Here is a 72,089-nt window from a genome sequence, read left to right as displayed (position 1 = left end):
GATCTTCCCCCGCTATGATTGCCAGCATCCCCACTATGTAACATTTTTAGCACTTTTTCTCCTTCCTCTCGTGTCAAACATCTGAGTGATAGTCCATTAAAGGATTTTCGGTATAGAAGCCCATCTCTTAATTCATAATTCGTTGCGCGGCTTTTTAACTTGTGTGTTTCCGATCTATTTCTTGGTGTTTCTCCTTTCGCCAAATATGCATGAAGTTCCGTTCTCCAATCTGTGATATTGTTCGTTTGTTCTTCTTCTTCACCGTCTATTATCATCATGTCCACTTCTTCTTCTTCTTTATTGATTGATGGTGACAGAAGTGTTTGTATTTTTATGCATCTCGCAGTTGGATCTGTCATCATACTTGAGATGAAATCAAAAGCGTCTGCGAGTCTGTTATCCTTCCTTGAAATGTGCTTCCATTTTATTTTTGGGATTTTCGCTGACAATTCTTCAACGAGCTTCTTGTATTTCTTCAAGGATGGTTCATTTGTAGTGTACTCTCCCTTTATTTGGCGAATAACTAGCTGCGAATCACTAGTGATCCTGGCATTTTCTAGTTTCATTTCTATTGCGAATTTTAAGGCATATATCACAGCTTCATATTCCGTTTCGTTATTAGTGGAAGCGAATTCCAATCTGAATGAAAAAGCCATCTTTATTCCTTCTGGCGAAATTAAAACAATTCCAACTCCATTGCCTTCTCAATTTGATGATCCATCTACCAAGATCTCCCATCTATTTGGTTCTGTTAATAAATCTTTTGGATCTCCATGTTCTTCTTCTATATCCATCATTTCTTCTACCGCTTTGTCTTCTTCTAAAGGAAATTCTGCCAAGAAATCTGCAATAACTTGTGATTTTGGTGAAGAAAAAATTTCATATTTAATATCAAAGTGGCCTACTTGTGCATTCCATCTCTCCACTCTTCCTGATCTTTTAGAATTCTTCATCACTGATTCAATTGGTACTTTCATTAATACCTTTATCTTGTGCGCTTGAAAATATATGCGGAGCTTAAATGATGCATAAACTAATGCTAAGATCAACTTCTCAATCTTTGAGTAATTCTTCTCGACAGTATTAAAAGTTTTACTAATGTAATAAATGGGTTTCTCCACTCTTGCGTCTACTCGCAATAACACAACACTTAATGCATGCGACGTCGTCGCAAGATAGATCAATAATTCTTCTCCTGATTCTGCTTTTTGTAAAATAGTTGTATTCATAAGATGTTCTTTGATCCCTTGAAAAGATTTTTCGCATTCATCAGTCCATTTGAATTTCGCACCCTTCTTGAGTATATCGAAAAAATATTTGCATTTGTCTGATGATCGCGAAATGAATCTCCCCAGCGAAGCTAGAAGTCCATTCAACTTTTGTACATGTTTTATCGTTGCTGGTGTTGGCATGTCACGAATTGCTTGCACTTTTTTTGGATCAACCTGTATTCCTTCTTTTGATACAATGTAGCCTAAAACTTTTCCCGATGCAACTCCAATAGTACACTTCTCAGGATTCAGTTTAATGTTGTACCGCCGCATTTGTTCAAAAATCTCCCTCAGGTCCTGTACATTGTCTTTGGCTTCTTTACTATCTACTAACATGTCGTCCACGTATACTTCTAATGTTTTGTGTATCCATTTTGCGAATACCTTCTCTACCATTCTTTGGTATGTCGCTCCCGCATTTCTCAAACCAAATGGCATTTTCGTGTAACAATAAAAACCTCTAGGGGCGAAGAAAGCAGTATTTTCTTGAACTTCTTCAGCGAGAGGGATTTGATTATACCCTTTGTACCCATCTAAAGACGATACCCTATCATTTCCCGTTGCGGATTCCACCATTTGAGGAATATCCGGTAACGGAAAACTATCTTTAGGGAAAGCTTTGTTTAAATCAGTGAAATATATGCAAATCCTTATTCCTTTATTTTTCTTTGGGACAATGACCATATTCGCTATCCATTCTGGGTATTTAGCTTCTCTTAGGATTCCCGCATCAAGCATTTTCTGTAGTTCTTCTTCTATTTGGAAATGGTAAGTTGTTGCGATTTTTCTTATTCTTTGTTTAAATGGTCTCACATTCTTGTTAATCTCCAACTTGTGGCATGCAATTGATGGATATATTCCCGGTATCTCATCCATGCTCCCTGCGAAAACGTCTTTATATTCTCGCAAAAGATTGACAGTTCTTTCTTCTTCTTCTACATCCATCTTGGTTCCAATTCTCAATATTAGAGGTTCTTCTATAGTCCCAACGTTTATTTCTTTTGTTGGTTCTGCAGCAGTGTAACTGGGCTTGGGTTCTCCCATTGGTGTTGGTTCTTTTATTGTTTTCACAGGTCCTTCTCCTTCTTCCGAAATTTCGATTTGTATTCTATTGCCTTCTTTTGCCCTTATCATATATACTCTAAATTATTCTTCTTTCTTTGCCTCCTTTGCCAACTTTCTGCGAAATTGTTTCCTTTTTGCTTGTCCTTCATAATGCTTTATTTCAATTTGATGACATAATTTCGCATTGTCAACATCTCCTATGATTTCTCCTATTCCATTTGGTGTGGGGAATTTAATACATTGATGCAATGTTGATACTAAAGCTTTTATCGCATGTATCCATGGTATTCCTAGCAACATATTATATGGCGATTCCATATCCACCACGCATAGTGTTATGTGTGTTTCGATCTCTCCTAGTGGAATTCGTACCACTATTTCTCCTTTAGGTTTTGTTATGGATTTTCCAAAGCCATGAACAAAATATGTTGAACTGGACATTTCTTCATCTTTAAATACCATTCCCCTGAATGCATGATAGAATATTATATCCACTGAACTTCCTGTATCGATTAAAATTCTGTTCAATATCCATTCTCTCGTGGATTTTGTTGTTGTCTCCTTCTCTTTTCGCGTAATAGGCACTGTAATAACCAATGGAGATGTGTGGTTCAAATTTTCTTTTGGTATTTCTTCCGCCATGAATGTAATTTTTTGCTTTTCCCAATCTTTCAAGGGTGATGTCTTTTCTACCGCCATAACTTTCCTTCCTTCAAAATTTCGTTTATGTATTCTTCCTTTGATGTTTTCATGGAATTCATTAACCATTGTTTTTGTTATCATATTACACTCCAATCTTTTGTCATCTTCATTGACTCTAATCATTTTCCTTTTAACTGGTTCACTGATTTATTTAATCACTTTCTTGATTTGAACAATCTCAACAACAATCTTCAACTTTCTTGATTTAATCACTTTCAATCTCAACTTTCCCTGTTTCTAGCGCCATTATGTAGTTGCAGGAAATCCTACACTGCACCCCTCATATGATTTCATTAACACTCAACTCATTTTAGATTAACAATCTTAATTTTATTGATGAATCTTTGAACAATCTTACAAGAAAAGATAAAGGAATCAAGAATAACCACTGCTCTAGATTTTCTCTCTCCTATTTACTTGTTTCTTACTCAAAAAAGATCCCCCCTCCTTTACAACTGAACGACTATTTATAGGGAAATACATAGTGGATGACAGCTAATTTGTCCTTTATTTTCGGATATGACTTGCGACATTCTCACAACCTTACAAATGTTAATCTCGCAAACTCTCTAATTTTCGCAGAATCATTACATTCTTCTCATGATTTTAGCTGACGTCGTTTATTATGTCACTTCTAAAATTATTTTGCGACGCTGTTGTGTTGTGTTGTTGATAATTTCGCTGAGGCATTATTGCTGCGAGATTCTGATCCTACATGGATATTACTGCTTGCCACATATTACTTGGACGCCCATGTCTATATGATGTAGATGTCACTTATCGAGGTAAAGCTAATACGTATTCGTTCATGTACAATGGTAGCAGAATAAAATTGCAACCATATTACGCGAAACCTAAGCCAAGTCTACAACAACAAGAGACTACGATGTTGGTTTCCCCGGATATCTTAGCAGATGCACAAGAATCAGGTATGATTTATGCCTTAGTTGTACAACCTTCTACTCCTGATCTTCCTACAACTATTCCTACTCAAGTGAAGTCTTTACTAGATGAGTTTGCATGTGTTTTACCATCTGATATGCCTGATTCTTTGCCACCTATGAGAAATATTCAACACCAAATAGATCTTATGCCCGATGCAAGTTTACCTAACCTTCCCCACTACCGTATGAGCGCTAAGGAGTACGATATTGTAGATGGTGGATTTTCAACAAGGGCTAAAATCGTGAACTCATAATTATACGAAGCTCTGATCCAGCAATCAGACGTGAGTATTAAGACACAGGTCTCTCATCGAATTCTCAACGGAGAGTGCTTTCTCTCAGAGTACATGTAGATATGTAGTCTCACGACTGGACAACGGCATATCTCATGAACACTGAACGCTTTCAGTGATTATTTCTATATAGTATCACGAGATGGACGGCTCCTAGACAGCTTGCTCTGCTAGTATAGAGCGATAACGTCTTCAGGAACAAACAACGAGTTTACCCTGACTATATAAAGGATATGACTTACCAACAAGCTCATATCGGGATAATTAATGCTCCTAGACAGCTTGCTCTGCTAGTATAGAGCCACAAAGTTAATTATTCCTAATTAAGATTAATTCTGCAGTGACATTCACTACTGAATTCCCAGAATAATCTATTATTCCTCCTATTCCATGGTCGAATCCGCGACTGGTCCCATGGAATGGCAATAACAATTGTTCTGATTCTATGATCGAATCCACGACTTGATCTGATAGAATAACAATAACTATATTATCTCATTACTCCGATTTCATGATCGAATCCACAACTGGTCTCATAAATGGTAATAGATAGATCTTAATTACTCTGATTCTATGGTCGAAGTGTATTCAACGACAATGCACTAACAGTCACGAGTATTTCAAAATACAACGAAACGATGAACCTATGCAAAATAGGGAAGAAAATAATAAATAATTAAAAATATTGACCAGGGTGCTGGGAGCACGGACACACGACCAACCGACCGTGTCGTGGTCAATCCCACGCCAGTTTTATATTTTTAATGCATTTTTATTATTTTCCATGATTTGATGAAATTTCTCTCGTTTTATCAAATCTCCTTCGTCTCGAGGAAACTCCTCGACTTCATGGTATTTTCATAAACCCATGAAAATAATATAAAATTAAGGAAAAATAGTGTGGGGCGTGACTATTGGCCAACCGGCCATGCCTTGGTTCCAGCCGGCCCCACACCTCATGGTTCCTCATTAGTTTATTATTATTATCATTATTTCTCTGATTTCATGAAAAAACTCCCTGATTTCATGGTATTTTGCAAAAATTAGGAAATAAATAATATAAAATTATGAAAAACTTGTAGGATCGGGCCCTAGCCGGCCGACCATGCCCTAGCCGGTCCCACACGCCCCTTTATTTTATTATTATTTTATCTTCCTTGAATTTATCAAATTCCTTGATTTCATGGTATTTCTCTCAATTTAGAAAAAATCCCTCAAATCATGAAAAAATACCTAAAAAATATTAAAAATTATGAAATCTTGTGGGACCGGGCCCTAGCCGGCCGGCCATGCCTCCCACGGCCCCACACGCCCTTGTTTTTATTATTTTAGTATTTTTGGCTTCCTTGAACTCATGAAACTCCTTCACTTCAGGGAAACTCCCTAAATTCATCAAAACACTTTAAATCCATGATATTTTTCATAAAATCATCAAAATATTATAAACTTAGGGAAAAGGCACCACAGGACCGTGGCCACGACCGGCCGACCATGCCTTTGCCTCGGCGGTCCCACGCCTCCTTATTCCTTATTTTATAATTATTTTCCATCATCTCATGATGTTTTCCTCAGTTTCGTCGAAACCCTAATTTTGGCATATTTTCTCGAATGGATGCTCAATTGCACGCCAGAAAATATCAAAATTCTCAGGACTAAGACGCGGACGCCTTGGGGACACGAGCATGCTATCTTGACCGACCAAGATTGGCTCTTTGGCTTACAGGAGCCGGTCCCATCAAGTTTCACGGTTTTGATCGAATTTGCACAATTGCACGTATTAGGTCCAAGACTCTTCCAAACACTTTGGATTTTCATGAAGTGATCATCATAAGGTCACGTGACTACCGGGGCCGGTTTCATGACCCCATGGCCGGCCCCTCACTCCGTCATAATTAATTAGGTTTTCTCACCTAAGGCTCAGATGAGCATTTTCGAATAATTGATTAAACTAGCATTTAATCATTCTTTCACCAAAAAATCGTCAACTCTTCAGGAGTTCTTTGTATTTTCTCACGTGAGCATATGGACACTACATGGTTGATCCACGGTCCCATGTAGTCGCTCCCTCCTTCGTCCCATGGTTAAAATTCTGACGAACCATGAATTGATCATCAATTGATCAAATTAGGGTTTCTGAATCCAAGGATCATCATTCCAGATTCCAACCTTAATAATTTTACGACGACCTCATGGTCATTAATTTTATTAATTATACTCGGTTCAACGACCAGTATTCTAATTAATATTTTTGGTACGCTGCCAATAATCCATCAGATGAGCAACACATGCTCAGACGATCAAATATTCAACAATTCATCACATGAGCAACACTTGCTCAGATGATAAATTTGCTCAAACCAAGGAATATTGGTTCAACAATCAATATTCAACGATCCATCGAATGAGAAATACTTGCTCGCTTCATCGTAAGAACTATACCTCTGTCTTATGACATGTTCAACTCATGAGTTTCAGAACATCATGTTCAACTCAGCAACTACATGGACTCATCGTCCCATCAAACCACGAAGTCATCAATTGACTAACATACCACGAGACGTCAATCGTGTCACTTTGGGGGATATCACTTAGGGTTTTGGTCTGGCGGTCTACGACACGTGTGTTCAAACACACGATGGAATGTGAGCAAGTCGTGCAATCGGTTGAAGGAATTCACGAGGTAGTGGGTGGAAAATTGACCAAGTTTCCACACGTTGAGCAACTGGTTTCAAACATGATCTCCACTTACCCACTCCTTGATTCCATCAACTGTCACACTTCATGGGATCATGTTATCTAAAATTCAAGCAATATAAATAAGTCTCTGAATCATGATTGAATCATCGGCATCAAAAATATCATCAATCTCACGTCTCATCGACAACACGAGATCATCAATTCATCAATTGAGCAACTACTCTCAATTGAGAAATTTCAATAATTCAGAGCTTATCATATTCAAAATTCACACACCCACAATCTTTGATCACCATTGATTCCACACATTCCCAGCTTCCCTCCTACAGATCAACCCATCCTCTCTTGTGACCGAATTTACTTTGGAACGGTCATTGTCTTGATTTAGGCCGGAGTACTACAGATTGACCTCTCAAATCTAAAGCACCCCCTTTGCAGCGGTGCATCTGTGTGAGGTTTAAAATTTCACTCGGTTCGAGGAGTCTCCTTCGTACGGTCGTCTCCTCAATTCCTTAAAAACCAGCAAATCGTTTTTCCCCATCTACAGATTGGCGACCACAGTGGGAGATTAATCTCTCGGTTGCAATCTAACAATCTCACAAGATGGTTGGTCTTAGGACTAATTCAACTAATTCGATCAGAATATTTCAAACGGCAACATTCCTCATGTTACACCTGGCGGCATGGAAGGCAGAGGGATCCCAACTTTGGCAGAGTTGGCTCAAATCCTAGAGGTCCATACCAGGAACATGGACCTGATGAAGGAGACGATAAACCACATCCTCGACTTTCTCATCATATTAATGATGGTTATTTTCAATGATGTTGTAGTAAAAGGTTCGTTGAGACTTGTGAAGGAAGATCTTTTTTATACTTAATTTTTATAAATAAAAATAACAAACTCAATTAAAAAGTGTTGTAAAAATTATAGAAGGACCGGGGCTAGGATTCCACCATTGGTCGATATTAGTGATTTATTAAAACAATAATTATGCAACTCAACATTCAAATTGATTCTAATAGTATTGCCTAGACATGTAGATGTTCAAAAGAATAGATGTTAATCCAAGCATAGAATATCAAAACCCTAAAGCAAGCATATTTTATCAAGAGAAAATACACCTAACTAATTAAAATCATAAAATCAAGTTTTAATTCAAAGCAAAAATCATAATAAAGTTGTTATAATTAATTAAAAATAGAAATGTATAACTTTTACCGAAACAACGGCTTACTCCATAGCCCCAAGGATTGGAGTCTAGCTCCTCATGGTGAAAACACACTCAAAGGATTTTTTTCATTCCTCAAAAAGGTGTTTACAAGGAGAAAATGTATAAAATAGGGCCTTTGTAACAGTTATAATTGTAGAAGATACAACAATAAACTGTTACTGACGTTGTAGCTTCTACGACTGTTACTATGTGTCGCAACCACTGTAGCTATACGACCCACGGCTAAGTGTCGTTGTTCACTGTTGGAAAACGACTGTCCTGGTAAGTCTGTTCTTCGTGTTCTTCAGCTTTGCAGCAGCAGAAATGGAGTTTCTGCAGCTTGATTTTTCGACTTTGTGGTGCTCTATTCCTCTCCCAAACTCTCCATCCTCCTTATGATTCTCTAGACTCCTTTTTATAGCCAAAGCAACCCAAAATATCCCCGCAATCAATAAAAGATATTCTCCGTTTAAGATGCGGGATTTCTTTCCTGGTTTATCTCCGGCACGCTGATGATTGTTGCTGGCACACTCCATACTTCGGAAAACTCGACTAGGATTGATAGAAACTCGTCCAGTAAAAGACTAACACACAGAAGACACGAGGCAGCACAAAGCCAAACCCAATATTCTTATGTGCCAGTTTCAATGAAAGTCCACGCAGCATCCCTAATTTCTCGAATCCAGTTGACCTACCATACCTGTTTATACTCAACAAGAAAATATGGTTCCAATCCCGTGTCAAACTCCGGTTAAATCTCCTTTCAATCCTTACCAGAATACCCGAGAAAACTACCATGTCGTGTTTTCTTCTCTACGATTATTTAGTCATTTGCAGCCGAACCAAAGACCCGAACAAGCCTGTTACGCCCAATCAAGTCATCACAAATATTTTTAGCCATTGAGTCTTCTTAATTCCAGTCTAGAAAGCGAACCCTACTTCTGCTGTAGCATGTGAAGCTTCTTCCCGCCATTTTCTGAATTTGAAGTTGGGAAGAAGATGTCCTCCCCCTAATCCAGTACGGGTATCCCTTTAGCACTTGACTTGTGGGGTGCAAATAGTGAAGAAGGTGCCCCTTAGTAATTGAGTGCCCCTTAACCAACAGTGAGAGTCCGAATAACACTTGGCCTCCAGGAGCCTTTAACAACTTTTCGAGCCGATTTTTCCCAAAAAATGTTTATTGCCCAAAAACACCTACAAAGACATAAAATACCAAAATTAGTACAAAATCGAGTGCCAACAATATATAGTATTGAGATCAAATTAGACACAAAAATGTGTCTGTCAAATACCCCCAAACTTATTATTTGCTAGTCCTCGAGCAAATTTATTCTAAAAAAGAAAATTCAAACTCACTAGGTGGCCTAGTGACCGAGTTATAGTCTCGGGAGGGTTTACCAGAGGTGTACCCACAAAACCATTACTCCAGACCCTAGCTATCCACGCAGAACCTTGGAAGGCACTAAAGAATCTCCTTGGTTGGCATACAATCACTGACTACAGGAGGAAGTACCCTGATGCGAAATTCCAATTGTTGTACACGAGTTTGCACTCAAGAATACTAAAATTCATATAAAGTGACAGAGCTCTACTCAGATAGTTTCTAGACATTATAAACCGGAGTCAACCAATCACATGGAAAGATTAAGAAGATGGATAAAGAGAAAAAAATTGATGGTTTAAAGTAAACGGTGTTTCCCATATCTGTCTGAAGGCCTCTGCCAAGATGAACCTATCCTAATGGACTGAGATACTGGTCTGACTAATATCAACACAACTGGCATATACAAGGGGACCAGTGGTCGATAAACCTAACTCTAGATCAACACAACTGGCATATACAAGGGCACCAGTGGTCGACTTTATTGAATTTATTCCGGTTGGTCTGATGGTCTGGTCTTAATTCTCTCTCTCTCTTTTTTTTTTTTTTTTTTGGTATCTCAATCACCCTATTTCACCCTAGAAAAGGTAACAACTTGAATCGTGTGCCCCACCAAATCACTTAAAAAATAAAAACAGAAGGATTAGGATTCAACGAGATATGGCGAAACTACCATGTTTTTTTTTTAATTCTAACACCTGAGCTATGTGTTTTTATGAATATACTCTTTAGATGTTTCCATTTAGTCAGATTGGTTCCTCAACTCCTACAACCAAAATGCTTCCATCCACTTAGATTGGTTAATGCCATCCTTAATAAACATAAACTTATAGGCTCTGGAGTTTATTTATTGCAGCTAACAAAAAGTTTCTTCCCCACCCCCAAACTTAAATCTAACATTGTCCTCAATGTTCTAAAAATGAAATTAAAAGCATGAACAAGGAGAAACTGTTACCACTTGAGGAAAAGAAACAAGGAAGGATATTACCGTGTCGCATGAGCGCGGGTGCCTCCCAGTAAATGCTAAATTTAAAGTCTCTAGATAGACATCAAATACCTCAAAAAGGATTGCCACCTCCCAAAGTCGTATACCAATAGTCGAAACAATTGTGGGTCCACAAGACCAAATAGAGCTAACACAAATATGAGACAACAACACTGGTTCAGAAAAATGAAAAGAAGGAGCACATCCTCGTCTAAGGTTTTCATAATTGAGCTTCTTATGTGTATCTTGATAAATAGATTCATTCGAAAAACGGGTCTCTAATACCTGAGTTACCTCCTGGACAGTATCAGGTGGATCGGGTTGCGGAGTCTGAATAGACTCAAGTGATATCTCAGATGCACAAAGCTCGAGTCCCAAGTTAGGGACTCTAATTAGGGATACGTGACAATCATAAGAACCATCACTACCCCCAAACTTAGGGTTTTCATTACTCACAGACAAACCTCTAACTATTGCTTGAATTTCCGGATCTTCAGAGTACTTAAAATACTCAAGAGATTCTTCCAATTCTCCACCCCCAATCTTATGGTTATCATTACTCTCAGAAAGACCTAACACTATTGCCTGAATTTCAGGGTCCGTAGAGTCTTTAAAATACTCAAGGGATTTTTTTAAAGATTGATCACACATCTGGTATAAGAGAATGGTTTCCTCAAATTCATCTAAAGAATCTCCCAATAGAGTATCATGCCAATTATCCTGAACTATATCCTGAACTAAAGTGCTAATCATATTCACTTCTTCTAATTCATCATTCTCAGAAGGTTGTCTAGTAACATTTAAGACATTTAGTTCAGTGGTCATATTACCAAAGGATATGTTCATAAGTCCGGTTCTACAGTTGATGACAGCGTTAGCTGTGGCTAAAAATGGGCGACCTAAAATCACCGGGATTTGAGCACTTAGGTCCTGAACTGGCTGGGTGTCTAAAACAACAAAATCCACTGGATAAATAAACTTATCAACCTCAATCATAACATCCTCTATGATACCACGAGGGACTTTGACAGACCTATCAGCTAATTGTAGCGTCATTTTGGTCGGTTTCAACTTACCAAGACCTAGCTGGGTGTATACATGATACGAGAGTAAGTTAACACTAGCTCCTAAGTCAAGTAATGCCTTATCGATAGTGTGGTTACCAATTGCACAAGATATGGTAGGGAATCCAGGGTCCTTATACTTAGGGGGTGTTTGGTTTAGAAGAATTGAACTTACTTGACCAGCTAAAAAGGCTTTCTTATGAACATTAAGCTTACACTTTCTTGTACAAAGATCTTTAAGGAACTTGGCATAAGCAGACATCTGCCTAATTGCTTCTAATAAAGGAATGTTGATGTTCACCTGCTTAAATATTTCCATTATCTCGTTGAAAGTTGACTCCTTCTTTGTTGGGGTTAACAACTGAGGATATGGGGCTCTAGGCACAAAGATAGTCCTATCAGGAATTTCTTGGGACTCCTTAGAAATTGTTTCAGTTTCCTCAGTTATGGGTTCCTCTTGGGAAGTAGAGGGTGGAACTACAGTATGTTCACTAGGCATGGCTACCTTATTGTCTACTGTTTTACCGCTCCTGAGGGTTTTTATCGAGTTCACATGGTTTGATGATTCCTCACCAACTAAAGATATTTGATGGACCCCCCTAGGATTGGCTTGAGTTTGACTAGGAAACTTACCTTCTTCTCTCTCACTTAAATACTTAGCTATTTGGCCGACTTGAATTTCTAATTTAGCAAGAGTCTGGGAATTATCCTTATGGTTCTGCATGGCTTCTTGTTGAAAGCTAAGGTGGTTAGCTGATAACATATCATGGTTCTTTACTAACATAGTAAGAGCTTCTTCTAAGGTAGAGATCTTTTTCTCAGAAGTGTTCTGAAACTGGGTTTGATCTGAAGGGTTCTGAGTATAACCAAAACCTGGGGGAGGCTGAGTATTACTAGGCTGACCTTGATTCTGGCCCTTGGACCAAGAAAAATTAGGATGGTTTCTCCAACCAGGGTTGTAGGTTTCTGAGTATGGGTCAAACTTCTGACGGTTCTCAATCCTAGCATTGTTATAGACAGCACGAGCTTGCTCTTCACTAACCTGACCTTCCCAAAATGAGTTATCGGGCTCTATTCCACAACTAGAGACTTGAGATGCTCTATTAGGTTCAACAAGGGACCTATTTTTAGACTGACCCATTTCCAAAGTTTCTAACCTTTTATACAAAGCAGCAAACTTAGCATCTGACGCAAAACTTGTATCTACCATATTGGTGCTACTTCTATTAACCAAGATTCTTTTAGGGGGTTCAACACAAGACTCCAACTGTTGGGATTTTTCAGCGACAGCTCCTAAGAAGGTAAAAGCATCATCAGCATTTTTACTAGTGAACTCACCAGCGCACATAGACTCGACCATGGCTTTGGTCGAATAGTCTAAACCCTCATAAATAATTTCTACAAGTTTCATCTTATCAAATCCATGGTGAGGACACTGGGATAAGAGATCATTGATTCTCTCTAAAAACCTATAAAGAGACTCTCCCTCTTGTTGCACACTAACACTAATTTTCTGCCTAACAGCTGTAGTTTTATGCTTAGGGTAGAATTTCATATAAAAAGCAGCAATAAGTTCCTGCCATGTTTCAATGGATTCAGATGGTAGGTTTTTCAGCCAGTTCTTGGCTTTATCTCTCAAGGAAAAGGGTAACATCTTAAGTTTCAAAATTCATCAGTAAGGTCTTTTATTCTAACTGTTCCAAAAATTTCCTCAAAGTCCCTAATATGAAAATAAGGGTTCTCATCATCTTTTCCTAAGAATATAGGGATCATCTGAAGAATACTAGGTTTTATCTCGAAATTAGCTGTATTGGATGGCAATTTAATGCACGAAGCTCGGTTGGTCCTAGTTGGGAACATGTAATCTTTCAAAGTTGTCATCGCTGGCACAACTGAAGTACTAGGGGTACTTTCTTCACAGAGAGACAGATTCTCAAAACTGAAGTTTCCAAAAACGGGGTTCTCAAAAGAAGAGTCTTCGAGCTCCCCGCCTTCACAAGAAGAACTACTAGGTTTATCACTAATCAAATGACCTAGAGTGTTTCTTTTCCAAGCCCGCTCTCTAATAACCTCGGGCATACACTAGAAAAACAAAATAAAAAGAAAAGTCCTAAAAGGAAGGGAAGTTATATGCAAACACAAACAAGGGTGACTTCACCAGAACAAACCTACTGATTTCTAGCAAACAAAAAGCATGATGGCTCCACTTAGATTGTTTCTACACCAGCTTCTAATCCTTCGAAAGGGAATTCGTTACAATTTAAGCAAACCCCTCTGGAATCAAGCCGAGTCAAAGTAAGTTGAATAGAAGCGAGGGAAGCTGCGTGGAGCTTTGATACCCAAGGCCTCACCGCATTACAAGGCGGCGCAGTCACGCATTCAACTCACAGAAACCATCATGAACTTCGAAGTATGCTTAAAAGAGTAACCAATATTTTTCGAACGACTTTCCTATTAAGCTCGTTACCCTATAGGTCTCGTTCTAGTCAGTGTTTTAAGCTTAGGTTCGCGTTTGGTATCGTTTTCCTAAGGCGGGCAAGAAGATAACGGTGATGAAATCCGAACCCTTATCTTGTATGGCCAGTCCTTGCCCTTTACTAGGAAATTAAAGCAGCCGTATTCAGTTCCTCGACATATATTCACACAAAGGAAGACAGTAACTCGCTGACAGGGGATTCACGAGTGTTTCGACAAACTTACCTCCCGTTCCAGACGGGGGATGAACCGTTGAAGTCGACTCGGGCCACGACTCCTATGTCATGTACGAACCCGAGGGGCCGAGGAGATATCGCAATCGCCGTCCTTCTCTGCAAACAGTTTAATATTTAATACTACCCTTCTGTAGGGTTTAAAAAAAAAGAATGTCCAAAGTCCAAGTCCAAAGTCCAAAAAAAATAAAGTGCAAAAGAAAAAGAAAAGACTAAAAAAAATTTAAAAAAAAATATCTAAAAAGAATAAAAATGTCTCTCTTTTTTTTTGTCTCTTTTTTTTTATTAAATAAAAAAAATCTTCTTCTTTCGCTCCTTTCGCTTTGCCTTTTACTCCAAGTCTTTAAGTATTCACCAAAAGCTTTGGCAAAATATTCTTTCGCTCCAATTCCAAATTCTGTAAAAGAAAAAGACAAAAATCCAAAAACGCAAAGAAGAACAAATAAAATAAAACAAATAAAAACCTAAAAAAGAAAAAAAAAATCTAAAAACTCTAGCCTAAAGACAAGTCCCCGTCGGTGGCGCCAAAAATTGATGGTTATTTTCAATGATGTTGTAGTAAAAGGTTCGTTGAGACTTGTGAAGGAAGATCTTTTTTAGACTTAATTTTTATAAATAAAAATAACAAACTCAATTAAAAAGTGTTGTAAAAATTATAGAGAGACCGGGGCTAGGAAACCATTGGTCGATATCAATGATTTAATAAAACAATAATTATGCAACTCAACATTCAAATTGATTCTAATAGTATTGCCTAGACATGTAGATTTTCAAAAGAATAGATGTTAATCCAAGCATAGAATATCAAAACCCTAAAGAAAGCATATTCTATCAAGAGAAAATACACCTAACTAATTAAAATCATAAAATCAAGTTTTAATTCAAAGCAAAATCATAATAGAGTTGTTATAATTAATTAAAAATAGAAATGTATCACTTTTACCGAAACAACGACTTCCTCCATAGCCCCAAGGATTGGGGTCTAGATCTGCATGGTGAAAATACATTCAAAGGATTTTTTTCATTGCTCAAAAAGGTGTTTAGAAGGAGAAAATGTATAAAACAGGGCCTTTGTAACAGTTATAATTGTAACAGATACAACAATAAACTGTTACTGACGTTGTAGCTTCTACGACTGTCACTATTTGTCGCAACCACTGTAGCTATACGACCCACGGCTAAGTGTCGTTGTTCACTGTTGGAAAATGACTGTCCTGGTAAGTCTGTTCTTCGTGTTCTTCAGCTTTGCAGCAGCAGAAATGGAGTTTTTGCAGCTTGATTTTTCGACTCTGTGGTGCTCTATTCCTCTCCCAAACTCTCCATCCTCCTTCTGATTCTCTAGACTCCTTTTTATATCCAAAGCAACCCAAAATATCCTCGCAATCAATAAAAGATATTCTCCGTGTAAGCTGCGGGATTTCTTTCCTGGTTTATCTCCGGCACGCTGATGATTGTTGCTGGAACACTCCATACTTCGGAAAACTCGACTAGGATTGATAGAAACTCGTCCAGTAAAATACTAACACACAGAAGACACGAGGCAGCACAAAGCCAAACCCGATATTCTTATGTCCCAGTTTCAATGAAAGTCCATGCAGCATCCCTAATTTCTCGAATCCAGTTGACCTACCATACCTGTTTATACTCAACAAGAAAATATGGTTCCAATCCCGTGTCAAACTCCGGTTAAATCTCCTTCCAATCCTTACCAGAACACCCGAGAAAACTATCCTGCCGTGTTTTCTTCTCTATGATTATTTAATCATTTGCAGCCGAACCAAAGACCCGAACCAAGCCTGTTACGCCCAATCAAGTCATCACAAATATTTTTAGCCATTGAGTCTTCTTAATTCCAGTCTAGAAAGCGAACCTTACTTCTGTTGTAGCATGTGAAGCTTCTTCCCGCCATTTTCTGAATTTGAAGTTCGGAAGAAGATGTCCTCCCCCTAATCCAGTACGGGTATCCCTTTAGCACTTGCCTTGTGGGTGCAAATAGTGAAGAAGGTGCCCCTTAGTAATTGAGTGCCCCTTAACCAACAGTGAGAGTCCGAATAACACTTGGCCTCCGGGCGCCTTTAACAACTTTTCAAGCCGATTTTTCCCAAAAAATGTTTATTGCCCAAAAACACCTACAAAGACATAAAATACCAAAATTAGTACAAAATCGAGTGCCAACAATATATAGTATTGAGATCAAATTAGACACAAAAATGTGTCTGTCAATTAACATCCGAGTTAGGAGGTATCTCCGCTCCAGAATCCTCAACACCAGGGACTGAAGCGTCATCCGACCCTCAAATCAACAACTTCACCACATACGAGAAGCCGGTGGAACAAGAGGTCACACATTTGATTGAAAATCTATGTGAACTCATGCACTTCTCCAGGGATCAGCGCACAGACACATTTTCAGCACTCAACCAGATATCATCCAGCGTGCAAATAACGCCACCAACACCATCAGTTGAAGAAGTCTCCCTAGTGCATGGGCATTCGATCGACAACATCTCTTTTGGAGAAGAAGATCGCATGACGGATGAAGGACACAACCGAGCATTGTATGTCACTGGTTTCATCAAAGGCACCGAATTTAGAAGAGCTCTTGTCGACACCGGTGCTTCCACCAACATTGTCACTATGAAGACTCTCAGGATGGCCAGATTCCCACAAGGTAAAATCGTTCCGTATCCCATCCTAATGACATGATTTGAAGGAAGTCAAAGCCATACATATGGATATGCATACATAGATTTGAGGGTGGGGCCGATTCGATCGAAAGCAAAGTTTCATGTGATCGAGCAAGAACCTGACTACCATATAATACTAGGACGCCCATGGCTCCATGATAACAAGGTGTTTCCTTCAACATACCATCAATGCATGAAGGCCCTGCTCGACAACAAGATCGTTCGCATTCCGGCTTCATCATCTCCTTATGCTCCCGTCTATGATACTGAGTTCCTTGAATCTCAAAAAGGCGTCCCGGAACCTCCAAGCAGGATTCGCAGTACTCCACTTCCAAGATGGAAGACTATCGAGAAGGCTGATAACGATCCGTCATCCTCAGCTGCTAAAATGATCAAGTCACCTACTACACCGACTAAACGCCATAATGATCAAGTCTCAACTCCAGGGTCAAACTTCACGACCGATCGAGACGTAGAAGCGAGAGTCATTTATCGCCGACTGAAATATTAGCAATTAATCGGGGAGAACGATGAAAAGTCTCCCCACCATGAAGAATCGTGTCAGAGTGAGCTATCACTTGAAGAAGAAGTCCAAGATGCCCCACGACAACTATAGGACGACACTGACTCTACCACTGACGATCTTGAAACAATCAACATTGGGACTGAATACGATCCAAGAAAAATCCTGATCAGTTCAGCGCTATCATCAGAGGAGCGGACCGAGCTGATAAAATTATTGAAAGAATATCAAGATGTCTTCGCCTGGACGTACGAAGAAATGCCGGGTCTGGATGACAAACTCGTCACCCATCACATGCACATCGTCCGTGGTTCCAAAGCTGTCAAACAACCGCCCAGACAATTTAGACACGAAGTCGAGGAGCAAATCAAGGTCGAAATCCAGAAATTGTTGGCAGCAGGGTTCATCAAGCCTATTCTTCATCCAAAGTGTCTAGCAAATGTGGTACCTGTTAAGAAGAAAAATGGTCAAATCAGATGTTGTGTCGACTTCAGGAACTTGAATAAATGTTGTCCAAAGGATGATTTTCCTCTACCCAACATTGACATGCTCGTCGATGCAACCAGTGGTCATGGTATGTTCTCATTCATGGACGTCTATAGTGGGTACAACCAGATCAAGATGTATGAACATGACGCCAACAAGACTGCGTTCCGTACTCCCATTGGGAATTTTCACTACACTGTGATGCCCTTTGGATTAAAGAATGTTGGTGCCACCTATCAACGAGCCATGACTGCCATATTCCACGACATGATGCACAAGCAAGTAGAAGATTATGTTGATGATGTGGTGGTAAAATCGAAGACTCGAGCATATCATCACGAATTTCTAAGGCAGGTTTTTGAAAGATGCATAGAATACAAATTAAAAATGAATCCTTTAAAGTGCGCATTCGGAGTTTCTTCCGGAAAATTCTTAGGATTCCTGGTCACGGCTGAAGGTATCAAAGTCGACCCAGACAAGGCAAAAGCTATTACCACCATGCCTCATCCACGTACCGTGAAGAAACTACAGAGCTTTATGGGCAAGGTAAATTATATTCGACGCTTCATTCCTGGATTAGCTCAACTCATTGCTTCGTTCGCACCTCTGCTGAAGAAAGGAGCAAGCTTCACTAGACAGCTGTTCAACAAGAAGCTTTCCCTAAAATACAACAAATATTATTGTCACCGGCCGTCATGAGGTATCCGGTGCAGGGACGACCTCTGATTCTTTACACATCCTCCAGTGACGTCGCCATCGGCGCACTCCTCGCTCAGGAAGACGACGAAGGCGTCGAACGACCGATTTACTACTTCATCCGCACAATGAGAGATGCTCAACTCCGATATCCAAAGGCCGAAAGTGCATGCCTGACATTGGTACATGCAATCCAGAAGTTCAGACATTACTTACTATCTAACATGGTCATACTCATCTCCAAAGCTGATCCCATAAAGTTCTTGTTATCAAAGCCAGCCTTGATAGGGAGACCAGCGAAGTGGCTACTCCAGATGTCAGAATTTGACATAGATTGCACGCCACCTAAAGCCATCAAAGTTCAAGCGGTCGCAGACTTGCTCGCTGCTTTTCCAGAGGAAGACACAATAACACTACATGAAGAAGTGCCCGACGAATTCCCAGACATCTTGGTCATCAAGGAAGAAACATGGATTCTATACTTTGATGGATCTGCCACCCCTAGTAGTGTCACCGGAGGAGCGGGCATAGTATTGGTGTCTCCATCTGGTGAAATTTTCTCACATTCGTTCAAGTTAGATTTCCACTGCACCAACAACTCAGCAGAATATGAAGCCTTCCTGTTAGGATTATCCTTGGCCAAGCAAGCAGGAGCAACACACCTTGAGATAAGGGGGGATTCAAAATTATTGGTCAACCAGATGAATGGAACGTATTCTCTCAAGGAAATCACACTTGCTCCATTCAGAACCGAAGCTCAGCGACTGTTGACCTATTTTGCTGATGCAACGATCGTCCATACTGGACGGACTAACAATAGGCATGCTGATTGCCTAGCAACTCTCGCCTCCAAGCTGCAATTCGAAGGAGCAGAGAAAACGATCACTGTACAGAGGCGTACGTATCTTCAACTTGGCTCACTCAGATCGAAGACATTCCAGCGAACGATTGGCGAGCACCCATCATTCATGAATTGAGCAGCTCTTTCAGAAGGCCAAGTCAGCCTCAAGGAATTGAAAACTACTTCTTGCTTCATGGAGGGCTATACTATCGAAACCCTGATGGATCTCTATCACGATGTCTTGGGAGCGACGAAGCGGAAGAACACTCAAGCGCATACATGAGGAAGCGGGCAAACGTTAGTGGTAACACTTTACAGAAAGCTTCAAAGAATGGGGTACTACTGGCCATCCATGGAACTCAGTCAAGAGCTTTACAAGGATCTTGTCCTGATTCCAAACACCTCCTCATCACTTGGAGGTTTTGAGTCCACCACACTGGGGACTGGAGGAGCCTTACATCAAATACCTCCGGGACAACGAACTACCACTGGAAAAGAAGCAAGCAGTCAAACTCATTCAGAAAGCTAAGAGATTCGTCTATCTCGATGGGATCTTATACCGCAAAAGCTTTGGTGGAAATTTACTGAGGTGCTTAGCCGAACATGAAATCCCTACAATCCTGAAGGAAGTACATGATGGAGAACATCAAGGAAAGAGGAAACTATTTCTTCAAATTCATGAGAAATTATTGGCCAACCATGGAAGATGATGCAGCCGCACACGTTCAGAGGTGTCACCAATGCCAAACCCATGGTAATCTCATCCACACTCCTTGTCTCCCGTTGAATTCTGTGAATAGTGTGTGGCCTTTCTACAGCTGGGGACTAGATATCATTGGGAAGATCAATCCAGCATCTTCAAAACAACATGAATATCATCACTGCGACAGAGTACTTCACCAAGTGGGTCGAAGCTATTCCTCTTCGAAGCACCACTGGAGTTACGATTGCCGCCTTCATCAAAGAGCACATAATATGCAGATTCGGAGTTCCTAAGCATATCATCACAGATAACGGAACTCCTTTTGCCAATCAAGATGTTGAGAAGCTGCTCAATAAATATGGGATCAAACAAATCTTCTCCACGCCTTACTATCCACAAGGAAATGGTCAAGCAGAAAGTACCAACAAGACTTTGGTCAGGATTATCAGTCGGACGATTCATGACAATCCTCGATCATGGCATGAGCAATTACCCATGGCTCTATGGGCTTACAGAACTGCACCAAGGAGCTCGATCGGTACTTCGCCATATTCCCTTGTCTATGGAGCCGACCATACTTCCAGCAGAAATCAAAGTTCCCTCAGCCAGGATTGCAGCATCCAGTGGTGTACAATGGGATGAGGCGAAATCTCCAGATCAAGAATCGCTGAGCTAGATATGCTGGAATCAAGGAGAACCAAGGTGGAAAAATATGTGGAAGCTTACAAACAGAGGATCTCCAGAGCCTACAACAAAATGGTAAGACCTCGAACATTTCAAGTAGGAGATTTGGTATTAAAGACGGCAAAGCACATTCAACAAGACATGTTGCTCCTAAGTTCTCTCCTAAATGGGAAGGGCCATATGTTGTTATCAAAGCAGTGTCTAGCGGATACTACAAAATTTTAGCAATCAATGGAGGAAAGGAAGGAAACATCATCAATGGCAAATGGCTCAAAGCTTATTATGCCTGATCCATGAAACAAACTACCTCTTCATCATTTCAAGCATTTTCAAAAATGTAATTTCATTCCTCCAAAGAGCATGCGAATGCTCCTTTGTTCATTAAACATTTCATAAATGAGCAAAATTCGTTCATACCATGATCAACTGTTTCACCTAACTAGAAACTCAGATTTACTCAAAAACAACAACCACAAATGCTCACTCAGAGCAAACCATCCAGCAACGGATAATCCCTGTAAGAAGCCTCGTCAAGCTTCTTCTGAAAAATCTTGGTCTTTGCCTTCAAGTCTTCGACCGCTTTCTCAACCCTTGCTGACTCCAGAGCCAGTATCCTCTCCTCATCCAGTAAAGCGCATTCATGGAAATTGCATCAGCAGCCTCTGCCGCCTTATGAACCTTGATTATCTCAAGACGACGACGGAGCCAGCTTACATTGAATCGCAATATCTCACAATTCGAGATCATTTCATCCCATTGTGCAGTTCATGGTTTTTGACGTCTCGCAAGTGCATCTGATTCATTTCCTCGATGATCGGCAATAGCCCCGCTACCGTGGTTAAAAGGTTGGAAGAAAACCTTTCCACACTTCTGTGGTAGCAATGTGACCATACTCTTCCAATCTTGGTGTACAGGCGCATGACATTTGGGAATCACGAATCCCGACCATTTCATTGTCTGGGAAGGTATTAATCAATGGGCTTCGAATAAAGTCCAGCGGTTGGGTATTCACGAGCATGGACACTGTCTCCAGTCTCCACGGATCCTGCAGAATCTTCACATGCCTGGTTGCTGCTTTCCTCAACCTCAACCACGGTCACGGACTTTCCACTCTTTCTTCGTCTAGCATCGACGACGACACGGACATCCGCCTACGATGAGAAACGAAGGAGTGTTAATCCCGGGACTCAGTACAATCTCAAGAGTCATAGGTTTACTTACAGACGATCCAGCTTCAGCACGAGCCGATCCATACCGGGCAGGAGCTCTAACAGTCCGCTTAGGCCTTGCATTATGAGGAGTAGCATTCTTCTTACAGTCCTACGACAAATCATTCTCTTGTGATCAACAATCTCGATCGAACAGAGACAAGAAAGGAGAAGAAGAAGAAGTGTACAACTTACTGAGATAGACGTTGCTATTTCACGCTTCGACTGAAGATCATCTTGAGAAGAAATGCTATTGCTCGACATGACGGCAAGGAGGTAGGATCAAAACTTCTCTGCACGATGAAACTGACTCAGGAATGGAAGAAATATTTGCGTGGATCATAGATTTGGAGTCTTGAAGATATATATATCAGGCGATAGTCATATCATCGCGAATATCAACTCAGTTACGAGTTTCACTGAAACCCTAGGCTTCAAAGATCGATACTGAAGACGCGGAGGAAAATAACACTGGGGACTGAACATCACGGGTCAAAGGATAGGCCACGCGGCCTTGTACACGTCATGAATTCTCAGCCGTGTGTTATGTTACTTCTCATGAAAATCGACAAGTCATGATGAATTTGGATGTATGGACATTGGTCCATGTCATGGATTAGAAGAAATCGACGTTAACAAAATGTTCATCATTCAGAAGAAAAGTCTAATTGAAGTAAAGTCATTTAAACAGTCAAAAGAAAGATATCCACTATGAAGACTAAAAGGGAATGCTCTAACGTTAAAGAAGATGGAAGTAAAAACTCTCGTCGGACTCATCCGAATTGTCAGATTCATCGTCACTATCCTTCTCGGAATCATCTTCTTCAGAGTCACTGTCAGAATCATTGGTGAAGTCCGGTGGACGGAAGATAATATCATCATCATCTGAATCCGAGTCATCTTCTGCTGCAGCTTCAGCTTCAATTTTCTTCATCATCCTCTGATGCTCTCTTTCATATCGATCAGGCTTAATGTAACGCTCGGATGGTTCCCATGTGATCTCTTCTTCAGAAGCATCAGCATCAGAATCAGAAGGCACCCATCCAAGAATCACGCTTCTCCTCAACCCTCTGTCTCTTACGCCGGGTGCGATCTTTCACGTTGACGGGCATCCTCCTTTTTGTCTTCAGCTCTCTTTTCTTGAGTTCAGCAAAAGAGACTCTTCGCTCACCCAAGGGAACATTAGGCTTCGCCCCTTCATGGGTAACCCTAGCCTTTGATTTCGCTACAGGAGCGTCGGAATCCTCATCAGAGAGCCAGAGGAAGAAGAGGAATACCAGTAATCGTAATTGCTGTTGTTGTTGGTCGACATTTTCTGGAACCGGAAGATCAAAGATTACTACTATGTAAACAAACCAACATCAGCAAAAAAGGTAACTCTGAACTCTTACCTTTTACAATTCCTAATGGTAGTAGTTATGCTAGAGTTAACACCTCAAAATCGTTCGTCTCTTCGAAAACTGCAAAAACGAACGAAACTTTATTTAATTTCCGAAACTGATTTTTCATGAAATCACGGACACAATTTTCATAATGTGAACATTCACACAACTGACCTATGAAGTTTATAACAATAAAATATTTCATCATAATATATGTCTATCTTCGAAGGTTCCTCAAAACCACGTTTGATTTTTCGAAAAAACAATTAATGCAACTTGCATACATAAATTCTCAAGGATTTTATCTAATGAAACAAATCATGCAAATAAAATATACATCATATTTTCACAATATATGTCACGGCTGCATATAAAAAAAAATATTTTTCCTTCGTATCGTCGTTATTTGTCTTTAAAACGAAGGTTATTTCAAAAATATTGTGAAAGCTCACATCTCATACATATGATAAAGTTTTGTATTTACATGAAAGCTCATAAGCAAAATTTTATCACTGGACACAAGTTCATCATATGAATTTTCCTTCGAGTCGTCGTAATTTGTCTTTAAAACGAAGGATTATTTCGATTTCGTGAAAATTTACTCCTTTTATGATAAAACCATGGCACACATGAAAGCTCATACACTAAGTTTTATCACTGGACCTAGGTTCATATACTAAAAAAAATCTCTCGTGAATCAGGGATTATAGTTAGTTTTCAAAACTAACGATCGAACGAACATACGTTTTCAAAAACGAGGGTTTTTTCATAAAACTCACACTAATATACACACATGTATATAACTTAATCACGATCAAAATGAACAAATCATGAAATCAGCAAAAAAAAAAAAACACACCTGGGCGAGTCGGCCGGCGCCAACGGCGGCGGCGAAGCTCCGGCAAATTTTTTTCCTCCACTCGCTGCTGACGTGAAGGTGATGGAGAGGTGATGAAGGTGCTGGACGTGTGTGTGAAGGAGAAATAAAAAAAAGAAAAGGATTAATTCCTTTTATACTAAATTTTATTTCCAAAACCTAATTTCACAAGGATTTCCTTATTGGGCCCGGCCCGCGAATCCTAACCGACCACGGACTCGTCGTCCAAACCAGCGGTTCAACATCAATTTATGCTCATCAAACGACGCTCCAATCATGACATTGAAGCCTTCATAAAGTCGTGGTTTGCTCATGCTCTCTAAATCCGGTAACGTCTCAACTTACGACTAAGTTCAATTACTGGTATTATTATTTATGGCCGAAAAATCACCATTTAATGCTGACTGAGGAACACCACTTTCCTCAGTAAGAAGGGGACTTAATGTAGATGGTGGATTCACAACAAGGGATAAAATCGTGAACTCATAATTATACGAAGCTCTGATCCAGCAATCAGACGTGAGTATTAAGACACGGGTCTCTCATCGAATTCTCAACGGAGAGTACTATCTCTCAAAGTACATGTAGATATGTAGTCTTACGACTGGACAACGGCATATCTCATGAACACTGAACACTTTCAGTGATTATTTCTATATAGCATCACGAGATGGACGGCTCCTAGACAGCTTGCTCTGCTAGTATAGAGCGATAACGTCTTCAGGAACAAACAACGAGTTTACCCTGACTATATAAAGGATATGACTTACCAACAAGCTCATATCAGGATAATTAATGCTCTTATACAACTTGCTCTGCTAGTATAGAGCCACAAAGTTAATTATTCCTAATTAAGATTAATTCTGCCGTGACATTCACTACTGAATTCCCAGAATAATCTATTATTGCTCCTATTCCATGGTCGAATCCACGACTGGTCCCATGGAATATAACAACTGTTCTGATTCTATGATCGAATCCACAACTTGATCCCATAGAATAGCAATAACTATATTATCTCATTACTCCGATTTCATGATCGAATCCACAACTGGTCTCATAAATAGTAATAGATAAATCTTAATTACTCAGATTCTATGGTCGAAGTGTATTCAACGACAATGCACTAACAGTCACAAGTATTTCAAAATACAACGAAACGATGAACCTATGCAAAATAGGGAAGAAAATAATAAATAATTAAAAATATTGACCAGGGTGCTGGGAGCACGGACACACGACCAACCGACCGTGTCGTGGTCAATCCCACGCCAGTTTTATAGTTTTAATGCATTTTTATTATTTTCCATGATTTGATGAAATTTCTCTCGTTTTATCAAATCTCCTTCGTCTCGAGGAAACTCCTCGACTTCATGGTGTTTTCATAAACCCATGAAAATAATATAAAATTAAGGAAAAATAGTGTGGGGCGTGACCATTGGCCAACCGGCCATGCCTTGGTTCCAGCCGGCCCCACACCTCATGGTTCCTCATTATTTTATTATTATTATCATTATTTCTCTGATTTCATGAAAAAACTCCCTGATTTCATGGTATTTTGCAAAAATTAGGAAATAAATAATATAAAATTATGAAAAACTTGTAGGATCGGGCCCTAGTCGGCCGGCCATGTCCTAGCCGGTCCCACACGCCCCTTTATTTTATTATTATTTTATCTTCCTTGAATTTATCAAATTCCTTGATTTCATGGTATTTCTCTCAAATTAGGAAAAAATCCCTCAAATCATGAAAAAATACCTAAAAAATATTAAAAATTATGAAAACTTGTGGGACCGGGCCCTAGACGGCCGGCCATGCCTCCCACGGCCCCACACGCCCTTGTTTTTATTATTTTAGTATTTTTGGCTTCCTTGAACTCATGAAACTCCTTCACTTCAGGGAAACTCCCTAAATTCATCAAAACACTTTAAATCCATGATATTTTTCATAAAATCATCAAAATATTATAAACTTAGGGAAAAGGCACCACAGGACCGTGGCCACGACCGGCCGACCATGCCTTTGTCTCGGCGGTCCCACGCCTCCTTATTCCTTATTTTATAATTATTTTCCATCATCTCATGATGTTTTCCTCAGTTTCGTCGAAACCCTAATTTTGGCATATTTTCTCGAATGGATGCTCAATTGCACGCCAGAAAATATCAAAATTCTCAGGACTGAGACGTCGACGCCTTGGGGATACGAGCACACTATCTTGACCGACCAAGATTGGCTCTTTGGCTTACAGAAGCCGGTCCCATCAAGTTTCACGGTTTTGACCTAATTTGCACAATTGCACGTATTAGGTCCAAGACTCTTCCAAACACTTTGGATTTTCATGAAGTGATCATCGGGCGGTCACGTGACTACCAGGGCCAGTTTCATGACCCCATGGTCGGTCCTCACTCCGTCATAATTAATTAGGTTTTCTCACCTAAGGCTCAGATGAGCATTTTCGAATAAATGACAAACCAACATTTAATCATTTTTTCACCAACAAATCATCAAATCTTCAGGAGTTCTTTGTATTTGCTCACGTGAGCATATGGACACTACATGGTTGATCCACGGTCCCATGTAGTCGCTACCTCCTTCGTCCCATGGTTAAAATTCTGACGAACCATGAATTGATCAAATTAGGGTTTCTGAATCCAAGGATCATCATTCCAGATTCCAACCTTAATAATTTTACGAAGACCTCATGGTCATTAATTTTATTAATTATGCTCGGTTCAACGACCAGTATTCTAATTAATATTTTTGGTACGCTGCCAATAATCCATCAGATGAGCAACACATGCTCAGACGATCAAATATTCAACAATTCATCATATGAGCAACACTTGCTCAGATGATAAATTTGATCAAACCAAGGAATATTGGTTCAACAATCAATATTCAACGATCCATCGAATGAGCAATACTTGCTCGCTTCATCGTAAGAATTATACCTCTGTCTCATGACATGTTCATCTCATGAGTTTCAGAACATCATGTTCAACTCAGCAACTACATGGACTCATCGTCCCATCAAACCACGAAGTCATCAATTGACTAACATACCACGAGACGTCAATCGTGCCACTTTGGGGAATATCACTTAGGGTTTTGGTCTGGCGGTCTACGACACGTGTGTTCAAACACACGATGGAATGTGAGCAAGTCGTGCAATCAGTTGAAGGAATTCACGAGGTAGTGGGTGGAAAATTGACCAAGTCTCCACACGTTGAGCAACTGGTTTCAAACACGATCTCCACTTCCCCACTCCTTGATTCCATCAACTGTCACACTTCATGGGATCATGGTGTCTAAAATTCCAGCAATATAAATAAGTCTCTGAATCATGATTGAATCATCGACATCAACAATATCATCAATCTCACGTCTCATTGACAACACGAGATCATCAACTCATCAATTGAACAACTACTCTCAATTGAGCAATTTCAATCATTCAGAGCTTATCATATTCAGAATTCATACACCCACAATCTTTGATTATCATTGATTCCACACATTCCCAGCTTCCCTCCTACAGATCAACCCATCCTCTCTTGTGACCGAATTTACTATGGAATGGTCATTGTCTTGATTTAGGCCAGAGTACTACATATTGATCTCTCGAATCTAAAGCACCCCCTTTGCAGCGGTGCATCTGTGTGAGGTTTAACATTTCGCTCGGTTCGAGGAGTCTCCTCCATACGATCGTCTCCTCAATTCCTTAAAAATCAGCAAATCTTTTTTCCCCATCTACAGATATACTTCGAGGTCAAGCGGATGAATTGTTGTCTAAAGGTTTCATACAACCTAGTTTGAGTCCTTGTGATGTTCCCACCCTCCTTGTGCCTAAAAAGGATGAAAATTGGCGTATGTGTATCAATAGTAGAGCTGTTAACAAGATCACAATCCGTTATCGTTTTCCAAATCCAAGATTAGATGATATGCTTGATATGCTCTCCAACGCCAAGATATTTTCGAAGATTGATCTTAAAAGCGGGTATCATCAAATCAGAATTCGACTTGGAGATGAATGGAAGACTGCATTTAAGACAAAGGATGGTCTCTTCGAGTGGATTTTTATGCCATTTGGATTGTCTAATGATCCAAGTACATTCATGAGTCTTATGAATCAAGTTCTACAACCCTTCATTGGTAAGTTTGTTGTGGTTTATTTCGATGATATCCTTATCTATCCGAAATCTGAAGAAGAACACCGTTCTCACTTGTGGGCTGTTTTCAATGCTCTCAAAGAGAATGAATTATTTATCAATCTAAAGAAGTGTCAATTTTTCACTTCTAAGGTTCTGTTTTTGGGTTACGTTGTTTCTGCTGATGGTATTTAAGTAGATGATTCTAAAATCACTGCTATTCGTGATTGGCCTACTCCTAAGACATCCTCCGAAGCTCGAAGTTTTCATGGTCTATCCTCCTTTTACCAACGATTTATAAGAGATTTCGGCTCTATTGCAGCCCCTATTACTGACAGTTGGAAGGATAAAAGGTTCGTATAGACGGATGAAGCTGAATCAAGCTTTCAATTACTCAAAGAAAGGCTTACTTCTGCTCCTATCCTTGCACTACCTGATTTCAACAAGCTTTTTGAAGTACATTCCGATGCTTTTATATTAGGAGTTGGTATTGTTTTGTCACAAGAAGGTAAACCTATTGAATTTCTTAGTGAAAAACTTACAGAAGCTCGTCAAAAGTGGTCTACTTATGAGTTATAATTCTACGCGGTGATTCGTGCACTACAGAAATGGAGACATTGTTTAATACACAAGGATTTTGTATTGTATACTGATCACCAAGCCCTCAAGTATATTCAGAATCAATCACCATCCAACAGAATGCATGCTAGTTGGATTTCTACCTTACAAGAATATACTTTCTCTATTCAGCACAAGTCTGGTTTAAACAACAAAGTTGCTGATGCACTTAGCCGTTTCAATAATCATAGTGCTCGCGAGTTTCTCATTGTTACCATCCGTGCTGAAGTGATTGCTTTTGACTCTCTTAAGGAATTGTATCCTACTGATCCCGAATTTTCATTACTATGGCAGAAATGTTCTTCCAAGCAACAAGGTACGGGCAATTTTGCTTTACATAACGGGTTTCTTTTCAAAGGTAGTCGTTTATGCATTCCTGATGGTTCCATTCGTGAACACCTTATTAAGGAGTTACATAGTAGTGGTCTTTCTGGCCATTTCGGGCGAATAAGACTATATCTTTAGTTGAAGCTCGTTGTTTTTGGAATTCTCTCAAAAAGGATGTCCATGATATTGTGCGACGTTGTATGATTTGTCAACGAAGTAAGGGTCATGCACAAAATACAGGATTATACATTCCTTTTCAAGTTCCAGATGCTCCTTGGGAAGATATATCAATGGATTTTGTGCTAGGTTTACCAAGAACCCAAAGAGCTCATGATTCTGTTTTTGTGGTTGTTGATCGCTTCTCAAAAATGGCACATTTTATTCCTTGCAAGAAGACTATGGATGCTGTGACTACGGCAAATCTTTTCTTTCGTGAGATAGTCCGTTTACATGGTATTCCAAAGACCATTACTTCTGATCGAGACACTAAATTCTTAAGTTGGTTTTGGAAGACACTTTGGACTCGTCTCCAAACCAAACTACAGTTTAGTAGCAAAGCTCACCCACAAACAGATGGGCAAACTGAAGTAGTAAACCGATCATTAGGGAATCTTATTCGTTGTTTATCTGGAGACAAGCCACGACAGTGGGATTTATCTCTTGCTCAAGCTGAATTTGCCTACAATTCAGTTCCTAATCGATCCACAGGTTATGCACCTTTTCAAATCGTTTATTCTAAGGTTTCTAACCACATATTGGATCTTGTCTCTTTACCATCAGTACCTAGTTCCAATGTTGCATCTGATTACATGATCGAGTCCCTACAAGTGCTACATGATAAGGTCAAGAAAACTTGGAAGCCGCTAATGCCAAGTATAAGCTAGATGCTGATCATCGACGTTGTTTTCGGTCTTATAAAGTTCGTGATCTAGTTATGGTGTACTTAAGCAAGGATAGTTTTCCTACTGGAACCTACAACAAGACGAAGTACAAGAAGGTTGGCCCCATTCGCATTCTCAAGAAGATCAGCGACAATGCTTACGTTGTTGACCTCCCAGCTCATATGAATATCTCGTCCACATTCAACGTTAAGGATATCTTTCCTTATTTTCCAGGCAATGAGGTTTCTCTTACAACATCGAACTCGAGGACGAGTTTTTTTCAAGAAGGGGGGTCTGATGTAGGACATCTAGACCAAGTCACCCCCGTTTGAACATGATAGTCAAAACTTATTCTATTTCTAGAATTGTTCCCTAAATTTTATGATTTCCCTATTCTAAAACTGTTCTAGAACTTAATAGTTTCCTAGTTTAGCATGATTTCCTTTTTCTAGTTTTACGACGTTTAGGAAATAGTGAAGCCTATATAAGAAGAGGCCTAGTCTTGTAGAATTTCTACACATTCAACATTATTATCTTTTTTGATTTATCAAAGATATTTTATTTAGTTATTGTTCTCTAGTTTTCTTATAGATTTTGTGAATCTATTGATTTCACACTAGTTTTCACTATCTTTTGGATCCTTGATCCAAGTTATTACGCTTCCGCTACGTTACCTTCTGTGGGAAAATCTAGAGGTCTTGCCCTCGGTTACTTTGAGAAATCTAGCATTGAAGTTATTAGTTCTTCTTTCAATATGATACATATCACTTGTGATATAACTCCCTGTATTAAAAATTGCTTGATTTATTTTGTGTATGGGTCTTTGAATATTACTGGTATGAGAAACCAATAGAATATTCTGAGTAGTATTAATGAGGATGCTAACATGCCCTGGATGTTCTTAGGAGTATTCAATTTTATTATGCATGAGTCAGAAAAACAAGGTGGTATTGCTGAAAATTCACTGGTCCCTGATTTTGTTAGAGCCAGAATGATTGATCTGAATCTGAATCTGAATGAAGTCTTTTCTTTTGGTAACCCTTTTACCTGGCGCAATAGGAGGTTTAGGAATCCAGTGGAACTATTTTTGAAAAGTTGGATAGAAGGTTTATGAATGATAAGTGGGTGTCTTTCCTGCCTCAATCTAGAGTTACCAATCTAGGTAGAGTTTATTCGGATCATAGTCCTATTCTTCTGAACTGTTTCATCTGGAAAAAAATCTATATATTTCGTATAAGTTCTTTAAATGTTGGCAGTTAAGCCCGGACTTTAAAGATGTTCTGTCAAATTCCTGGTCTAAGTGGGTTAAGGGTTCTCCGAGTTTCATTGTGGCTGGTAAACTCAGAAATGTGAAACATGATCTTTGTCTTTGGAATATCAACTCCTTTGGTCATATTAAAAATACCATTCATAAAATGAACACCAAAATTGAAAAGCTTCAATCCATGCCGTACTCTCCTGCTTTAGGTAATTTCATTTTAAATTTTTTTAAGCAGCTCGACTATTGGTATGAAATTGAAAAACTCTTTCTATAAGAAAAAAGCTAGAATAAACTATTTTATCCATTACGACAAAGATACTCAGTTCTTCCATAATTCGGTTAAGCTTAGAAACATGTATAATATCATTCATACAATTAGAAATGAGCAAGGTAACTAGATGGAGTCTAGGGAACAAGTTGTTTCTCTTTTCGAAAGTTATTTTAAAAAAGTGTTTCACTCTTCTAATCCTAATCTTGTTGATATTCAAGATGTTTTGAAAGATATTCAGCCTATTATCACTGATGATATTAACCTGTCTCTTGTGGCTATTCCTACCACGGAGGAAATTTTATCTACCATCAAGATTATGGAGCCATGGAACTCTCCTGGTCCAGATGGCTTCCTGGCGGGGTTTTTCCGTGATAACTGGGACATTGTTTCAGTCTAGGTGGTTGAGCATATACAGAATTTCTTTAAGTCTAAGTTTTTATTACGACAGTTAAACTATTCCTTTATTGCTTTCATTCCTAAGGTGAATAATCCTTCGACTCCTAATGACTTTAGACCTATCAGTTTAACCAACTCTGTTTACAAAATCATCTCAAATTTTTTAACAAATCGTCTTAAACCTTTGCTTGATTCGATTATCTCTCCTTTTCAGCCGGCTTTTGTTTCTAACAAACAAATTCAGGATAATATCATTATTAGTCATGAGATTCTGCATTCTTTTAAAAAATGAAAAAGAGGGTGAAAAAGGGTTATATGGACATTAAACTTGATCTGTCGAAAGCTTTCGACAGATTAAAATGGTCTTTTATCATAGTGGTCTTCAAGAAACTTGGTTTTTCGGATGATTTGTGTCAGCTGATCTTTCAATGCATTAGTACTGTCTCATATTCGGTTCTTATAAATGGGTCGCCGGGAGAAGTTTTCTCTCCTTCTAGAGGTATTAGGCAAGGGATTGTCTCTCTCCATATATTTTTATACTTTGTATGGAAGTTCTTTCACATATGTTATTAAAATCTGAATCGGATAACTTGATCCAGGGTTTTAGAATTAGGAACAATAGTCCTACTATCACCCACTTATTCTTTGCAGACGACTGTAAGATGTTCTCTAAGGCTTCTATTGCTTACGCTAGAAATCTTATGCAGATTTTAAATATGTTTGCCAAAGCTTCGGGTCAGGCTATTAATTTAGAAAAGGCTGTTTTTTCACAAGTGAGAATATGCATCATAAACACATAAAAATGTTGTCTAGATCTTTAGGGATTAAATTTCTGTCTAGCACTGAAAAATACCTATGAACCCATCTGTTTATTAATAGAGATATAACGAAATCCTTTCAATTCCTGATTGATAAGTTCTATGCTAGACTAAGTAATATGAAAAAACCAATTTGAATGGTGCTGGTAGAACTGTTGTCACAAAGCATGTTTTGTCGAGCCTGGCAATTTATCATATGTCCTGTTACTCTTTTCCTAAAAAACTTACATCTAAATTTGATTCTATTCAAAGAACATTTTGGTGGTCGAAGAAAAACCCTCGTAGAGCGGCTTATTTTCGATCCTGGCTTGATATTGGTAAATCTAAGAGTTGTGGGGGGCTTGGTATTCAAAATTCGTATGCTTTGAATCGTTTCTTTATATCTAAGATTGCTTGGAGAATTACTCAATTCCCTGATCATTTAGTCTCTAGTATTTTGAAAGACAGGTATTTTCCCAACCAAAATTTGCTGGAAATTGATAAAGCTGCTGATAGCTCTTCTTGGATTTGGAAGGGAATAGTTAACAGTCTTGGCTTTCTTAAGTCAAATATAGTAAATGATGGAAACTCTACTAGGATCTGGACTTCCAATTGGTTGCCATATTCAACAGCCCCACCTTTGTCTATTAATCCTAATTTCAATAATTATACTTTTGTTATAGAGCTTATTGATTTTCATCATAATACCTGGAATCTTGGTCTACTGAATACCTTGTTCTGTCCTGAAGATATGGTCAAGATTCATTCTATACATCTGAATCTTCTCTGTGAAGATAAAATCATGTGGGCGCATATTAGGGATGGTAATTTTACCATAAAGTCTGCATATAAAGTCTACACTAATGATTATTGTTATGCTGAAGAGTCTGCTTTTTGGAAAAAGGTTTGGTCCTTTCATTGTCTTCCAAAGATCAAGTTTTTTATGTGGAAGGTTTTTGCTCACATGCTGCCTGTCAACTCTACTATGAATGTCTATAACAACACTATTGATCCTTGCTACCCCCTTTGTAATAATGATTCTGAAACAGTTTTTCATCTCTTTTTTCAATGTCCGTTGGCTTCTCATATTTGTTTTTTTTTGTCTTTGCATCATTTAATCTCCCTTGATTTCCCTTGGCCTGATGATTATTTTCTTCGATGGTTTGATGTTAGGCTAGGACAGTCGCCGTTCCCGTTGGGCTGGCCTAATATTGGTGCAATTGTAATGTGGTGCATCTGGAAACTGAGATGTGAAGTTGTCTTTCATAAAATTGCTATCAATTTCGATAAAGTTATTCTCAACACTAAAAGAATGATTAACACTTATATGGTTCTTTCAAAAAAAAAATTAACATGGGTGTTGGTATGATCTTATGTGATGTTGCAGGAAGAATAAAGTTTTCTCGTTCGGATTTTGGACTTGTTCCAGATGCAGTTTGTGCTGAAGCTACTGCTGGGAGTTGAACTTGTCCAAAGTCTTGTTTGTTAGTGACTGCCTTCCAATGGTGGATTTTGTTAACGGAGTCAGTCACTCGGCTGGGTGGAGATGTAGTGATCTTCTGGTTGATTTTCGAAGTCTCCTTACTAGTAGTAGTGTTTTTAAACTTGTGTATATTAGGCGTGCTATGAATAAATTTGCGGACCGGCTTGCATGTCGGGCTAGGAAGTTATGTATTAAAGCATCTTGGGATTCCTTTCCTCCTTTTTTGAACTATCTAGTGAGGAGTGAACAGATTGGGTATGCCTGTAAGTCCCTTCTTAGTTAATGAAAAGTTTGCTTCTCAGCAAAAAAAAAAAAAAAGGAAGGTAAGATGGGTGTTAGCCTGTTAGGAAAGATTACCCTATCCCGTAGTTTCTCGAGCATTTGAGACCGGAATGGACTCGATAGATGAGCCCTTTTTCTTTTCTCACATCGTGTACGCGGACGATGTGATGGTATTTGGGTCTCTAAAAAGCTAATATCGCCAACTCCATCAAATTTTGGTACCGATTCAAATCATATTACCTATTTTCTAAATCACTGAGTAGTAAACCACAATTTTGTACTTAAGATATTTGATGTCCTTAAATGTAGGGCATATGTCTCCAGCATTTAACAATAATTTGATGTTATTTAAAAGCACTTTGATGAACAACAAAAACGAACACAAATTAATGTAGCACAAACTCTTTTTTACACTCTCAAAATTTCAAATGAAAAATTCGCAAAATTTATGTGTGTCAAACTCAAAATTGAAGAGCTTAAAGGGTCGTGACAGTTTCAACCTTATTTAAGCTCTTCAATTTTGAGTTTGACACACATAAATTTTGCGAATTTTTCATTTGAAATTGAGTATCAGACATCACTGAATAACCCAGAAGATTGATGACTGAAGAACAAACAAATACATTTAAGGGAACTTCATCAACAATTTTACATAACCCCGGCCGATGATTAAATAGAAAATATGTCGTTAATTTTCTGCAACAAGGTACATAACCATAGAAAACTAGGAACATATTTCCGTTACAATTGTATATGAAAAAGGGAATTTTATTTCCTAACAAAAATAACAATGTCTAGTAATGGTGTTCATGACTTCAATAATACAATCCACCTTTAACGTCGAACTAACAAAAAAAAAAATGAAGTCTACCCAAAGCAAGTATCCCCACTGCCTCACAACTACATAGCGGAAATAAAAATAAAAGAAGTGTACATGTCCACCCTCAGTTAGATATCCGCGGAAAATCCACCGGAACTGGAATAATCAAACTCCTTTACGATCCCTATCAACACCTGAAAAAAATTTAATCAACGGGAGTTAAACTCCAAGCAAGTTCACGATATATCCCGATCACGACAAATTTAAGAATTTGTTAAATAAGTAACTATACAAGTGCAACTCTAACCTGAATTTAACCAATTTAGACAATCAACCATTTAAACTAATTACTGAGATACAAAATAACCAGAAAATCCAAGTGATAGACGCATTTATGTGTCTAATATAGCTCATTTGTATATATTGTTAGTACTCGATATTGTACTTATTCGGTTATTTTATGTATTTGTAGGTGTTTTTGGAAGAATAAAGCTTTTGCCGCGAAATTGGCTAAAAAATGGTTTTTGCGCCCGTGGGAGAAAATTACTATACGGACTCTCATTTTGGATAAGGGGTAACCTAATTACTAAGGGGTGACCCATTTCCAGGCATCTGCTAAAGGGAGACCGGAACTGGATAGGGGGAGGTCATCTTCAAAGTTTCAAAACTGGATTTTGGCGGGAAAAAAGGCAGCAGCGTCAACAGTTTTGGATCAAGGATTTGAGCGACCTAGCAAGCGATTCAATGGGAAAATTTGGTACCCACGGACTCTACAAGACATAAGGGACCTGTTAGAAGCGATTAGACCCATCTAATTGGGCTGGATAAGTCAGAAAATCCACACAAAGTCAAGACAGTGCACACGGTCCCTGTTTAGGGTTTTGAATTGGTTTGAAAGATTTGGGAGAGATTCTCGCGTGGGATATACTTCAAAACAGTTGAGTTCAAGTCAGAGAAGATTTTGGGAGCAATAGAATAGCTCACAGACGCATACAAAGATCGACAGATGGAATTATTGTTCAAACTGCACGTGAAGAATAAGAGATTTATTCTCGAATTTGATCGAGTTTCTAGGGAATCTGAAGGCTATATAAGTGTTGGTTTACATCAAAGAAAGTTTAGAAACCTTTAGGAGAGAGTTTAGAGTCGATGAGAGCCTAGGAGAAGCAATTATAGAGAAGACAACGCTGCTGCTGCTGCTGCCATTAAAGCTTCTGAAGAACACGAAGAACAGACTCGCAGAGTCAGTCGTTCTTCAGCAGACTTATTTTCATACCACTGTTGTTGTTTCACAGCAGTAGATAGTTATCGTTTACAGCAGTCTTAAATTACCATACCCCTTTGTAACAGTGGCGCTGTAACACCATTACAGCGTTGCAAATTTCTGTTTCATCTTATATTCATCAATAAAAACACCTATTTTAGCCATGAATTCATCTTGTGAGTGTGTCTTTTGGATGAGGAGCTAAACCCATTAGCCGAGACGACGGAGGAAGCCGTTGGTCCATATTGATTGGTATAATTCTAATTTTTTTATTTATTTGCAATATTATTATTTGATTATTTGCATGGAATTGAATTTAAAATATTAGTTTTTATTGAATAGTTGTGAATTATTTTGATGAAGCATGCTGGGTTTTAAAAACTTTTGATGTTTTATACTTTGTGATTACAATTATTACTTCAAAAATATATTTGAGGCAAATATTAGAATTATTTTTAAAGATAGAATTGCATGAATATTATTTAGAATTTACTATTTAATTGGTTAATGGTGGAATCCTAGTCTTGGTATTTTCTCTAAAGGTTTGAACTATTTTATTTATTTGCCTGTTTAATTTAAATCTAGAAAAATTGTTTTCTTCACAAGTCTGAAAAGACCCTGTTTTTACCACTACTACAATCACAATTTGAAATACATCACCAAGATATTAAAAGAACCTTCCTACGCTCTTCACAATTTCTAATGCAAGGAACAGATCCATCCAGGTGTACAAAACATACCCTAGAAGTGGTATTCAGAACTACTGTCATTACACCACTTCGAAAGAGTTAACTGATTGCTCTTTCAAAATATTTGTAGGGAGCATACTCCTACTGTATTACTCCCAAATAACAAGGAAGTAGTAAATGTGGCCTTTTCTAAAATACTGTTAACACAAAAGACCCACAACTGCCGTACTCATTTGCTATATTGTTTTAAATTTTGATATACATTTGCAAAATCCAAATAAGCCCACTGCAAGTCAACTTCACAAAAAGATCAAAGAATTCATACGCCATGTGGAGTCTCTAACATACAGGAAGTTAACTGCACTAACTATATTAAGAATATCTACACCTTCGATCGAGACCACATTTCGACATTTGCACACTCACGTGCAAAAGCACAACAAGCCAATGGTTCAAAGAGTCGTATTAATCCGTATTAATCCAGTTTTATCCAGCAAATTCACAACAGGTTGTATGTTTAAATTCGATTTCGGACTCAAGTGAGGATTATAAAGAATTGGTAACCGAAAGGATGTAAAATATACGCCAAAACAATGAATCCTAAGAGTAGCACAACATCAATCTCATAGAAGGTACAATCATCACAAACCTATTTTTCTAAAGGATTATTATAAGGTCAAGTTTAAAATTCCTAAATTTTTCCTAATGCAGAAATAAAGTGAACTTGCCTCAATCCAAGTAACAGTAGCCAATCCTCTCAAAAATCAATCACTTCACTGTATCCAATCTTAAATACAAAAGAAATCACAACACAATTACATAGTTGAAAAAGGAATAATAATAAGAAATCTAGAAAAGAAAAATCTATATAAAACCCTTACCACCACCAGACACCAACGAATCCTTCTTCTATTTTTTATTCTCCAAATCCTTATTAGGTCTGTTATATACTAGAGCCGCCTAATTCCCATTGTTCCCTTTCTATAAGTTATTTATTTTATATGCTTTCAACCCTTCACCCACGATCTGGGAGTTAAAGAAAAGGTCAAAACCTAATCAGTTACTTAAGGGACAACTAAATAAATCCTTTAACTCTCTAAGGGCCTCCTTACCATCAAAACTATTTATTTGTAGTTAGACCAAAATGTTTGAGTATTACAATTTACCCCACTAGAATAGGATTTCGTCCCCGGAATCCGATTTACCTCGTTATTAAAGAGATGCGGATAAGAACGACGAATAACATCTTCACGTTCCCAAGAAGCTTATCTCTCATCTTGTGGATTCTATTGCACCTTGGAAAATGGTATTTCCCGAGGTTGAAGTTGTCTTATTTGTCGTTCCAGAATACGAATCGCCCTATCTACATAGGTGACATTCGGTTTCACAACCAACTCACTAAGGTCGGATTTTTGAGCTCGCTCCTGATCTCTTAAGTGTATACGTAGCATAGAAACATGAAACACGTTGTGCACCCCAGACATCTGCGATGGTAACTCTAACTGGTATGTCACATTTCCAATCTTCTTAGTTATAGAAAAGGGTCCAATGAACCTATGAGATAATTTACCCTTCTTCCCAAACCTCATTACTCCTTTCATAGGAGACACCTTAAGTAGTACTTCATCCCCAACTTCAAGAGGTAATGGTCGTCGTTTCCTATCTGCGTAACATTTCTGTCTACTATGGGACTTACGCAGACAATCCTTAACCACTAGGATTTTATCTGTAGTTAGCTGAACCAAATCGGGTCCTAAAAATCTCTTTTCACCCATTTCTACCCAACATACTGGTGAACGACAAGGTCTTCCATAAAGAGCTTCAAAAGGAGCCATACCAATGCTTGACTGATAACTATTATTGTAGGAAAATTCTGCCCACGGCAAATATTCATCCCAGTTTCCTTGGAAATCTAGCACACATGCTCGAAGCATATCCTCCAATATTTTATTAACTCTCTCTATCTGACCATCAGTCTGAGGATGGAACAAAGTACTAAGATCCAACTCTGAACCCATAGCTTGTTGAAATCCTCCCCAAAATTTAGAAGTGAATTTAGCACCCCTATCAGAAACAATTGAGACTGGCACCCCATGCAATACCACAATCTTCTCTACATAGAGATTGCATAATCTATCCACACTGTAAGTAGTATGCACTGGTAAAAAGTGTGCCGACTTAGTCAACTGATCCACTATCATCCATATAGAGTCATGTCCTCTCTTTGATCTTAGTAGTCCAACTATTAAATCCATGGAAATATTATCCCACTTCCATTCTGGTATTGGGAGTGGTTCTAATTTTCCAGCTGGATTTTGGTGCTCAATCTTAACTTGTTGAAAAGTTCGGCATTTAGAAACGTATTTTGCAATCTCTTGCTTCATACCTTTCCACCAAAACTTTCTACGCAAATCTTTATACATTTTTGTAGCTCCAGGATGGATAGTGTAGTGACTACGATGAGCTCCATCTAACACCTCATGTCTCAACTGGGTGTCCATGGGTACACATAACTTACCCAGAAGACGAAGCCCACCATCCATCCCTACATCAAAATCTTCACTTAAGTCTCCAGCTCCAAGTAGTTTCGCACATACGACTAATAAATGCAGGTTCTACCACAAGAATACCCAAAAATGCTTGCAACATAGAATTCACGTCTAGGTCAAACTCGGCAACTGTCTCCAACATCTTCCACTCTTCCACCATCATGGACGATAACAAACCCCTTGGTTTTCGACTCAAGGCATCAGCTACAACATTCGCCTTACCAGGGTGATATTGTAAGCCAAAAGTGTATTCATTTATGAGATCCATCCATCGACGTTGTCTCATATTGAAATCCTCCTGAGAAAACAGATACTTAAGACTCTTATGATCAGTAAAAAGCTCAAATCTCTCGTCATACAAGTAATGACGCCACAACTTCAAAGAAAAAATTATTGCTGCCAACTCCAAGTCATGGGTCGGACAATTCTTCTCATGAAAACGTAATTGCCTAGATGCAGGAGTAATAACCTTACCTTCATGCATCAAAAATATCCAAATCCTAAAAGTGGGGCATCTGTGTAAACCACTAGCTCATTTCCTTCTTAAGGTAAGGTTAAAACTGGTGCCAAAGTAAGCTTAGTCTTAAGATTCTAAAAAGTGTCCTCATACTTAGAATCCCAAACAAACAGTACTCCCTTCTTAGTTAGCTTAGTAAGTGGTCCCGAAATTCGAGAAAAATTCTTAACGAAACGACGATAATATCCATCTAAACCAAGAAAACTTCGAATCTCCGAAACCGTTGTAGGTTGTTTCCAACTCAACACTCCCTCAATCTTGGAAGGGTCTACAGAAACTCCGAATTCGGATATCACATGCCCAAAAAACTTAACTGGTTGTTGGCAAAATTCACATTTCGAGAACTTTGCAAACAACTGATGCTCTCTCAAAGTCTGCAACACTAAGCTTAAGTGTTCCTCGTTTTCTTCCCGAGTATTAGAGTACACAAGAATATCATCAATAAAAACAATAATAAACCGATCAAGAAAATCTCTAAATACTCGATTCATCAAGTCCATAAACACTGCTGGTAAATTTGTAAGCCCAAAAGGCATCACCACGAACTCATAAGAACCATAACGAGTTAGAAATGCAGTCTTGGAAATATCTTGATCTCTAACAAGAAGCTGATGATAGCCTGATCGCAAGTCGATCTTCGAAAACCATATAACTCATTTTAACTGGTCAAATAAATCATTAATCCTAGGTAAAGGATACTTGTTTCTTATCGTGACCTTGTTCGGTTCACGGTAATCAACAACAATCGTAAAGAACCATCTTTCTTTTTCACAAATAAAACAGGAGCACCCCATGGTGAAGAACCGTGTCGAATAAATCCTTGACTTAAAAGCTGGTCAATCTGAGACTTCAACTCCTGCATTTCCTTTGGAGCCATTTGTAAGGACCACGAGCAATTGGTGTCGTACCTTGTTGAAGTTCGATACAGAACTCTACTTCCCTACTTGGAGGTAATCCAGGAACCTCTTGGAACAAATCTACAAAATCAGACACCACTGGTATACTCGCAATCTGCAGAGATTCACTATCTACTACTTCACCCTTAATATGGATAATGAAAGCTTCTACAAACATACTTCGTGATGTAGTCTGCACCACTACCTTAGATTGAACCGGCTTTGCAAAATTGATTGTCTTGTCGGCACAATCCAATTACACAAAATTAGAAGATAACCAGTCCATTCCTAATATTACATCGTAAGGAACCATATCCAGCACATAAATATCCGCCAAGTGCTCAACATCACCAATCAAAATAGGACATGCATCAACCTTGTTACTCAACTCTACCATACTACTAGTAGGGGTGGAAACACATAACGGAAAATCACATACTACCACGGAAAGGTTTATCATTCGAACTAACCTAGTAGAAATGAAAGAATATGTAGCTCTGATATCAAATAAAATACTAACATGATCCCCTAAAATAAAGAAAGTACCTCCCAAAATAGTATTCTCTGTGTCACGAGGTTGCACAACAAAGAGTTGACCCTGACCACGAGGCTGCACATTATGGTTTCCAATTCTAGCGTTTGGATGCTCACGTCTGTCTGTTGTTTGAACCTTCTCTTTGGTACATTCTGATGCCTTATGTCCCCTTTCAAGACATTTATAACAAACCCCATAGAAATTAATTGGTCTGGCAGCAAGAGCCTCGCCCTTAGCTGACACTACTTCCCATTCATTACCACCGTTCTTCTGACCACGACACCCTTGATTCAAATACACATTCATTTTCTTCCCTGGATGATCACCTTGTTGAGTGACATTCTGGGTCTGCTGGTTCTTACCACTTCCATGTTGACTCGACGAATACTTTGATGCACGGTAAACCTTACTCTCCTTCTTCAGGTATTCCTCATCCCTCTTATGAGCCAAAAATTCTTGCTCAAGCTCTCTTGCACACTCAACAACCCTAACATATGTGTCAATCATATGATTTCCAACAATATGCCTCTGATACACAACATTCTGACCATGAACAAACCCACGTCTATTTTTCTCTTCAGTATCTACCAGGTGAGGTACAAACATCGACAATCTTGAGTATTCAATCTCGTACTCTGTAACAGATAAAGTACCCTGCTTAAATGTAAGAAACTTTATCTCCTTAGCATTTCGAATGCTCTGAGGGAAATATTTGTCATCAAACATACGAATGAAGTCTGTCCATGTCATGGTGGAATGATCCAAGCCACGTGAAGCTGAAGTCCACCAAGTATGAGCATCTCCAGTGAGATGAAAGGTAGCTAATATCTGTTTAAAGACTTATGTGCAAAAAGGTCCTATGGCCCCAAAAATATTGACCATCTCATCCTTCCATTCATGGGCTATCATTGGGCTATCATACTTTCCAGAAAACTCTTTCGGGTTCAACTTCTTGAACTGAAACTGAACTTTTCTATACCTATCTTCTCCAGTTTCAGTAGGCGGTCCTTGATTCTGATGATTGTTGACCTGTCCAACATTTTGATTCATAGCAGCAGCCACTGCTTGGGCTATTAACTGGGTCAGCTGCGCCATATTCACATTCTGATTTCCTAATTGTGGTTCATCTCCATCGATAGGACCACCATTTCCGGTACCACCTCTTCCAGTACCATTACGTCTGCTAGTACCACGCCTTGACATTCCTATGATAATCTTCGAAAAAAATACAAATATACTAATATTTATAAAGCATATCCAAACCATGGATATACATAACGAAACGTCCTAGGCTTACTCTCCAAAGTCCTAGAGTCACTCTAACCTAAGCTCTGATACCAACTGTAACAACCCTACTTTCCACATAACCCCAGCCGACGATTAAATAAAAAGTATGTCGTTAATTTTCTGCAACAAGGTACATAACCACAGAAAACTAGAAACATAGTTACGTTACAATTGTATATGCATAAGGGAATTTTATTTTCGAACAAAAATAACAATGTATAGTAATGGTGCTCACGACTTCAATAATACAATCCACCTTTAACATCGAACTAACAAAAGAAAATAATAATGAAGTCTACCCAAAGCAAATATCCCCACTGCCTCACAACTACATAACGTAAATAAAAATAAAAGAAGTGTAGATGTCCACCCTCAGTTAGATATCCTCGGAATATCCACCGGAACTGGAATCAATCAAACTCCTTCACGATCCCTAACAACACCTGGAAAAAAATAATCAACGGGAGTTAATCTCCAAGCAAGTTCACGAAGATCCCGACCACGACAAATTTAAGAATTTATTAAATAAGTAACTATACAAGTGCAACTCTAACCTGAATTTAAGCAATTTAGACAATTAACCATTTAAACTAATTACTGAGATACAAAACAACCCGAAAATCCAAGGTATTAAAAGAACCTTCCTACGCTCTTCACAATTTCTAATGCAAGGAACAGATCCATCCGGGTGTACAAAACATACCCAACAAGTGGTATCCATAACTACTGTCATTACACCACTTCGAAAGAGTTAACTAACTGCTCTTTCAAAATATTTGTAGGGAACATACTCCTACCGTATTACTCCCAAATACACAACAAGGAAGTAATAAATGTGGCCTTTTCTAAAATATTGCTAACACAAAACCTACACAACTGTCGTACTCATTTGCTATATTGTTTTAAATTTTGATATACATTAGCAAAATCCAAATAAGCCCACTGCAAGTCAACTTCAAAAAAGGATCAAAGAATTCATACGCCATGTGGAGTATCTAACATACAGGAAGTTAACTCCACTAACTATATTAAGAATATGTACAACTTCGGTCGAGATTAAATTTCGACATTTGCACACTCACGTGCAAAAGCACAACAAGCCAATGGTTCAAAGAATCGTATTAATCCGTACTAATCCATCTATAATAGTCTGCCACACATAAATACCAGTTCTAAATTAAGAAAGCTTTTCCTCGGGAGCACTAAAGATATACTGGAATATCTCACAACAGACTAATATGATAAGTAGCTAAATTTTTCTTCTTTATTAAGTACGTCCCGATGTCGCGTTCTACTTTTTATTAGAAGATACATACACAAACACACACAACATAATTATGAGAAGTATTTAGTTACACACTTCGTACAAATTTCTTAACAATTTTTAGCATTCGTCTTAGATGCTATTAATCACCCAGTTTTATCCAGCAAATTCATTACAGGTTGTATGTTTAAATTCGATTTCGGACTCAAGTGAGGATTATAAAGAATTGGTGACCGAAAGGCTGTAAAATCTACGCCAAAACAATGAATCCTAAGAGTATCACAACATCAATCTCATGGAAGGTACAATCATCACAAACCCTATGTTTTTAAAAGATTATGATAAGGTCAAGTTTAAAATTCCTAAATTTTTCCTAATGCAGAAACAAAGTGAACTTGCCTCAATCCAAGTAACAGTATCCAATCCTCTCAAAAAGAAATCACTTCACTGTATCCAATTCTAAATACAAAAGAAATCATAACACAATTACATAGTTGCAGAAAGAATAATAATAAGAAATCTAGAAAAGAACAATCTATATAAAACCCTTACCACCACCAGACACCAACGAATCATTCTTTTATTTTTTTTCCTCCAAATACTTATTAGGTCTGCTATATACTAGAGCCGCCTAATTCTCATTGTTCCCTTTCTATAAGTTATTTATTTTATATGCTTTCAACCCTTCACCCACGATCAGAGAGTTAAAGAAAAGGTCAAAACCTAATCAGTTACTTAAGGAACAACTAAATAAATCCTTTAACTCTCTAAGGTCCTCCTTACCGCCAAAATTATTTATTTGTAGTTAGACTAAAATGGCTGAGTATTACAGAAACAACCCTTTGATAACGGTAATAATTGTTCCCAACAACTACCATTAAAAAGATGTGATTGTTCCTAACAGTCAATCAAATGCAACTGCTTCAAATTTGAAACATCACCAACCATTACCAATTCAAAGGGTGTTATTGTACCTAACTGTCACTTAATTCAAATGGTGCAATGATTCCTACCCGTCACTAATTTCAAATGGTCCTGACCTTTAGATCACATCTCATATATATGGGTTATTAACACCGTTAGATTATAACTGTTAGGTTTAATTTAATCCATTAGATGTAATCATGACCGTCCATTTGAATCTCATTGTATAAAATCGAAGGCTCCAAGTGCTCCTCTCTACGAGCGTGCGAAGTTCAAAATGTGTGTGTGCGCCCTTAGAAGCGCCCGGTTACGCCCTAAACACCTATTCTTAAACACATTTAAACGTTTACAATCTTGTTAGTGTTGTTCAATTCATACAATGACGCAAGAAACAAAAAACTCTAACACTGGAAATGAATCCAACCATGATGTTAGTCTCTCCACCAAAGTTGCATCGCACCCTCATGGGAAAAATCCGGAGAAATTTACTAGGGTAGATTTCAAGCGATGGCAGGCAAAGATGTTGTTTTATTTGACAACTTTGGGGTTGTCCTCTGACTTGGAAAAATCCTCCTAAGACAAGGGAGAAAGAGAATCCACATCAAGTGTTTGCAGTGCAAGCATGGAAACATTCATATTTCCAATACAAGAATTACATTCTTAACTGCCTTGCGTGATTCTCTCTACAATATCTTTCAGCCACTTGAAACTAAAGGAAGTGTGGGAGTCACTTGAAAAGAAGTACAAGAAAGATTCTGTCGGGGTGAAGAAATTCATCGTTGGAAAATTCATGGACTTTAAAATGATAGATTCTAAATCTGTCACAACACAAATATAAGAATTTCAGTTATGTTGTATGAGTTAAAGGCAGAATTGATGACTATCAGTGAATCCTTTCAGGTTGCTTCGTGATAGAAATGTTGCCTCCGCTTTTGAACGACTCTAAGAATTATCTTAAACATAATACCATGGAGATGACTCTTGAGAATTTGATCTTTAAATTGCAAGTAGAAGAGAAAAGTCAAAAATAAGAGAAGAAGTGTGGTAAACTGTGACATTACGCTAGAGACTGTCGTTCAAAGAGCGAAAAGACCAACAAGAAGAAGTAGAAGAAGGACAAGTCTGAAGCGCCTCTTGTCAAAAATGAACCACAACTTAATTTGGTTTCTATGATTACTCGGAACTTTCAGAATTTGGACCTTGGGTCTGGTTCTAAGGTAGGTACAGATGTTTTGTTATTTCTAAAACAAACATGGTAAACAATATTAATGAATTGTGGGTTGACACTAGCGCGACTAGCCATGTTGAGCACTAGCTTGGCATAACAAGAACAAAACACACAATATTATCAACAAGTGAAGCATAATGCATTGCAGCAGGTTCGTGGTGTACTCAACTCTTATGGATGAAACAAATACTTACAGATTATGGAATAAATATTAGAAATATGAAGATCTTTTTGATAACTCAAGAACGATTCGAATTACGGAGAATCCCGCTGAGCACTCAAGAAAAAGTTCATTGACATAATATATCACTTTATCAGAGATCTCTTTGAGAATGTTATTTTCAAAATTGAATATGTGCCTCATGAACAACAACTGGATGATATTCTCACCAAGCCTCTAGATACCCAAACGTTTAATAATCTTCGCCCGACTATTGGAGTTGTTAGTTCATTAACCCAAGATGGTTCAATTTACCATAATCTTATTCATATATATTGGGAAATAAAGGTTGAGTTCCAGTAAAGGAATTATTGTCGTTCTTATTTTCATTTGCTATTTTGTGTAGCACTGTGTGATGGTTCCTTTTGTATGATTCCATGTTTTTGACCTTTTATATCATAAAATATAGATGACTATAATCATCATATTTAATTATTGATCCTTGCTTCAAAAAGATGTGGTATATGTTCAAAAGGTTAATTGATCTATTAAACTCGTAAGTATGTTCGTTACCATTTATGTTCTCTTTGAAATATATGTAAGTCATAGTTGACTTGATGCCAATAGTTGTTAAGCTCTTTGTAAGAATTCTCCATGCTTATTTGGCTCCTAAGCAAGAGACGAGAACATTATCCATTAGAATTGTAATATAATAAGATAGGAAAAATTAATAAATTAACATATCTTATCATGATGTTGGTATTTAAACTTTAAATAAACGACGGGGCTGAATTAACATCGCAAAATATCATAGATATTCTAAGCAACGTCTCTCACCTTAATTAGTCTAACAAGAGAACTTTTCTTTCTAAGAATCATTTTCTGAAAGGAAATTTGGAGATTACTACAATTTCAATTCTTGCATTGGTTATCCGATGATTGGGTATGCTATTTTTGCTAATGTTTCCAGAGGAACATATTTCCCGATGATCTTCCGTCTAGTATCTTTGCTCAAAATACTAGTGTTTGGTGTTGTTAATACCCAAAAGTCTCTCTTAGGTAAAACAATGTAATGTTGAAGTACTTTCTTTATATCCTAAAATCAAAATCGTACAAAACGAGCCTAAACCAAGAAGTTGGTCGTCACGTTTTGCTTCGGTTACAAAGAGAGAAAATTGGTTGATCTTAGAGGAGGGAAAGCAAAGAAAGTTGAGGAAATCAGTGGTGCTTGAATTGTGTATGTGAGGTTGTCGAACTATGAAATAAGAAGAGATTGAGAATGATAAGCATGTTATGTCTTCTGAATAGAAAAAGTAGTCTATTTATAGTTGTAAGAAACACTCACTGTTTCCTCGTAAGTAGTGGAGATTGTTGAGAGATGGAGATAGTGGGATAATGGTATGGTTACACCCATTATACTAGGGAAGATTCAGGAAACCCGTAAATGATTACTACATTACTTAGCCACTTCCTTTAACCGCTCTCAACTGTTACCACTATATGCAACTTCCTTATCATGAGGTATTGCCACGCCACATGTTGTTGTAAACGACCAGACCAATACCCATGAATAATTCCCCCATGTAATGTGTTTTGATTTCTCGTAGGAATTAGTAAAGTCATGGATTGTGTCTTGTCTTGTCCAGGTTGTCACGATGTACTTAACTGAATAATAACCTAAGCTAACCAGACTTTGTCGAAGTAAAATAGCTTGAAGAGACAACTCAGCTGTAAGGTTATGCGTGACTAATAAGAATTCTGCCGTAAGATGGCATTGTAAACAGGCCCATAGCCACTTAATATGCTCATGACTTATTTGTGGCCTATTTGTGGCATGTTAATTAGTAGTGTATGGCGTATTTTGTGGCATATGGCGTATTTTGTGGCATATAGCGTATTTGTGGCATATGGCGTATTTGTGGCATATTTGATTATGCTAGCCATAATAATACGCAAATGTGCCGTAGTAATATCCATGGCCTTGGAGGCACAACCAATTTGTCTAAGGATGAAAGTGGGCCAAAATGGCTTGAGAAGTTGGTGGTGCGGGGCACCAATTGATAGCTATCCAAGTCGTGGTGTGTGTCACGACCTAATTGATAGATAGTCGGGTCATGGCGCGGGGCACGACCTAGTTGGCAGCTAGCCGAGTCGTGGCGCGGGGCACGACCTAATTGGCATGGACATGGGACGTTATATGATTTAGCTGCGTCGGTTCGTGGTTGCGTCCAAGAACTTTGGTGGGACGGAACGTGGTCATGGCCACGAACATTGGTTTGTCCGAGGAATTAGGTGGTCTTGGACATGACATAGCTGGGCCGAGAAGTTTTGTGGTTGTGGCCACGCATTGGCTATATGATAGCTGGTGATCGTGGCCATGGATATTAGCCAAGCCAAGGAATTAATGGCCATGGCCACGGGCATTAGTTTGTGATGACGGATAGATAATAAGACATAACCATATCAGCTTGGCTATGTTGGCTATGTAGCCATAGAGTGCGGCTATGTAGTCGTGGCCGTAGAACGTTGCCATTAGGTGACCTGGCCATGAACATGGCCATACTAGGCATGACGGCCTGGCTATGAGGCGCGCCCATGGTGGTATGGCTATGAGGCGCGACCATGTTAGCGTCGACACTCTGTTTGTAGCATACAGAACATATTCAAGGAATTCAGCCATAAAAGTTCTGCGACTCGAAGTAATGTTCAAAATGATTTCGTAAATAGTATGCTTCTAATAGTACTTTTATTAAAAATGGCGTAGTAGCTCATTCTGAATATTTATAAATTTTACCATCAATATACATCGATCAATACATGACAATTTGTACGGCCGTGCATAAAATAATGAGAGTTCAGCCGAGTGAAGCTCTAAAATCTTGCAGGAAGATTCAAGGTCAGTATAGTCATTAGCTGGATACGCATTTCCAATTTTCTTGCCGAATATAATGTAGAAGTACGAATCTATAATTCTGATGCCGGGTCAAGAATTTATACATATTTATAAACACATACAGAATACCGAGAGTTCAGTTAGGTGAAGCCCTAGTACATATATAATTATAGATATGTCTCTGATATAGGTTCAGAGGCGATTTTTACAAGTTTTCCCCTTGTCAAAAAACCACCATCAACAGGTGTTAATATCTTTGAAAAGGTCATTGTTTTGTTCTCTTGAGAATGACATCAAATGGAGGAGAGTTCAACTTTGAACTTGTGCTTAATTGTTATATCTTATAGGGAGTGCTAAGTTTATACCTTTATAGGAAAATTATAGGAAATGATTGTACCTTTATCTCTCTTTGATGAAGATGCTAAGTTTACTTGTTGGAATCGTCTTAAAAAGTTGGTATGTTATCTTTAGTCTCGATAAGTCTTTGGTGTAGTTCATTAAGATTCATTTTCTTTCACCTTTGCCAATTTTGTTGACAAAAAGGGGGGAAATTATTCATATGGGTTCTTGAAGCATTATGTAGGGGGAATGAATAGCAAGCTGTAGGTTTTACCTATTATGCAAAAGATACATATACGGACTAAGGGGGTGAACATATCACAATAGTATTATTTCAAAGTTATGATACAATTTGACATTGAGGTAAGTAAAAATACTACGCACAGATGTAACAACCTTTGAGTAGATTTGCTTTTCATTATAAAAAAACTATAAATGAGTATTTTAAAAAGTTGTTATTTGCTATGGATATTCAATAATAAAGGCGATGAAACGATCATATGCAGAACCATAGAAGAATTTGAAGTACGAAGAATTCAAGCAGATGTTGAAGATTTAAGAAATCAAGCATTATGGAAAATTGAGCAGAAAGGTTTATTTTATTCAATTCATATGTATTGTTAGAGCATTGCTTGGTTGAACCCATCAAGCGTTGGTATGTCAAGTTTGGTTGTTATATTTTAGTATCAAAACTCAATTAGAGTCGCTTTATTAAAATTACTAGAGTCAACTTCGTTTAGGTTATACTAGAAAGTATAGGAATGTTGAGACATACGAGTATTGCTCCAAAGACATGAAGAACGCGAAGACTATCGATTACAACGAAGACATCATCCTTCCACTTGATGTTAGTAATACTGACTTGACTTGTTTCCGTTCCTATCATTACTTTTAAACCACTTAAGATTGAAAACATAACATGCGATGTTATATATAATACTCTATTATTAGACTTGGTCATATTATTATGATAAAAGTGTCAAGGAAGTATATACCATTTGTTGAATATTTTGATATGGTATATTAAATTACGAAGTATAACGTTTATCTTTTGAACTTTGTAAATGCGACATCGACATAATCTATGTAACTTGTTACTTGATTGTGTATTAAATATATGTCTGATTTCATCCTAGGAAACTATGTTTTATTACAATGGTTTAAGGAAGTAGATATACGAACTCGTTTCGTAATCGAAAAGAATGCAATAGATTTTTTGGTCCGGTTTTATTTGAAGATCTATTGGATGACCAATTCGTACCTAAGGAGGAATTAAGGTAGAAACGATCTTAACTTATGTTGAGAGTCAAGGTAGAACCAATCTCTACCTATCTCGGGATACATGGTAGAACCGATCATAACTTTTGTTGGGGGTCATGGTAGAACCGATCCCTACCTATATTGGAAGTCATGGTAGAACCGATCCTAGCCTATGTTAGGAGTCATGGTAGAACCGGTCCCAAGAGCGAAACCAATTTCCAATATTCACATATACTTTAGGGTTTGTATGAGTTTGGAATTATAGTTTGCTAGACATGAAAGTTCTAGATGTCGGCACACTTTGAACATGTGCATAATTCTTATTATTGACTGTTCAAAAATAATCCTTGATACTCAAGGTGATCCCAAACCAAAATATTAGAGAATTTTATAATTAAGATTTTCGAAATATATGTTTTGATTTTCCAGCAACTAAAACATACCTCTAGAAAATCTATATTAGACAAGTGGTAAACTAATATTAGATATTTTCTAAGAGAGATTTCGGAATTACAGGTTGGATATTATTTGGATATATGAAAGCCAAAATTAGGTATTGTTAGAGCACTGCTCGGTCGAACTCGCATGCGTTGTTATATCAAGCATGTTTGTCAATATTAGTGATCAAAACTATATGTCTTGATTTCTAGCTTACTTATAATTAAGTCTCGGTCTAGGATAGTTAAGTGCAGTTGAGCTCTAGACTCCATGGCGATCATCTTACGAAGAAGAAGAACTACTCGAGGAATAAGTGGAACTTCGTCCGACAAAAAGGTAGTGGAGACTTGAACTTATCTGTCACTCAAAAGTCTATTCTATCTCCTACTCTTGAGACAAAGTCGTATAAGTATGATAGTTTTCATACATACACATTTGCTATTTCGAGCCGAGTTTACTCGCGTATCTTTTCTCCAAATATGTGTTAGTGAGATTTTGCTTTAACCATTTTCATCTTTACCCGTGACGCAAGTCATGAAGACGTTTCAATCTTGAGAATAGCTTTGATGACGATAGTCGTGAATAGCGATTGTTATAACATTATAGAAGAATGTTTCAATGATTGAAATGTAAATTTGAGATTACCAACTATGGATATAAGCATATATAGTGTGTTCGCACATTAGTGTATAAATCCATGTGCCGGAAACCAAGTGTGTGCATATGTGTGCATGTGGTATTGGTGAAGGAGACAGGTTGAGTACGCGTACCCGTACGCGTACCTGCGGAAGTTTTCATACCGAAAATTTCTGCTGAGTTTGTAAGTTTGTAAACTAGTAAACCAGTCACCTTAGGTACGTATACCCGTACGCGTAGACACGGAAGTTTTCGAATCGAAAATTTCTGCTGAGTTTGTAAACTCAAATCCGGTAGCTAAGGTACGCATACCCGTACGCGTATCCAAGCTGGTTATTTCTCAAATCGGTTGTTCATGAACTTAAAACAATAATTATAAGGAATGCAATCTTTGGAAACCGTGGCTATATTGTTCATGAATTGATTCAAGTGAATCAAACCGATTTTGTTTCAATTGTGTCTATGAATAAAGACCTAAGCAATTGAACAACTCTTGAACTAGTTCTTATGAGTCATTTGAACTAGTTATGAGAAAGATGAATACGGTTAATATGAAAGTGCTCATATGGCTAACCATTGGTTAACTATTTGTGAACCAACTAAGTGTAAACGTTTAGGTACGGTTACACAAACCTAAATGAATACATTTCATTTGTGTGTGACAAGCTAAGTTTCAATCTAACGGTTGAAAGATATTAGCTTGGTTAAATCAGGTTTTTCATCTCACGGTGAATATTGAATGCTTTGTTACCAAGGTAACTTGGATTGCAAACCCTGGTTCGAAAACTATATAAAGGAGACATCTAGCAACTGGAAAAACTAATTCCCACACCTCCTGTGTGATACTAGTTGGTTTTGCTAGAGTCGATTCTCCTTTAACCGTAGGTTTCTTCTCGAGACCCTGTCGGTTAACGACTGAAAGACTTCATTGGGATTGTGAAGCCAGACGAAACTACTTTCTTGTAGTTGAGCGATCTGATCTTACCATTTTCTATCGTACGAGTTCAATTGAATAATTGACTTGAGATTATATCTCTGATATGGCAAGATAAAAATAAATCACAAACATCTTCGTCTCATCGTTTGTGATTCTACAATATCTAGTTTTGCTACCATACGATTTAGATTATTGTGAGGTGATTGATAATACTAGGTTGTTCTTCGGGAATATAAGTCCGGGTTATCAATTAGTTCCTGTTCACCTTGATTATTATCAAAAGACGGAACAAAACTCATAGGTTTATCTGTGGGAGACAGATTTATCTATTATCATAGACTTTTCTGTGTGATACATATTTGTTTGTTGAAGTCTTCGACTTTGGGTCGTAGCAACTCTTAGTTCTGGGTGAGATCAGCTAAGGAAATCAAGTGCATAGTATCCTGCTGAGATCAGAGACGTAAGGAGCGCAACTGTACCTTGAATCAGTGTGAGATTGATTAGGGTTCAACTATAGTCCAGACCGAAGTTGGTTTGTAGTAGGCTAGTGTCTGTAGCGGCTTAATACACTATGGTGTTCAATCTGGACTAGGTCCCAGGATTTTTATGCATTTGCGGTTTCCTCGTTAACAAAACTTCTGGTGTTTGTGTTATTTCTATTCCGCATTATATTTTGTTATATAATTGAAATATCACAGGTTGTGCGTTGAGATTAATCAATTAGAATATCCAACCTTTGGTTGTTGATTTACATTGATTTACACTTGGATATTAGTCTTTGGTACCATCCAAGTTTATCTCTCTAGTATTTGATAAAGACTCGCAGATTTCCATTTGCTTGAGTAAAGATCAAATCGACAGATAGAGATATTAACTCCTTGATATACTTTTTATTAAGATTGAGTCTGACTGTCTAGTTGATTCTCTTAAAAGTATATTAGAGTTAGTCCATACAGATTTCTAATCGAAATATTGGGTGAGGTTGTTGTACCCCCGCTTTTTCTGGTACTTCATTGCATATCTTGAGAATCTTTTCGGTTTTGGATTTTCCTTGTTGTCCAAACATCCTTGGTCTGTAAATAGTGAAGTTTGTTTTTCTTACAAACTATCCTTATATCCAGGTTAACTTCATCTTTTTATTGTTTCTGGTGGAGCCGACTAATAGTATTACTTGTAACACTATTCTGGAGAGGAGAGTACCCTAATTATGCGAAATCTTACGTCTGCTCGTTTAAAGACTTTTGTGGGATCAAGAGGCTCTAGAAAATATCGTTGGTGGGAAACTAGATGATCACATTGTTATTTTAGTTTTCGATTATTGATTTGATTGACTAACGGTTGTTGAACCTTTGATTGCACCTAGTTTGATTATTCATGAGAACCTTCTCTTATGACATAAAGTCACTCAAACTAGATAAAAGGATTGACGAGATCTTCATAACTTTTTTTAGTTCCGAAGACAACTTGTGATCAGCCATTTTTAACAAACACTGATCTGTGCATGACCGATCATAAGCAGAATCAAGTTTTGTGTGCAGTTACAATTGAAGATTTGAAGACAAAGAGATTTTTTTGATTGGTCTCGCATCTTGTGATATTTGTGCATGATGCAGTTTTTACAAGTGGTAATATTGGATTAGATTCTCGAGCTTTTTTGAAGATTTAGTTTAAGATTAACTAAAGGAAATACTAAAGAAAAACTAATTAAATTTGATTTTTGTTTTTACCAAGGAGAGATGAATCTAGGGTTCGGGATTCCACTACTTTTGATGCTTGTAAAACTAACAATTTATTATCTCAAACAATTGCTCATAAAATACTCAAAACCATATTGAACTCAATCTCATGTTTGGGAGATAAAACTTTTAAAATTAATTATGCAACTTTTGTAGTTACACAAACATATAACCTCCTTCGCTCATAAAATATCGACAGTTTAAAAACTGCCCAGGATGATTAAAATAAAGCATTTTTAGAAGAGAAATTATTAGTCATGAATAGCACAGATAATAGAGTAATTATTGTCTAAGAAATAAAACTATTAATAGTACATATCGAAAATAACTTCATCCTTACCCTAGAAAGTAATTTAGCTACTCATAAAAAGAAAACTGGAGAAAAATTGTTAATCATTGTATTTAAATAAACGAAAATTTTCTTACAACGATTTTCTGTGGCTAAAGATCTCCAACGACCACACGTCTGAGTTACAAAAAGGCTATTGCCACCAAAAAGATAAACGATACTTTCCTGCTGTGGTTTACTAGCGACTGTGTCTGATACTCTTTCTGTGACTGACTTGAGCATACGTTTGTTCTTCGTGTTCTAACAGCAGCAGAAAAGTGATTTCTGTAACGCTCAATTCAATCGATTTATAGCACTCTTTATTCTTCCAAACTCTCCGTCCTTTCTTTCTTACCCCAAAGCAACCTTTTTATACATAATAGCCCCGTCGAATCTCCGATATTTTCACATAATATTTTTTTTTTATTTCCCAGGAAATAATTTCCATTATTATCTCTTACACGCTGTTTGCAATAACTAATGTTCCCTTCATTTTTTTTTATCTCAGCACACTCTAATACGTTGAATGTACGTCACAGATTGAGTCAAACTTGTTGTTATCACACACAACCACACACAAAACTCGGGAAGAATATCAAAAACTCTAGTTTCTATGATTTCTTTCACGCGATTTTCCAATTTTTTTCAATTTCAACACATTTACCAATCATATTTTGACAGGATACTTCCAAATAATTACAACGATTAAATCTCCCTCAGGCTCTCCCAAAATCTCCACAAAATATGGAAAATAACTCTCCTACATGACTTGCCTTGTTTTCTTTAATTCGACATTTCCAGCCAATTCTAACAAAATCAAAACCCATTACTAGGCCTGTTAAGATCAATCAACTCATCCCAATGAATTCCAATGATTTAATATCATTCAAACACCTTCAATTTTCAAACCCTAATTATGTTCGTTAGCTGCACCTTTTCCCGCCAAAACGTAAATTCAAAAGGTTGAAGATGGACACCCTTTAACCAAATGTCGGGGGTGTCAATAGTAATTGGGTGCCCCTTAACCATTTTGGGGGTGTCTTTAGCAAGTCACTTGGGTGCCTTTAACACATTTCCAGGGTGCCCTGAGTAATTTTCCGGGGTGTTTTCAACACACTTTTGGGGCTAATTTTTCCGCAAGAGTTTTTATTTCTCAAAAAACACCTACATATACATAAAACACCATAATAAGTACAAAAATAAGCACTAACAATGTATAGAATTGAGACAAATCAGACACATAAATGTGTCTATCAACGCACACACCTTGATCAGCTGGGATTCAACTAGATCTTGTTTATCTTTGATAGACTTGTGATTATCTAGTTGTATAAATCGGCATCTCTTTTTAGTTCTCTTTTGAGATCTATTTAGATTGATTGTGAATCTAGATCTAATTATTTCGGTAATAAAGATCTTGGTTGATCTAAACCCGGCAAAGGAGTTTACTTGTTAAACGGAAGACCTTTGTCAAAACTCAATATGTCTTTGACTCAAAGATTGATAGAGTGGTTAGAAACCAACCTTGTTCCTTTACTGTTTGGAAGAAAATCAAAAGGAGTTAGGTGCTGAAGATTTTACATCAGTAAAACAACTCGAGATAGTGATTTCTACCTTGGGATTCACGTGTGTTGGCTATATGGTTATAGACGCAGGAATAATGAGGGAACTAAGTTACTAGGGGTAGATTACTTGGTATCAACTATACAAAGTTGGCTTTGTTCTTTGTATAACGGATTAATTCTGAGAGTAATCGAAACTAGACTAGGTCCCGAGGTTTTTCTGCATTTGTAGTTTCCTCGTTAACAAAATCTTGCTGTGTTATTTACTTTTACTTTATGTAATTATAATTAAAAGTTAAAACACTTTTACATTAATTCAAGGCATGCACTTGATAGTGATCCTATAGTATCAGTCTTGTACCATGACTATTATCAAGTGATTACCTTGTTGTTGTATTGTCTCGACTTTGTCCATAAACGATCACACAAGCTATCAGACTTATAGGTTGATCTCGAAAAGATTGTGGTGTACATGGGTACCCTCTTCATTTCATGTATTCATAGTTTTGTCACTAAAACTGACAAAGGGGGAGATTGTTAGAGCATCGCTCGGTCGAACTCGCAAGTTTTGCGATCTCAAGCTTGTTGTCAATGGTAGATGTAGAAAACTATATCTTGATTTCTAGTCTACTAAAGTCAAGTCTTGGACTAGGATTAGAGTATTATAGTAGAGTGAAAAAGTGGGGGTACAACAACCACACCCAACAATTCGATTAGCAATCTGTATGTACAAACTCCAATATACTTTCTAGAGAATCAACTAGACAGTCAGAATCAATCTAGAGAAAAGTATATCAAAGAGTTTATATCTCAATCTCTCGATTTGATCTTTACTCAAGCAAATAGAAATCTGCGAGTCTTTATCAAAGAGAGATAACTTGGATGGTACCAATGACCAATATCCAAGTGTCAATCAATTTAAATCAACAACCAAAAGGTCGGATATTCTAATTAATTGAACAACACACAACCTGTGATATTTCAATTATATTAACAAATATAATGCGGAATAGAAATAACACAGACACCAGAATTTTGTTAACGAGGAAACCGCAAATGCAGAAAAACTCCGGGACCTAGTCCGGATTGAACACACACTGTATTAAGCCGCTTGATGTAGTTTTTAAGTGGTAGTAAAGTTCGTTCAACTCAGATTGTGTGGACTCGTTTTTAGACTCAAATTAAAATACAAAACTTAAAGAGAAATTGTTATCAAGATTATAAAAAGCACTGAGACTCAGGATTCCACCAATCTCCAATTATTATGTGATTTAATCTAGTCAATATTTATGTAACTCTTTACGTTTAAAGTGATTCTAATATTTTTTCCTAGACAAGTAGATACTCAAAATAATAGTTGTAAATCGAAAGCATGGACCATCAAAAGACTTAACCTAAGCATGACCCATCAATTGAGAACACAACCACTTAATCAGAATCATATATTCGATTTCAGTTCAGTGAAAATAATCATAAAAGCATTACGAAAATTAAATTAAATAGAATTTACCACATAATAATTGGAAAAATGGCTTCCTACGTCGCCTCAGCAATGGGGTTTAGCTCTTCATGTTAATCACGTGCTCAAAATAGGTGTTCATAGCTCAAAAGGGTAAAAAACAAGAGAAAACTAATAAAGCAACGAGTTTGTAACAGATATAATTGTTACAGAACTCGCTGTTACAGAGGCTGCTGTTGCAAAGAAAACCCTTACTGAAATAATATTATAAAACTGTTACAATATACGAAAGATTAGCCGACGGTTTTCCTATCTTATTCTTCCTCGTTCTGCTGGAGATGTAGAACTTCTCTGCAACTTTTGTTTCTCTTCTGCAACTACTCCAAACAACCCCCAAAGTGTTCGATTCCTTATATGAATCTCACAACACCTATATATACCCAACAGGGTCGAGTAAATCCAAAAAATAATCTTGTTTTCCTTCGCCAAAAGTCTCGGAAATAATCTTCTCCTCCCTATTGCTTTACGCGTCTTCCTGTTTCCTTTTTTACGCGTAGTATGAGGTGGAAACTCTCCTTATGATAACATCAAATCTTCGTGGTATATTCTCCTCAGTTTCTTTACACGCAACTTCCACACACCAAACAAAATCCGATATTATAACATCCCCTGTTTAACCAAAAGTCCGTGTAAGCTTCCTTATTTTTCTCGATTTGAAAGTCCTACTGCTCCTGTCTTATCGCAACAGTCCTACCACAGTCCATTCCCGTGAAGTTCTCGACGAAAACCTTTCCCGAATCCTTCCCAAAGAACTTCGCAACTCAAACTCATGTTCCATGTTCTCTTGAAATCAATAATCAAGCCCAACTCTGTTGATTTAAAGGCCTATACCAGACCTGTAAATCCAAAACAGGCCCACTGAAACCAATTCTAGCAATTGAATCTCCTCAAAAACCTCCCGAAAATCCAACCCTAAAATATGTTCGTGACTGCACATATTCCCGCCAATTCACAAAATTCAAAAGGTAGGGATGACCTCCCCTTATCCGTGGCTGGTCTCCCTTTAGCAGATGCCTGGATATGGGTCACCCCTTAGTAATTAGGTTACCCCTTATCCAAAGTGAGAGTCTGTATAGTAATTTTCTCCCACGAGCGCAAAAACCACTTTTTAGCCAATTTCGCCACAAAAGCTTATTTCTCCAAAAATACCTACAGGGACATAAAAAGCCATAATAAATATAAAATTGAGCAATAATAATATATACAATTGAGATTATATAAGACACAAAAATGTTCCTATCACCGCTACAGACACTATCTTACTCCAAACTAACTTCGGTCTGGACAGTAGTTGAACCCCAATCAATCTCACACTGATCCAAGGTACAGTTATGCTCCTACGCCTCTGATACCAGCAGGATGCTACGTCCTCGATTCCCGTAGCTGATCTCACCCACAACTAAGAGTTGCTACGACCCAAAGTCGAAGACTTTAATAAACAAATCTGTATCACACAGAAAAGTCTACGGTAATAGATAAATCCGTCTCCCACGAATATACCTACGAGTTTTTGTTCCGTATTTTGATAAATCAAGGTGAACAGGAACCAATCAATAACCCGGGATTATATTCCCGAAGAACAGCCTAGTATTATTGATCACCTCACAATAATCTTAATCGACGCAGCGAAAAAAGATATTGTGGAATCACAAACGATGAGACGAAGATGTTTGTGACTTCCTTTCTATCTTTCCTATCGAAGATATAAAATCTCGAGACAATTATTACAATCGTACTCGTAACGATAGAAACAACAAGATCAGATCACACAACTACGATAAAAGTAGTATCGGTCTGTCTTCACAATCCCAATGAAGTCTTTAAGTCGTTAACCTAGTTTAGAAGAAGAAACCAAAGGTTAAAGGAGAATCGACTCTAGCTTAACACAACTAGTATCACACAGAATGTGTGGGGATTAGGTTTCCCAATTGTTAGAGTTCTCCCTTATATAGTCTTTCTAATCATGGTTTGCAATCAATGTTAGCTTGGTAACAAAGCATTCCATATTCACCGTTAGATGAAAACCTGATTAGATTCAAGCAAATATTTCTCAATCGTTGGATCAAAAACTTAGCTTGTTACACACAAATGAAATGTCCAGTTTTGGGTTTATGAACCGTACCCAAACGTTAACATTTGTTGGTTCAACAATAGTTAACCAATGGTTAGCCATATGATCACTTTCATATCAACCATATTCTTCTTCACCATAACTAGTCCAAATGACTCAAATGAACTTATTAGAGAGTCGTTCAATTACAAGGAAATCTTATGTAACTACACAAGACACAATCTAAGCAAAAACGGTTTGATTCACTCGAATCGGTTCATGAAATTTATAGCCACAGTTTGCAAAAGCATTCCTTAGTTTATTTAAACATGAGTTCAAGAACAACCGGTTTTAGATATAACCACTCAAGTTCGCGGACTGGGTTCGCGGACTTAAGCTCATGGAAGGAGTACACAAACTCCAGAAGAAATTCTCGGGTTTGAGAACTTCGCCAGTTCGTGGACTGAGTTCGCCGACTGGGTTCGCGGACTTGGCTCACGCCACTTCCATTTCTCTTGATCAACAAAGTTCGCAAACTTTGGTTCAAGGAATAAGGACTTATACATATATGTGTTTCCACAACAATGCTTATATCCTACCAATGGTTATATAATCTAAACTCTCATTTCAATCATTTGAAACATTCTCAGACAACGTTATATAGCCGTTATTCACAGACCATTTTTCGTCAGAGCAATTTCCAAAGTGATTGAAACATTACATGACTTTCGTCACTAGGCAAAGATGAATTTGGCTAAAGAGAAAGCTTACCAACAAACATTTCGAGAAATAGATATACGAGATAAACTCGGCTCGAAATAGAAAATGTGTATAATGAAAGTCTATACCAAAACGACTTTTGTCGCAAGAGTAGGAGATAGAGTAAATAGACTTTTGAGTGATAGATAAGTTCAAGTCTCCACATACCTTTTAGTCGATGAAGATCCACCAGTTCCTTGAGTAGTCCTTCGTCTTGTATGATGATTGCCATGGAGTCTTGAGCTCAACTACACTTTTTATCCTAGTCCGAGACCTTTAGCTATATAGGCTAGAAATCAAGACTTATAATTTTGATCACTAACATTGAAAAACATGCTTGAGATAGCAGCGCACGAGTTCGGCCGAGCAATGCTCTAACAATCTCCCCCTTTGTCAATTTTAGTGATAAAACTATTAATACATATGGAATACAAAAAATAAATAAATTAACTTTTGTAGCTCCTATTCCACATGCCTAATCTTCAACATTACTCGAAATCTTCGTCACTTCCAAGTACTCCAATGATCCCAAAGGTTGTAAGTTTAGCGTCATCGTTGTTGAAAATCCGTAGCTATAACAACAAGAAAACAATAGTTCTCAATCATTGTTATACAGTGTCATAGTATCATTACGCAGCGTCAAAGTTCAATTGTATCACAACTTCAACAACAATACTATGGTGATATGTATCACTCCCCCTTAGTCAATACTCCATCTCACATGGAAACCACTCCCCCTTACATAATGATCCGAAAACCATATGTATTTGTAGTGTGAACTACATATAAATGCTCCCCCTTTTTGTCAATAAAATTGGCAAAGGTACAAGAATGGGATCCTAATGAAATTTCCGAAAGAGACATTTCATGAACAAAAGAAAGAAACACACATCATCTTATTTAGATGCAATCATAAAGCTGAAGCTTAATGCATTCATCAAGGAGTTTAAAGATACAAGATAACCCCTATAATATTCCACAGCCGCACTCCCCACAAAGATATGGCAATTAAGCGCAAGTTCAAAAAGAACTCTCCCCTATAATATGTCATTCCCGAAAGAACAACAAGAGCGACCTTAATTTCGAAAGAAAAGAAGGATTTTTTTGGATATAACAAATCACATACAATTATGAATTTGAATCCAAAATATTCAATCAAACTAACCACAAAAGAACCCATGATTAATTCAATCGAAATACACAACCAAACTAATCACAAAAAGTAATCAATTTAATTGGCCATACTCACATAAGAGAATCTATGGAGCAATGACTAAGTTAATCATGAAATAATCAACCCAGTCAAGAGCGCTCAAACATAAGAAAACTTATGGAGTCATAACTAAATAACCAAACAAGATGATTAATTTAGTTCAAAAATACTCGACATAAAGTACCTTACGGAACAACAACAACAAAGCTAATCACAAAAATAATCAACTTGGTTGTTATAATGCTCAACATAAGACACATTACGGAGTCTCATAGTAATACACAAAATATGGATCAGGGAAGATCAATTACTGCGGAATACACAAGGATTCATTCTATTTTTCATTACAATTTGCACAATGACGACCAATAGACATAATCCTTGAAGAACAAAAGATTTTAACCTATCTTCCATCAATAATTGACAATATAGGCTTAACTTTTGTATTTGTCAAAAGTCCATTCATTCCTTTATCAATATGAGAATATCGACTTGCGAAAGACTTTACTTTTGATAAGTTTTGGGACAATCATATTTCACGGACGCAAACACACATATCCCATAAACAATTGCAATATATAAAACCATAAAGATTAATACTGCAAAAATCATCTTCCAAACAAGTTTAGAATTTAAACCAATAAATCTAAAAACATGAAGATGAAAATGTTGGACATAGCTATGTGTAATCACAATAATGGCTATTCCAAACTCTAGTTATTCTTCTAACAAAAAGAAAATAAAAGATCTACTGGGCAAATAAATAAGAGAATCAAAGTTCGTTGAGAACCTCATATCTTTCAACGAATCCATCAAAGAAGGTATCACTGATTTCCTTTATTCTCTTGACTGTAGACACACCATGTTCATGAGTTAGAACACTAACTTTGCGATCAACAACCCAAGCAATCTGTCTAGCCTTGGTGCAGTCCATGACGAGCTTCTTTTGATTCTGTATCAGAATATTCTGATTAACAAGGATTTTGGCCTTACTATCCAAGATTTGGTTTATTTGTAGTTGAAGATTTGCAAATTTGACCTTTGAATCGTTCTGAGCACGAATTAAATCCTTGACAGAATCATCAATCCAGGAGTTGTGATCCTTTTTTCAAGCATCTTCTTTAGAACCAGCTCTTGAATTGAGTCACGTCCTTGAGCGTCTTCCTCCATATCAAGATGCACAATCTCTTGAGATTTTGCAGAGTTCTCCATAACTTTTGTTAGGGATGGAGAGACACAATATAAAGAAATATATATGTGTATGTAAACAGGAGAGAAGGAAACTCTTGTTTTTGGTAACCCTAATAACTCTCAAGAGGAGGACGCAGACGTTTATGGACCGTCAACACACAAAAAACAAAAAGAAAAAACTCAAACTGAAATAATATACAACATACTTGAATGTTTCTCAATAAATTTCCTTGAACCTCTCAAGTTAGAAACAAGGAAAAGAATACCTGGAGTCAGGTGGTAGAGTGGAAATTAATCCCACTGTGATCATCGAGAAAGGAGTTGTATATATCATCTGACAGTTTGATCTTCGTGTTCTTCTCCTTTCTTCGGTTGTCTTTCATCCCAGAAGAGTAAGACACGGTGTGTTTATCATATCCGTCAGAAGGCTTTCTCTGAGGACTAAATCTAGGACCTCTTGCAACTGGTTCAAGAGGATCAGAATAGATGGGAATCCATTTTCTAGACTTAGATTTACCAGAAACAGTCTTATAAACACATGAAATGCTTTTATCAGCAATACAATAATTTATACCACTAGAAAGCATTTGAACCTTGTGATGATTTCTAGGAAAGAGATCATATTTATAAGGATTTTGGTTTTCTGTGGGCATGCGATTCATTGCAGTAGTCAACTGACTATTTGTACCATTGACAGTGGAAAGAAGCAAATTATGAAGTTTAGAAATTTGTTTCCTCCTGGCAAAACAATGGATAGCATAGTGATTCCTTTTTCCACAGAAAGTACAGGTTCATGGAGAATAAGTAATAAATGGCACCTCTTTTGACTTCATAGCCATATGAGGAGATTGTAAGTTATGTCAACTTTTCTTGACACAACCTTCTTCCGGAGAACATTTCGTTCTGTACTGTAACTCATAAGAATTAGTTTGTACAGAATAATTTCTCCTTAAGACAGAGTTTTCCTTTTCCAAGGATTTGCACTGTCCACGGGCTAGAATAAGGGATGCTTCTAGTTTCTCTTTCTCAACACGAAGTCTGTTAAAATCTGATGAATGAGTCTCGATCAAGCGTTTCTCTCTAATTGAGTCTTCCTTAACAATATTTTCAAGACCACTAATCTTTTCACGTTGTAGAGTAGTTTCTTGGAGAAGTTTTTCAATATTCTTAGAGAAGGACTCAATGATGTTGTAGAGTTCATGCTCTCGATCAAGAGATTTTTCAAATTCATCAATAAGCTGATCATGATCCTGGAAATCAATAGTCTCAGCAGAGTTTTTTGAGATTCTGGTGAGCTCCATTTCAGCTTTTTCCATAGTGCCCAATTGTTAGAGCACTGCTCGGTCAATCTCGCATGCTTTGCTATCTCAAGCATGTTTGTCAATGTTAGTGATCAAAATTATAAGTCTTGATTTCTAGTCTACTATACCTAAGTCTCGGACTAGGATAGTAAGTGTAGTTGAGCTCAAGGAATCCATGGCGATTCATAATACAAGTAGAAGATCTACTCAAGGAACCGGTGGAACTTCTCGACAAAAAGGTATGTGGAGACTTGAACTTATCTGTCACTCAAAAGTCTATTTATTCTATCTCCTACTCTTTGAGACAAAAGACGTATGCTATATATATAGACTATAATTATACACATTTGGTATTTCGAGCCGAGTATACCTCGCCTATCTATATCTCGAAATATGTGTTGGTAAGCTTTTCGCTTCGACCACGTTTATCTTTACCTAGTGACGAAAGTCATGATATGTTTCAATCACTTTGAAAATTACTTTGACGAGAAATGGTGTAACATAACGTCCTCTAAGAATGTTTCAATGATTGGAATGAGAGTTTAGATTACATAACCAATGGATTCCTTGAATCGAAGTTTTCAAACTTTGTTGATCAAGAGAACCAGAAGTATGGAAAGTGCCAAGTCCGCGAACTCAGTCCGCGAACTCAGTCCTCGAACTGTCGAAGTTCTCAAACCCGAGAATTTCTGCTGGAGTTGGCAAACTACTTGCGCGAGCTAAGTCCGCGAACCCAGTCCGCGAACCGGCGAAGTTCTCATCCCGAGAATTTTAGCTGGAGTTTGTAAACTCTATCCGGTGTCTTAATTCCGCGAACCTAGTCTGCGAACTTGAGAAGGTTATATATCTAAAGATGATTTCTGAACGTAATCTTAAAAGACTAAGGAATGCATTTGCAAACCGTGGCTATTAAAGTTCATGAACCGGTTCGAGTGAATCAAATCATCTTTGCTCCAATTGTGTCTTGTGTAGTTACATAAGATTTCCTTGGAATTGAACAACTCTCTAACTAGTTCATTTGAGTCATTTGAACTAGTTATGATGAATAGGAACATGGTTGGTATGAAATACTCATATGGTTAAACTATTGTTGAACCAACAATGTACACGTTTGGGTACGGTTAACAAACCTAGAAGCGTGCAGTTCATTTGTGTATAACAAGCTAAGTTTTCGATCTAAAGGTTGAGAAATATTAGCTTGAATCTAAATCAAGTTTTCATCTAACGGTGAATATTGATTGCTTTGTTACCAAGGCAAAACCCTGATTTGAAAAATTATATAAGGAGACATCTAGCAACTCTGCAAAACTAATCCCCACACCTTACGTGTGATACTAGTTTGCGTGCTAGAGTCAATTCTCCTTTAACCTTTGGTTTTCTTCTTCTAAAACCAGGTTAACAACTTAAATACTTCATTGGGATTGTGAAGCCAGACCGATACTACTTTTATCGTAGTTGTGTGATCTGATCTTGCATCTTCTATCGTAACAGTACAATCATATTGATTGGCTTGAGATTGTTTGATTTCTCCGATAGGCAAGATATAAAAAGTAATCACAAACATCTTCGTCTCATTATTTGTGATTACGCAACATCTTGTTTCACTACCATACGATTAAGATTTTTGTGAGGTGATTGATTAATCTAGGCTGTTCTTCGGGAATGTAAGCCCGGATTATCAATTGGTTCCTGTTCGCCTTGATTATTATCAAAAGAAAGAACAAAAACTTTAGGGTTTTTCTGTGGGAGACAGATTGATCCTTTGATAGACTTGTCTGTGTGAGACAGATTTGTTTATTGTTAAAGCCTGCGATTTTGGGTCGTAGCAACTCTTAGTTGTGGGTGAGATCAGCTAAGGGAATCAAGTGCGCAGTATCCTGCTGGGATCAGAGGCATAGAAGCATAACTGTACCTTGGATCAGTGGGAGACTGATTGGGGTTCAACTATAGTCCAGTCCGAAGTTAGCTTGGAGTAAGCTAGCGTCTGTAGCGGCTTAATACAGTGTGTATTCAATCTGGACTAGGTCCCGGGGTTTTTCTGCATCTGCGGTTTCCTCGTTAAAAAAATTTCTGGTGTCTGTGTTATTTCAGTTTCCGCATTATATTTTTTATCTTTATAATTGAAATAATACAGGTTGTGCGTTTACATCATCAATTAGATTAATCCAACCTTTGGTTGTTGATTATCATTGATTGATCCTTGGACATTGGTCTTTGGTACCGTCCAAGTTATTCCTTGTGTTTGATTAGGACTCGCTGATTTCTATTAGCTTGAGTAAATCAAAACAAGAGAGAGATATTAACTCCTTGAGATACTTTTACCTAAATTGAGTCTGACTGTCTAGTTGATTCTCTAGAAAGTGTTTCGGAGTTAGTCCATACAGATTGCTAAGCGAAATATTGGGTGGTGTTGTTAGACCCCCGCTTTTTCACCAATGTCTCATGGGACAGAGATATGTTGATAAAAGATGAAACAATCTTCTTACCTCGGGATTCAGAAGAATCAGCTAAGGAGTAATCCTTTGAGGTATTTCCAAGACATTTGGCATAGTTAAAAGCTATAGAAGACATCTTGGTATGCATAGACGAGATTCTGTCCTCAGACTCAGATTGCCACAAACACAGACTTATAAGGTCTTGAACGTGTTTTCCTGCTCTGATACCAATTGAAAAAGTGGGGGTACAACAACCACACCCAACAATTCGATTAGTAATCTGTATGGACAAACTCCAACATACTTTCTAGAGAATCAACTAGACAGTCAGACTCAATCTAGAGAAAAGTATATCAAAGAGTTTATATCTCAATTCTCGATTTGATCTTTACTCAAGCAAATAAAAATCTGCGAGTCTTTATCAAAGAGAGATAACTTGGATGGTACCAAAGACCAATATCCAAGTGTCAATCAATTTAAATCAACAACCAAAAGGTCGGATATTCTAATTGATTAAACAACGCACAACCTGTGATATTTCAATTATATAAACAAATATAATGAGGAATAGAAATAACACATACACCAGAATTTTGTTAACGAGAAAACCGCAAATGCAGAAAAACCTCGGGACCTAGTCCAGATTGAACACACACTGTATTAAGCCGCTGCAGACACTAGCCTACTCCAAACTAACTTCGGTCTGGACTGTAGTTGAACCCCAATCAATCTCACACTGATCCAAGGTACATTTATGCTCCTACGCCTCTGATCCCAGCATGATGCTACGTAATTGATTCCCTTAGCTGATCTCACCCACAACTAAGAGTTACTATGACCCAAAGTCGAAGACTTTAACAAAAAAATCTTTATCACACAGAAAAGTCTACGACAATAGATAAACCCGTCTCCCACGAATATACCTACTAGTTTTTGTTCCTTCTTTTGATAAATCAAGGTGAACATGAACCAATCAATAACCCGGACTTATATTCCGGAAGAACAACCTAGTATTATTGATCACCTCACAATAATCTTAATCGACGCAGCGAAAAAAATATTGCGGAATCACAAACGATGAAACGAAGATGTTTGTGACTTCTTTTCTATCTTGCCTATCGGAGATATAAAATCTCGAGTCAATTATTACAATCGTACTCGTAATGATAGAAACAACAAGATCAGATCACACAACTACGATAAAAGTAGTATCGGTCTGTCTTCACAATCCCAATGAAGTCTTTAAGTCGTTAACCTGGTTTAGAATAAGAAACCAAAGGTTAAAGGAGAATCGACTCTAGCTTAGCACAACTAGTATCACAAAGAATGTGTGGGGATTAGGTTTCCCAGTTGCTAGAGTTCTCCCTTATATAGTCTTTCAAATCAGGGTTTGCAATCAATGTTAGCTTGGTAACAATGCATTCAATATTCACCGTTAGATGGAAACCTGATTAGATTCAAGCTAATATTTCTCAACCGTTGGATCGAAAACTTAGCTTGTTACGCACAAATGAGATGTCCAATTTTGGGTTTATGAACGTACCCAAACATTAACATTTGTTGGTTCAACAATAGTTAACCAATGGTTAGTCATATGATCACTTTCATATCAACCATATTCTTCTTCACCATAACTAGTCCAAATGACTCAAATGAACTAGTTAGGGAGTTGTTCAATTGCAAGGAAATCTTATGTAACTACACAAGACACAATCGAAGCAAAAATGGTTGGATTCACTCGAATCGGTTCATGAACTTTATAGCCACGGTTTGCAAAAGCATTCCTTAGTTTATTTAAACATGAGTTCAAGAACAATCGGTTTTAGATATAACCACTCAAGTTCATGGACTGGGTTCGCGGACTTAAGCTCATGGAAGGAGTACACAAACTCCAGCAGAAATTCTCGGGTTTGAGAACTTCGCCAGTTCGTGGACTGAGTTCGCGTACTTGGCTCACGCCACTTCCATTTCTCTTGATCAACAAAGTTCACAAACTTTGGTTCAAGTAATAAGGACCTATACATATATATGTTTCCACAACAATGCTTATATCCTACCAATGGTTATGTATTCTAAACTCTCATTTCAATCATTTGAAACATTCTCAGAGAACGTTATATAGTCGTTATTCACAGACCATTTTTCTTCAGAGCAATTTCCAAAGTGATTGAAACATTACATGACTTTCGTCACTAGGCAAAGATGAATTTGGCTAAAGCGAAAGCTTACCAACACACATTTTGAGAAATAGATATACGAGATAAACTCGGCTCGAAATAACAAATGTGTATAATAAAATTCTATACCAAAACGACTTTTGTCTCAAGAGTAGGAGATAGAGTAAATAGACTTTTGAGTGATAGATAAGTTCAAGTCTCGACATACCTTTTAGTCGATGAAGATCCACCAGTTCCTTGAGTAGTCCTTCGTCTTGTATGATGATTGCCATGGAGTCTTGAGCCCAACTACACTTTCTATCCTAGTCCAAGACCTTTAGCTATATAGGCTAGAAATCAAGACTTATAGTTTTGATCACTAACATTGACAAACATGCTTGAGATAGCAACGCATGCGAGTTCGACCGAGCAATGCTCTAACATTGAGTATCAGACATCACTGAATAACCCAGAAGATTGATGACTGAAGAACAAACAAATACATTTAAGGGAACTTCATCAACAATTCTACATAACCCCGACCGATGATTAAATAGAAAATATGTCGTTAATTTTCTGCAACACGGTACATAACCACAGAAAACTAGGAACATATTTCCGTTACAATTGTATATGCAAAAGAGAATTTTAGTTCCTAACAAAAATAACAATGTCTAGTAATGGTGTTCATGATTTCAATAATACAATCCACCTTTAACGTCGATCTAACAAAAAAAAATGAAGTCTACCCAAAGCAAGTATCCCCACTGCCTCACAACTACATAACGAAAATAAAAATAAAAGAAGTGTACATGTCCACCCTCAGTTAGATATCCGCGGAATAACCACCGGAACTAGAATCAATCAAAACTCCTTTACGATCCCTATCAACACCTGAAAAAAATTTAATCAACGGGAGTTAAACTCCAAGCAAGTTCACGATAGATCCCGATCACGACAAATTTTTAATAATTTGTTAAATAAGTAACTATACAAGTGTAACTCTAACCTGAATTTATCCAATTTAGACAATCAACCATTTAAACTAATTACTGAGATACAAAATAACCAGAAAATCCAAGGTATTAAAAGAACCTTCCTACGCTCTTCACAATTTCTAATGCAAGGAACAGATCTATCCGGGTATACAAAACATACCCAACAAGTGATATCCAGAACTACTGTCATTACACCACTTCGAAAGAGTTAACTGATTGCTCTTTCAAAATATTTATAGGGAGCATACTCCTACTGTATTACTCCCAAATAACAATGAAGTAGTAAATGTGGACTTTTCTAAAATACTGCTAACTCAAAAGATACACAACTGCCGTACTCATTTGCTATATTGTTTTAAGTTTTGATATACATTAGCAAAATCCAAATAATCCCACTGCAAGTCAACTTCACAAAAATATCAAAGAATTCATACGCCATGTAGAGTCTCTAACATATATGTACACCTTCGATCGAGATCAAATTTCGACATTTGCACACTCACGTGCAAAAACACAACAAGCCAATAGTTCAAAGAGTCGTATTAATCCGTACTAATCCAGTTTTATCCAGCAAATTCACTACAAGTTGTATGTTTAAATTCGATTTAGGACTCAAGTGAGGATTATAAATAATTGGTGACCGAAAGGCTGTAAAATCTACGCCAAAACAATGAATCCTAAGAGTAGCACAACATCAATCTCATGGAAGGTACAATCATCACAAACCCTATTTTTCTAAAGGATTATTATAAGGTCAAGTTTAAAATTCCTAAATTTGTCCTAATGCGGAAATAAAGTGAACTTGCCCCAATCCAAGTAACAGTAGCCAATCCTCTCAAAAATCAATCACTTCACTGTATCCAATCTTAAATACAAAAGAAATCACAACACAATTACATAGTTACAAAAAGAATAATAATAAGAAATCTAGAAAAGAAAAATCTATATAAAACCCTTACCACCACCAGACACCAACGAATCCTTCTTCTATTTTTTATTCTCTAAATCCTTATTAGGTCTGTTATATACTAGAACCGCCTAATTCCCATTGTTCCCTTTCTATAAGTTATTTATTTCATATGCTTTCAACCCTTCACTCACGATTTGGGAGTTAAAGAAAAGGTAAAAACCTAATCAGTTACTTAAGGGACAACTAAATAAATCCTTTAACTCTCTAAGGGCCTCCTTACCATCAAAACTATTTATTTGTAGTTAGACCAAAATGGTTGAGTATTACAATCTACCCCACTAGAATAGGATTTCGTCCCCGGAATCAGATTTACCTCGTTATTAAAGATATGCGGATAAGAACGACGAATAACATCTTCACGTT

General features: G+C 37.6%; 2 protein-coding genes across 2 annotated transcripts; one reads left to right on the top strand and one right to left on the bottom strand.

The window, feature by feature from the left end:
* Positions 1–29,255: 29,255 nt before the first annotated feature.
* Positions 29,256–29,639, top strand: LOC113279514. Its single transcript, XM_026528209.1, has one exon. The coding sequence runs from the start codon at positions 29,256–29,258 to the stop codon at positions 29,637–29,639; it is 384 nt and encodes a 127-aa protein (XP_026383994.1).
* A 12,224-nt stretch (positions 29,640–41,863) lies between these two features.
* LOC113279512 lies at positions 41,864–43,345 on the bottom strand. Its single transcript, XM_026528208.1, has 2 exons — positions 43,022–43,345; positions 41,864–42,970 (listed from the first exon to the last, which is right to left on the bottom strand). Exons 1-2 carry the CDS (start codon positions 43,343–43,345, stop codon positions 41,864–41,866), a joined length of 1,431 nt encoding a protein of 476 aa, XP_026383993.1.
* Between the last annotated feature and the right edge of the window lie 28,744 nt (positions 43,346–72,089).

Source organism: Papaver somniferum, chromosome 5, assembly GCF_003573695.1.
Source record: "Papaver somniferum cultivar HN1 chromosome 5, ASM357369v1, whole genome shotgun sequence".
NCBI lineage: Eukaryota > Viridiplantae > Streptophyta > Magnoliopsida > Ranunculales > Papaveraceae > Papaver > Papaver somniferum.
This window is presented reverse-complemented; position numbering and strand designations above follow the sequence as displayed.

Coding starts and splice junctions, on each gene's coding strand:
- LOC113279512 (XM_026528208.1), bottom strand. CDS start 43,345: ATGTCAAGGCGTGGTACTAGCAGACGTAATGGTACTGGAAGAGGTGGT. Junction 42,971..43,021: donor ATGAATGGAAGGATGAGATG/GTCAATATTTTT, acceptor GTCTTTAAACAG/ATATTAGCTACCTTTCATCT.
- LOC113279514 (XM_026528209.1), top strand. CDS start 29,256: ATGCATGCTAGTTGGATTTCTACCTTACAAGAATATACTTTCTCTATT.